The sequence below is a fragment of the Macrotis lagotis genome, chromosome 2, assembly GCF_037893015.1.
Source record: "Macrotis lagotis isolate mMagLag1 chromosome 2, bilby.v1.9.chrom.fasta, whole genome shotgun sequence".
In the NCBI taxonomy this organism is placed as follows: Eukaryota; Metazoa; Chordata; class Mammalia; order Peramelemorphia; family Peramelidae; genus Macrotis; species Macrotis lagotis.
Genome location: NC_133659.1, coordinates 288,941,604 through 289,002,551, shown reverse-complemented (window position 1 = coordinate 289,002,551; position 60,948 = coordinate 288,941,604). Strand labels below are relative to the sequence as shown.

The 60,948-nt window shown below is 36.9% G+C and overlaps 1 protein-coding gene across 1 annotated transcript; it reads right to left on the bottom strand.

Annotated features, from left to right (window-relative positions):
• Positions 1-673: 673 nt before the first annotated feature.
• Positions 674-32,718, bottom strand: PTGES3 (prostaglandin E synthase 3). Its single transcript, XM_074226353.1, has 8 exons — positions 32,290-32,718; positions 15,616-15,729; positions 15,445-15,514; positions 14,783-14,881; positions 14,493-14,582; positions 13,245-13,307; positions 12,418-12,442; positions 674-11,826 (listed from the first exon to the last, which is right to left on the bottom strand). Coding segments are annotated over exons 1-8 (483 nt in total). The 5' UTR covers positions 32,292-32,718; the 3' UTR covers positions 674-11,806.
• Between the last annotated feature and the right edge of the window lie 28,230 nt (positions 32,719-60,948).

Genomic DNA, 60,948 nt, shown 5'->3' with positions numbered 1-60,948 from the left:
GGTAGCCAAAAAAGGAAAAATTGAGGGGATGCCCATCAAATGGGGATGACTAATAAGTTGTGGTATATGAATATAATTATGCAATAAAAAGTAATGAGAGAGAAGGGGGGTGATAGAAAAATAAGGAATTCATAAACTTGTAAAGGGATGAATATTGAAAATTCCCTTTGCATGTAATTGAAAAGAATGAAATAAAATCAAGAGACTAAAAAAATAAAAATGATGAGCCTGCATATTTCAGAAAAACCTGGAAAGATTTGTATGAACTGATGCAAAATGAAATAAAAAGAAACAGGAAAACATTTTACATAGTAATAGCCACATGGTGTGATGATCAACTATGAATGACTTAGCTCTTCTCAACAATTACAAAGGATGCATGATGGAAAATTTTGTCCACATCCAAGGAACTGATGAATGCTCAATGCAGATTGAAACATACTATTTTCACTTAATTTTTTTTCATGTTTTTTTCCCTTTTGTTTCTTCTTTTACAACAGTGATTAATATGGAAATGTTTTATATGATTATGCATATATAACCTATACCAAACTGCTTATCAGTTATTAAATTAATTAATGAAGTTGTTAAATTAAATAATAGTTCCTATTATTAGGAGAGAGGAGGGGAGAGAAAAATTTGGAACACAAAATCTTATGAAAATGAATGCTAAAAATTGTCTTATTTAAAAATATTCCCCCCTCCCCCACATGACAATTTCTCTTACTCTGGTTGAATTTTTGCAAAAGTTCTCAATTTTATATAATTGATTTTTTAAAATGATTCATAATTCATTCTCTTCCCCCCTTCAATTGGGCTTCCTGTCCTATAGAATTTTTCCTTAAAAAATCATCAATGAGCTAATTGCTAATTGGTTTTTTCCTTCACCTTCATCTTCCTTGACTCTTATTTGGCATTTCATATCTCTCTCTTTTTTTTTTTTTTTAGATTTTTGCAAGGCAAATAAGGTTAAGTGGCTTGCCCAAGACCACACAGCTAGGCAATTATTAAGTGTCTCAGGTTGGATTTGAACTCAGGTATTCCTGACTCCAGGGAGGGTGCTCTATCTACTGTGCCACCTAGCTGCCCTGGCATTTCATATCTTTGATCCCCTTCTCCAATATATTCTTTCTTCCCTTCACTTCCATGACAGTATTCTCTTCAGATTCTCCAACCTTTGAGATTATCCTTTTAGGCTACCCTTTAGCTGATTCCTATTTCTCCTGAGGCATGAATGTTCACCAAAGCTTAGCAAGCTTCTCTCTATTGAAGCTTTCCTTTGGTGATCTTATCAACCTCTTTTGACTTCTGAGAACAACTGCCAAAGAACTGTAACTTAAATTTTTTTTATTTATTTAAGGCAATGGGGTTAAGTGACTTGCCCAAGGTCACACAGCTAGGGAATTATTAAGTGTCTGAGGCCACATTTGAACTGAGGTCCTACTGACTCCAGGGCCGGTTCTCTATCCACTGTGCTACCTAGCTGCCCCCTAACTCTTGGATTTAATAAAGACCAAATATAGTTGTATTTTCATTTACAAGAATAGAAGAAGAAATGAGAAACTTTAAGTCTATTCTTTAAAGTGTTTTATTTTTTAATATGAAACTTTCAAAGCTGTCCTGCTTCTGTTTTCTTTTTGCCATTATTTCCTTCCTTCCTTCCTCCCCCCAACACTATACCCATTGTCTGATGTCCCCAGGGCTTCAAATTCAACATTTGTGAAACTGAGCTCATATTCTTTTCCCCTGAACAGTTCCTAACTTCCTTCTCCTCCCCTTCCCACTAGGTATGCTAGAATAAGCCATCATCACATTTGGCCTAAGTAACTGCCTATAGTGTCTCACAATCTCTCAAAACTTCCAAAAACAATGTTACTAAACTACTAAATCTCAAACATTTGATTGTTTAAAATTATTTAGTTGGTTCTCTATTACATATAAAATAAAACTCTTTTGCATAGAATATAGAGTTTTCCACTTGTTTCTTAAATTTTCTCTCTTCTCACTTTCTCCATTATCTTTTGGAGTCTGGCTTCTGCTCAGATAACATTCTGCTGAAACTATCCAAAATTACTAATAATCTATCAATTGTCAAATTCACATTCTTTCTAAGAGCATAACTTCCTCCACCTCTCTGCAGCAATTTGATACCTTTTTTTTTGTTAATAGTTAGAAGGCACAATAATAGGTAGTGTGTTGGCCCTGAAGTCAGGATACCCTGGGTTCAAATCCAATTTCAGACACTAGCTGTATGACCTTGGGCAAGTCACTTAACTTTGATTGCCTCCAATCTAGGGCCATCTCCAGTCTGGCCACTAGACCCAGATGGTTCTAGAAGAGAAAGTGAAGTTGGTGAGTTAGCACAGCATCCCCTCACTCAAATCCAATTCCTGTGCAACATCTCTTTTCTTGAACAAAAGACAAATATCCTCATCATCATATATGCCAAGAACTAGGAATATAAAGAAAGGCAAAAGATAGCCCCTGCCCTTGAGGAGGCTACAATTTCTAATTGAATGAGGGAGACAATAAGCAATCACATATGTACAAACTATATACAGGATAAAAAGGACATGAGAGGGAAGACATCAGAATGAAAAGGAATGGTAGGGGGCGGCTAGGTGGCACAGTGGATAAAGCACTGGTCTTGGAGTCAGGAGTACCTGGGTTCAAATCCGGTCTCAGACACTTAATAATTACTTAGCTGTATGGCCTTGGACAAGCCACTTAACCCCGTTTACCTTGCAAAAACCTAAAAAAAAAAAAAACACAAAACCCCCAAAACAGAAAAGGAATGGTAAAGGCTTCTAGTAGAAGGTGAGATTTTAGCTGGAACTTAAAGGAATCCAGGAAAACCAGGAGGAGCTGAAGAGGGAGGGTACTCTAGCCATGGGAGACCACCAGAGAAGATGCTCAGAATTGAAAGACAACTGTCTAGTTTTTGGAACTGAGTGGTCAGAGACACTGGATCAGCATATGGTGACTGTGGATGATAAAAGATTGTAAAGGTGAGGGGGAGAGTAGGTTATAAAGGGTTTTGAAGCCAAACAGGATTTTGTATTTCATCTTGGATAGGATAGGAAGTCACAGTTTACTGAGTATAGGGGTGACTTATTGCTTTAGGTATATTGTACTTTTGGGGTGGCTAGATGCCACAGTGGATAGAGCACCAGCCCTGGAGTCAAACACTAAATAATTACCTGTGTGGCCTTGGGCAAGCCACTTAACCCCATCTGCCTTGCCAAAAAAAAAAAAGGTATATTGTACTTTTGCTTTAGGAAAATGAGTGTTGGCTGAATTGGGGATGGTTTGGAGTGGAGAGAAACTTGAAGCAGGCATAGTCCATGTGAGAGACTTCACCAGGTTGGTGGAAGTATCAGAGGAGAGATGGGGCATACTCCTCTAACACAATGGAGATGTTGCAGATGGGGAGACATTGGCAACTGGTTGGAAATGGAAGTGAAAGATTGTTAGGATGACATCTAGGTTTTGAGCTGGAGGTATGGGAGGATGGAGGTGCCCTTGATAGTTATAGGGAAGTTTGGAAGGGGGCAAGAGTTTATGGGGAAAGAATAAGTTCAGTTCTAGTTTGAGATGTTTGAAAGGCAATTCAAGATGTGAGAGCTTAGGGACAGATAAATAGATTTACTAACTGTGCAACCCTGTTTGCCTCAGTTCCTCATCTGTAAAATGAGCTGGAGAGGGAAATGGCAAACCATTCTAATATCTTTGCCAAGAGAACACCAAATGAATCATGGAGAGTCAGATGTAACTAATCAAGTAAAATCAGAGGCATAGAGATAATTGAATCCTGGGAGCTGAAGAGATAAGTGAGTGAAGAAGAATACAGGGAGAGGTACCCAAATTAAGTCTAGTGGCATACCCAAGATTAGTGGGTATGATCCAGATGAGGATCAACAAAGGAAAATTGAGAAGTGGTCACACAGGTAGTAGGCACCCAAAAAAACTGGATAGAAAAGAGTACAAAGGAAAAGAGGGAAATCAACAGTCAAAGGCTGTAGGAGAGGTCTAGAAAAATGAGATTTGAAAAAAAAAGTTCATTGTATTTGGCAATTAGATCACTGGTAATTTAGAATGAAGAGTTTCAGTTAAATGTTAAATTGGATATTCTCTTTTCTCCAGGGTTTTGTGAAATTGACTTCAGTTTCTATTGACTGACTAGTCCTTTGGAATCTTTTTAGACTATGAGCTCCTTAGGAGCAGAGACTGATTTTTACCTCTATTTGCATTCCCAGAACTTGGCATCTAGAACCTAACACAAAGCTAATAATTCATGTTTGTTGACTGATTTAGGGAGCATCAGTCATATTTTATCAACTATCCGGGTGTATATGCCCTAAAGTCCTGGCCCATTTCTCTTTATTCTTTTACTTGATTTCCTAAGCGTTCATGGGATCAGTTATCTCTGTGCAGATGACTCTCAGATGGACCCCCTTCTAAGCTCCAACTGCCCATTGGACATTACTTTGATAATCTACAGCCATCTTAAAATCTACATGTCTATAAAGATGCATTTTCCTCCAAACCATATCCATTCTGAATTTCTGCTTTTGTTTGTCCTTTGTTCTTGAAGAGGACCAATGATGTCATAGGGTGATGTCTTTAGTAAGGGTTAGTTGTACCAGTCATTGAAGGTCAGTGGCAAAACAATAGTCAGGAAGACTGGCAATAGGTCTTAGTATCTTTAAGGTCTGAGCAAGCTCTCAGTGCTCCCAATTATTATAAAGGGCACCACCATTCATCCAGTCACCCTGCCTTTCAATATTAAAATTCTCAACTCATTCTCTTCCTAACACATCTATTCGGTAGCCATTTCTATCTCATCTCTTACACACACCTTTCTCTCCACTCATATAGTACTAGCCCTGGCCCTTATCACCCTCTCCCTATTGCAAGTCTCCTTATTTCCCCACCCTGCCTCCAATGCCTACTTCTAAGCCTCTGCCAAAGTGATTTTCTTAAAATGCAGGTCTTATGTCACTGCCCCTTTCCCTATAGGGTCTATATAAACTCTCCTTGGCATTGAATGTTTGTTGCGACTTGGCCCAATCTGGGCTTATCATACATTACCTATTTTCCACACCATCTTTGACACTCTTACCATTCTACTTGTTAGAATGTTTCATCTGACCCTGGTTTTTGTGATTTTTGTCAGTTATGCCCTCCCTCTCCTGTCTCCATAAAACCATTGATTTTTTTCAGTTTAAGCACCTCCTCCAGCATGAAAACCTTTTAACTGCTAGAGCTTGTCACCTTCATCTGCTTGTGTTCCTATGTAGGTTTTGTCTCAATCTTCGTCTTATTTCACCTTTCCTCTCATGCTCTTCAATGCTCTTCCAGCCCAATGATTATTAATTTGTTCTACCCCAAATTCAACCTGCCTCTGTATACCCCATGGCTGAAATGGAGTACCCCCCCCACTTTTAATCTTCCCTGTAGCATTCTTTCCCTCCTCCAATTTTCCCAGTGTGTTCTCCAGATCTTTCCATGATCCCTATCAAGTACTATCTTGCATTATATTTCTTAGTATAAATTGTACTAGTAGACAATAAACTTCTTCGAGGCAGGAGCTGTCATTTTTTTCATGCTTTTAAGAGTCAGTTTCAAAAATACTTTGCTCAGGTCCACAGAGCCATTATGTCTGAAAGACTTGAACCCAGATTAAAGCTGATTTCTGCTGATTTCAAATTGCACAATAAGCAATTTGCCTTGAAAGTTTAACCACCCAGAGTTCTCCCATAACTTTTTCCCTCAAATTTCTAGGCACCCAAAAAAAACACCATTTCATTTTCAAAATACTCAAGATAAATCTTTAAGATTGTCTGATGTACTTACTTTGTAAGAGTAATTATTTGCCAAGTATGTACTGAGTGCCTACAATACATATGCAGAGTGCTAGACACTGCTTCAGTTGGTCCTAAATATGAATATAAATGAGTAACTTATCTTACACACCAACACAAATAACCAATCTGGGTTAGAGGTGGTGGTGGTGGGGATAGATTTACAGCACCATTATGAACATTCCACTGGAGAACAGGGCAATCCTAATGCCTGAGGGTTGGGCTCAGGTAAGAAAAAGGGAGCTGGTTAAACTTAAGTACTGATCAGTACTGGTTTGGGTTCACATTTATTAATAACTTCTTGGATTTTTCTGCAGTTCCAACGTCCCTATCTATCTATATGCAAAAACAATCAAAACTACATCAGAGGACCTTAGGATGCAGAGCAACTGCACTCGTTTTCCCAAATATTTTAACTATTTCAAGTTTCCTATGTAACTTAAGACATTTCATTTTATGCATTTAAAAACGATTCTGATAAGGGTCCAAAGGCTTCGATAGCCTACAACCCCAAGGAAACGATGACACTTAAAAAGGCACTATATTAAAGACTCTAAAATGTCAGAAAGAAGCTATTAATAATAGCTAACATTTATATAGAGCTTACTATGTGGTGGGTACTCCCAGGTATCATCTCAATTTACTCACAAGCCTGAGTTACAGATGAACAATCGGAGACAAATGGAGGTTAAATGACTTGCCTGGAGTCACCCAACTATTAAGTATCTAAAGTCAAATTTGAACTCCCATTAGTTCTTCTGGATTCTAGTCCAGAGGCTCCATCTTTTGAGCAACCCAGCCTTCAGTGATCTTGCCTTAAAATTAGTGTTCATTATGTACAACAAAACTTTCTAACAAAAACTTTTCTCTGTGGTGGCAAAAAACTGGAAATTTGAGAAACTTTTTAAGGAATGGCTAAACAAATTGTGGTGTTTGTGATAGAATATTATTCTGCTATAAGAAATGATGAGAAGATGGCACTGAAGGTGAAGAAGGAAGTGGTTGTGCCCTCAAGACAGAAGCCAAGTCCAAGGCCTTGAAGGCCAAGAAGGCAGTGTTGAAGGGTGTCCATAGCCACAAAGATAAGATCCGAACCTCCCCCACCTTCCAGAGACCCAAGACACTATTTTGAAGGTTTCCCAAATACCTTGGGAAAAGTGCCCCTTAGAGAAACAAGCTTAATCACTATGCCATCATTAAGTTCCCCTTGACCTCTGAGTCTGCTATGAAAAAGATTGAGGATAATAACACCCTAGTCTTCATTCGTAGATGTCAAGGCCAACAAGCACCAAATCAATCAGGCTGTAAAGTAGCTGTATGACATCAATGTGGTGAAGATGAACACAGTGATCTGGTTTGATAAAAAGTCTGTCAGACTTGCTCAAGACTATGGTGCTTTAGATGTTGCCAACAAGATTGGAATCATTTAAACTATCCAGCTGCCCTGCTTCTTCACCCACAATAGTTTTCCAGGAGAAAAAAAGATTAACTCTGACTTTAAAATGCCATGTAAAGACTTGCATGAAATAAAGAGCAAAATGAGCAGAACCAAGAACATAGTATATACAGTATTAAGAACTTTAAGCAACTAAGACATTCTATTATAAATGCCCGAAGTAACTACAAAGATCCTATACTTTACATCCAGAGAAGGAACACATATTGATATTATTAATTTGAAGGAAATAATTATATAACTTGTCTATTTAAAAGCAATAGCTAGTTGTAAATAGATCTCCAGTTTCTGGTAAAAAACTTTTTCCCCATTTTGTTGCAGAACAAAAGTTCTACTGCCTTTGTGAAGTGCAAGAAAGCTCAGGATTATGTGAGTAAACTAGTAAATTAAGGATGAAAATTTAACATGACAGATTGGAGAGGATCTTGAATACCATGAAGTTTGAACTTTATTAATAAAGGTGGGCAGTAGAGTGAAAGAATGGATTGGGCAGAGGAAAGAGAAGGCAGTCAATCAGCAATAAAGACAAGGCCAGCAGAGCAGCAGTTACAGCAGCACCCTCACTGGTTACACAACAGAAATTTAAGTGAATGAAATCAGCTCATTTCAAGGTTTTTCCTACAGGACTGAGCAGTCTGGATTCAAGGGCAGGCTAATCCAAAGGTCACCCAGTATTGCTTATATACTGGCAGAGATCAAAATTAAGGATTCCAGGTGCTTGTATGGAGAAGTCTTTTAAGGTTAATTAAATTTTTATATTGTTCTGTTTTGAGGCTCAGACTAAGGTAGTACCTTTGACCTGCACTACTTTGTCCAAAATGAATACTGCTACACTGCTTTTTAATTTCAAGTTTAGCATCTGAAGTGTGGCTATGAAGGCATATGGCACTAGCTGGAAAGAGATATAAGGAACTGAGGTGATGATTGTAAGAGTTTCCTCAACATAAATCATAATTCCTGTCTTCTTGTCTTCTAAATAGCTAAGACCATGAATTCTATAGCACCACACACAATCCATTAAGCATTCAACCATCCAGGTAACAGAGTTTGGTTGTCATACTCCACTTGAAGGAAAGCCAAAGTATTATACAATTTGCCTGCTTGTTTGGTCTTCACCAAATGGGGGAAAAAAGTAGTCCATAATATTTTGCCCAATGCTTTCTTTGCTTTGAGGTAGGATCCTTTGTATACCTTACCCATCAAACAAGTAATCAGTCTGGTCTAAGGCAGACTCACAGAAATAGATTTGGCACTTGCCTGGAGTCACCTAACTATTAAGTATCTAAGGTCAAATTTGAATTCCATTAGTTCTTCTGGATTCTAGTCAGACGCTCTATCTTTTGAGCAATCCAGCTTTCAGTGATCTTGCTGTAAAATTAAGTGTTAATTATGTACAACAAGCCATTACAGAAATGCTAAGGATTTGCTCTTGAAAAGACTGCAGTTCCCTTTTAGGGATAAAAAAAAATGGAGCATTTGCATATATAAAACAAGGTTTCTAGGTTCATATAAATTGACCCAGAAAAAAGGATCATTTAGTGAAACCCCATAATTTTATGGACAAGGAAACTAAAGGTTGAGCCTTTATGACTTGCCAAAGTTCACATAGGTAGGATTTGTACTTGGGTACTAATCTAAAATGCTTTTTTTCATTGTGCCTGCAGTGCCTCTAGGAAAACTAAGGGATTCCTACTGATATGACTGTGAAAATTCTTAATATCACACAATTTGAGCCTTTATCAATAAATACTTCTGAGGTCACCTATGCAACTCTATTTTAAAAAAATCCTACTCGAGTTGTATAGGTATCTCAAACTATTTTGGTTTTATAGGGATTTTTTTTTGCAAGGCAAGCTGCCCCTCTCATAATAAATATTTTTAATTTTTCAAGGTAATGGGGTTAAGTGGCTTGCCCAAGGCCACACAGCTAGGTGATTACTAAGTGTCTGAGGCGGGATTTGAACTCAGGTACTCCTGAATCCAGAGCCCGTGTTCTATCCACTGCACCACCTAGCCACCTCTCTCATACTATTCTTAAGAAGTCTCACAAAGGGCGTGGCTAGCTGGTGTAGTGGATAAAGCACTGGACCTGGAGCCAGGAGTACCTGGTTCAAATCTGACCTCAGACACTTAACACAGGCAAAACTTTCTTTTTCTAATTTCTGTTAAATTCAAGACTTAAAGACAGATTTGGTGAAGGTAATAGTCAAAAGTAATCCCCCAAAACCCAAAACAACCAAACTCTGGAGTGCAAGAAAAACCCATTTGGAATATCCTAAAATCACCTGACTCATGAAAACTGGCTTGGGAATTTACCTCTCAATCAACAGACATGTATTAAATCAACAAATGTTTATTAAGCGTTTATGTGCCAGGCACTTTCAGCTTCCTTCAATACTATACAATGAATGCTCTAAAACTTTCTCAAAGGGAGTTCATGACACAGGTATCAGACACCGAATAGACAGTATCACACTAGACTGAGCAATGAAGAGTTGTGGAATTTTGTAATGAATGCTCTATAGTGCATGGAATAAATGATAAAATATTTCATTCTATTGTTCTATAACACTGTAAAGCACTTCCCTTACAACTTGTGAAGTAGTATGAGGTAGTATCAAGAGTATTATTTTGCTCCATTTTTCACAAGAGGAAGCAGACTCAGAGAGGGCAAATCACTCAGTTTTTAAGTGTCAGAGGTAGGAATAAAACCGTGGTGTCTGCTGACTTCAAATCCTTTCCATTTTATCTTGCTTTTATGAGGAAACTGGGACATGGTGAATACACAGAGAAAAACGGACAAGTTTTACTCTTATCTCCAAATAGGAATGAATAATACTCTCCAGACTAGATGTCAAAAATTAAGATCTCAATGAATTCTTCAAGACAAAAATCCCAATTAAAAAGTCAAAGGGGGGTTAAACTTCAAAACTTTCTTTCAAAGAATGCTGAAGTTCATTTCATGTCAGAGAATAACTAAATCAAAGACCAGTCATTTAAATCATTTTTGACTCTGAAGGAACACATTTCCACCCAATATTCAAAAGAAAAAAAAAAAAAGAAAACCAACCAAACCAAAAAATCTGTCAAAATATTTCTGAACTAAAGATGGCAATAGAAGGCCAAGGCTTTCCTCAAAGTTTTCCCTTTCTAGATCCAGTGTTTTATAGAGAACCCTTTTGAAAACACTGAATACACACACCAAAGTGAAGGGTGAAATAGGATGCATTCCAATGGTATGACAAAGGTGCAGAAGCTGAGGGATACAAAAACTGCTCAAATGCAGAAGCTCAAAGATTTAGAGGAGGACAACACATTTAGTTTTATTTCAGTCAAATCACAACACTTTCTTTTTCAACTGTTGTAAAGTGTATCTACAAATTCTATTACAGATCCACTTTTTAAAAGGTTTTCTTGGGAACATTACAACAAGCCTCCTTCACTTAAGAGGAAATAGTTCTACTATATTCTTCCTCGAGTAAAAATAAAAATTCCATTCCAGTAAATAGTAAGAATACATGAAATTACAGTAAACCAGACACTTAAAAGGACAGCCAAGAAGTCTTCAACTGTTTATTAGAAAGAATGCAGACAATAAAAAAAAATCCCCACTGTTCTGAACACAAATTGAAGTTTCTTCAGCCTTGTTATAAGCCGAGTCCAAAAAAAAGCAAAAAAAAAAATCCAATAGTGTATTAAACATTTTGTCACTCGTTTTCCATACTGACAGTGCAAATACAAATTTGGTCTAAATGTACAGATTGACAAGCAACAATGTATAGCTGTTCTTCCTCCTCCATACTAAGAGATGTAAAAGCTTAAGGGTCAAACAATACCAAATGTACAGGCTTCATAACCACTTAAATTAGGGCTTCACTAGTTTTAGCTAAGATACATTTGGAACACTAACTAGTGATCATTTAAATACAACAATGTGAAGTGAATAAATTTTTTTTTAAATAAAACATTAGTGGAACAATCCTGAAGACACTCCGGGAGGTATAGCAATGTTGTCAGTTTAAGTTGTCAGCCCAATTAAATTTGCTTCAGCAGTTTGATTCTGTGTACTAAAATCTGAACATTTCAAGATTCTCTTTAGGTCCACCCTGTTGAATCAGGGGGAAGTGATTTTAAAATGCCTTAAAATAAGCTAAGTTTTCTTATCATGTCAGTGTTATAAAGCAGTAAAGAGACTTTTTTTTTTAACTGCAATGACTGTGTCCATTGCCTATACCTCAATTGATTTTTGGAAGTCTGGGAAAATGTTCATGCATAAAGTTATTGCCTCAGCTGACTTAAAACTGACCCATACATAGTACACATCAACCCTTAGTGAAGCCTTTTTAAAACAGATTGAAAATGGATTAAAGGAGGCAAACACAGTATCTGCCTTTAGAACTACCAACGCAGGAATTATCTCAATTATGAAAATTTTGCAATGAAGTTATCTTTCTTTCCCAAAACCCTGAAGACGACACATTCTTCTTTACTCCAGATCTGGCATCTCTGAAAGAAAAGTTAGTGGAAAGAATAATGTAAACTGTCTAACATTTACTGTCCATAAGCATAGAAAAGAGATCCACTCTGGTCCACCTTTTTAGCCAGCTTGTCTGTGTTGCTCCAAGAATCATTGAGACTTATGCTTTGGCTACTTAAGTTGGGCATTACACAAGTATTCAAATTATTGTCTCCTAAGAATTTAGGAGATTTTCTCCTCAACTATTAATAGTTTATTTAATCTGATCTAAAGCACTAAACCTAATATGGCTTAATGCCTCAAGACTTTATGACACAACAAAGGACTGGTAAAAACTTCTCCCAGCTCTGCTTAATATTAAATGAGATTTTCTCCTAGTTTATTTAATCTGATCTAAAGCAATAAACAAATTAATATAGTTTAATGCCTCAAGACTTTATGACACAAGAAAGAACTGGTCAAATCTTTTCCAGCTATGCTTAATGATATTAAATGGATTACTTCCTGAATAACCTCAGGAATGATAAGGAATCTGGGCAATTGGAAGAAGTAACAAAAAAGTTTGTGTAAGTGGAAAGAGTCTGAATTTAAAGATCAGGGCTTAAAATACTTAAGCTTACTTTCATCATCACTGTCTGGTGAATCCTAAAAAAAAAAGTGAAAGAAAACAAAGTTATATATTTGAACATTCAAATTGTTTAATTAAAAAAAAAAAACACCTGGATATCACAAGTATCAGCACCTGACAAGTTAAGACAAAAATACTTGAGGATAAAGTTGATAAAGATATTTTACATTGTTACAGGGAAGTGACCATCTTGCCCACATCCTGGAATGAGTATATGCAGCTAAGCCTCCTAGGCTTAATTTTGGAAACTGCTGGTGCTTCCCAACTTGATTCTCTTGTCCAAGAGAGGCTTGTAGAATGGCATTTGAGTTAGAAGCCAACAAGTCCTAGACTTTATTTTGTCACTTACAAACTGGACTACTGTGGGTAAGGTCACCCTTAGTTTCATTTTTTAAATTAAGGAATCATGTATAATTAAGGGCATTTTTCATACCCCATAATGATAACGGTTGATTGACCTTTTCTATTCCATTTCACCCTGACATTTCTTCAGTATATGAGTTAGTACAAAATTAGAAAATGTAATATAAAAAAAATCAACAGGACATTGTTGGAGTTATTTGCCAACAGTTTTGTGACTCTCTTTTCATGGGTGTCAAAGATCTAGTTATTAAACTCATATTTATATGATGACTTAATTTATAAAATGCTTTTCTCAATGTAGATAGTTACAACTATTTCCCAATTTATAGATAAAATGAGCCTGAAGGAGAATTAAGTGATTTTCTCATGGTCACAAAGTTAGAGTGGCAGAGCCAGAATTTACCCGGGATACAGAAGTTACCAGGTCAAATTAGAGTTCAATTTAAAACTACTTACATCATCTGCTCCATCTACTTCTGGTAAATCTACATCTTCATCACCTCCCATGTTGTTCATCATCTATTTGAAGAATATTAACATTTAACTCATTAAATAATAATTAAAAAGAATCCTTTAAATAAATTCATTATCTATTAATTTTTTAAGTTACATCAGTCACATTTTGTCTTTGTAGTAAATCACTGACAAGTTATCAAATACTGCATGTTTGTATAAATGCTTTGCCAACAGTGTGATCCTAAATATAGTTTCATTTCATTTTGCCCCCTTAAATCTTAAAGGATTTAGGATTGAAAGCAATCCTTGAGTGCTAGTCTAATTTCTTAGGTAAAATGGTGATTCCTTTTATCACACCTTTTCCAAATGGTCACACAAATCTTTAATGATAGATAATTCATTACTCAAAGGAGATTATTCTTTTGTAGATCTGATTCTGGAACAGCATAAAACAAGTTCTTTCCCCAATATTTGAAGATAACTACACTATAGTCTCACAATTTCCTCTGAGAAATTACAAACCTTAAATATGGTTAAGTTTTGCTAAAGGTTAATTTGAGAGGGGAGCATTTGGAGATATGTAGATGATTTTAAAAAATTAATTATTATTTATTTTTATAAGAAAAACAGTGAAACTAATGAATTTTATTAATAGCAGTATGGATCATCAATCACAGATACTGGTCAACATCAATCCAGCTCCTCTTGCAGAAAAAAATATCAAGAGAGAAAAATAAATGATCAGAGTGCAGTTAATCAACTTTCACAATTCGCTTATTCTTTTTTTTAGGTTTTTTTTTACAAGGGCAAATGGGGTTAAGTGGCTTGCCCAAGGCCGCACGGCTAGGTAGTTACTAAGTGTCTGAGGCTGGATTTGAACCCAGGTACTCCTGACTCCAGGGCTGGTGCTTTATCCACTGAGTCACCCCCACAATTCTCTTATTCTTTTGAGATGAATTGTAAAAGCGTTCCTGATCCCCAAACTCTAACACTATCATTATGATAAGAATAACCATCATGACATTTAACCTTCTCAAACTCAGGGAATGCTTATATCTACAAGATTAAATGGTAATCACTACGCTCTTGTTTTTTTTTTTACAAGGGGGATTTCAAGACTATTTACTATGGGTTGATTCTGAAAACATGCAGCTTCAATCCAAGGATTTCCATTAAGTCAGTTGAAACAAACTAGACACACACTCAAGATATAAGATTAAAACAAGTCTGGTAAAAAGAAATTTTTACCTCAGAGAAGCGATCAAAATTGGACATGTCTTCATCAGAATCATCTTCCCAATCTTTCCAATTATTGAAGTCCACACTAAGCCAATTAAGCTGTGGAATAAACACACAATTAACCTCTGATTAAAATCATTTGATTATTAGAATTCCTAAAGCATGCATATTTTTGGATGTGAAAAGTGAAATTATAGCCATGCTATATGCTCATAAAAATTTCACGAACACAAGATTATTAATACTGTTACCACGTAATGCAGATTGTTCATATATATAATATGGTAATCAAGACCTACCTTTGCCCTTTCTTTTGTTAACCTTGGCCATGACTGTCCAGATTCTCCTTTCCGTAAACAACATAAGATTGATCTGTCTGTTCTTTTATGCTTGGAGTCCTAAAAGATAAAGAACCACTTCTATTTTATGTTTGTAGGAATGGGTCTAAAAGGAATACAGAATTACATAATGCTATTTCAGACGTTGTGACACTCCCCCCCTTCTACAAGCTTTGTTGTTTTTCTTTTCCTAGGTTCTCTCCAGAGAGAAAGATGAACAATATCAGAGTTATAAGTTTCACTCAAATCAAATCACATAAAGTGCTTTTAGGTCACTAGTTCAATTTAGTTTCATTTTTTTCCTTCCACAGACAAGATATGTACAGAGTGAGGATGCCTGCAAGAAGTACCTGCCTTTCCTTTTAGGAGAAAAATCTCAAATTAAAAATGAACTATAATGTTCCTGTGATAAGATTGAGCTTTGAGAGTACTGCTTCAAGTAAAGTTCTAATGGAGCACACATAGAATATGCTCTACAGCCGGAAAGCTTCTACAATTGCAGAGTCCAGAAGAGAGACGGAGAAAAACTTAATGGATGGAAATGATTACAATAGTGGAGAATAACTAACAGCTATTTCGTGACATACATTTCATTTTGAAAATGAAGTAGACAACATACTTACATTTGGATCAATATACTGAAAAAGGTCAATTTCATTTAAATGTTTAAAATTATCACTTCCTCCAAGACAACTGTAGAGAAAGAATGAAAGTTTGTTTATATTGGTGAAATTTTTTTTCAAAAGACCTAAGATGGAATAATTTTTGCTACATTATAGAGTATAGCAATTTACCTGAAAGTAAGTTTGGACTTTTCAAAATTTACATTAACATCTTTACTGTCTTCAACACAAAATTCAATAAAGACATAGTCCTTTCGATCGTACCACTTTGCGGAAGCAGGCTGCCTAGAAAGGGAAAATTTAGAGTAATTAAGCTACAATAAACTTTATCTTTGCGACGAAGTTATGGAACCCCCAAAGTTTAAGAAAAATTATCTTCTATTGCATTAAATATGTAAAATTTTAGATCATTCTTATAACCAAGAAAGACCGCCAATACAATGTCACAAACTTCTAAGATGAAAACTGAATGAAATATTTAACCTTTCCAACCAAGCTGTGCCAAACAAAAAAGTTCTGCATTGGCCATGTCAAAAAATGAGGAAAAAAAAATGATCTGCACTAAGTCCATCATTTATAAAGATTTGTAGCATGAATTCCCTCAAATTGTGGTTAGTCAGTGTTAATCTTTAGTTTAAGTCTTTCAAAGTTGCTTTTAATACTGTTGTTATTGTAAAATAGTGCTCTCCTCATTTTACTTTTTAACACTTAATACCCCTCTTTCCAGGTTTCTCTGAAATCATCCCCTTCATCATCATCATTTTTAGATTTTTCAAGGCAATAGGGTTAAGTGGCTTGCCCAAGGCCACATGGCTAGGTAATTATCAAGTGCCTGAGGTCAGATTTGAACTCAGGTACTGACTCCAAGGCTGGTGCTCTATCCACTGCCCCACCCTTCATTATTTCTTATAGTACAACAGTATTCCATCACATTCAGCTACCATAATTTATCTATTACCCAATAGACAGGCACCTTTCCTTTTTCTGAGAGTCACTACAAAAAGAACTACTATAAATATTTTAGTGCATGTAGGTGGCTTTTCCTCTGATTTCTTTGGAAGTAAAGACCTAGGGGTGGTATCACAGAGTTAAGTTATACACAATTTAACAACTTTTGGGACACAAAAACATTATGAGAGAATATGGCTAGTACTAGGTGCGCTAAAAGAATTTAAAGAACTGAAAGATATGATCCCTGACCTCTACAAGAAGAAAAAAGTTTGATTATAACTAGAAAAGAGTTGCATATATTTCACCCCCATTCAGTCTTTAGTCTTCTAAATGGATGCTATTTCTATTCCTAAAATGATAAAACAACTTTAGATCAAAGTTGCTTAAACATTGCATATTTCAATTTTAGTAGTTTCCTATTTATAAAAAAATGTTCCCTTGTTAATCTTCCATTCTTAGAAATAGCACAAAACAGTTTAGTAAAAAAGATTGGATATGGGGGTCACATTTTATAAGGTTTTTGAATCATTTCATCAAGAGAATCTATGGATTAACTAGACATTATCACTGACCTCACTCAAAGTATAATCCAGTAGGGGAAATATTAATATTTAATATGACCTGAGAATCATTTGTAAATGTAAAGATCAAAGAAGTTGAGGTCATCACAAGCATTACTCAATTTCTTAAAGGCAATCCAGCTTACTTTTCTATTCAATTTTGGGTTCAACTCACTGGTACATCTATCAAAGTATATGATGGAGCTTTGGGGTTATATGGTCAGCTGTGTATCAGACACTGAACAATATGCATTTTTCTAAAACTTGATTTTCTTGGTTGTATCTTTAGTCTGAACTTTTTGAGTACAGATTCCATTTGGGATGTTCTGCAATATTTAGAATCTTAATGCAGTAGTGAAATGCCATCTCCAAAAAAATATCTGTAAGGTAAAGCGATTCTACTTTCCCTTTGGGCTCTGCCATTGACCATGGCTATGGACAACCCCCCCTTTAAAAAAACCTATCTTGACAGGACAAAGTTATCTCTTGCTATACCTTACAAAGATTCTTAGGATTTTTATATCTACATAATAAAAATTGTTGGAAGTCTTTTAAAATATATTTTGTTCTTCCAAATCAAATACTTATACCCTTTGATTGGTCTGAACCACTATGTCTATCTTCTAAAGAAGTAAAAACAAAAAAGGAAAAAATTGATAGCAGATCTTTTCTGATGACAAAGAATTGGAAACTAAGGGGATGCCTATCCATTGGGGAAAGGCTGAACAAACTGTGATTAGGATGGAATACTACTGTGCTACAAGAAATGATGAATAGGACATTCTCAGAAAAAAAAATCCAAAAAACTGGAAACTTATATAAGCAGATGCAAAGTGTCAAGTACTATGTACAAAGTAAAGGTAATATTTTAAGGTGAGAAGTTGAGAATGACTCAGCTCTTCTTGGCAATACAATGATCCAAGACAACTCTGAAGGACTTATGATGAAAATGTCACCCATCCTCAGACAAAGAACTTACAGCATCTGACTGAAGTGTATTTTTTCCAACCTTATTTTTCTTGCATTTTCTCTCTTTTTTGGGGATATGTATGAGGATATGTGTCATGTTTTTTTCCACAACATGACGATAATGTAAAATGTTTGTGTGACCTATATTGATCTGTTTGGGGTGGATAGAGAAAGAATTTGGAACTCAAAAACACTTCACAGATCTTTTCCCATTTTTTTCATATGTTAGTTTTCCAATTATGTTGCTCTAGTTTGGTCAGTTCTTGCTAAATTTGCTTCTCTTTCCTTTGTTTCCTATTGATTTATGTAGTAATAATACTGCTCATTATCTTTCAATCTTTCCAAAGATTTTATTAAAAAAATTTATATTTCAAACCAATGTTCACTTTGGTTAAGGATTTGCATGAATTGATACTGAGGCAAGATGAGCAGAACCAGAAGAACACTGTACACCCTAACAGCAACATGGGGGTGATGATCAACCTTGATGGACTTGCACATTCCATCAGTGCAACAATAAGGCACAATTTGGGGGTAACTGCAATGGAGAATACCATCTGTACCCAGAGAAAGAATCACGGAATTTGAACAAAAATTAGAAACCATTGATATGATTTCTCTCTCACCACATCCAACTTAGAGATCAATTTATACCATGGAAACAATGTAAAGACTGACAGAATGCCTTCTGTGGGGGATGGGGGGGAGGGAAGAGAGATGAGGGGGAAAATTGTAAAATTAAACTTTCTCTGCCTGGGAAAAAGATCAACTGTTTCCTGGCTGAAGTGGTTGAAAGACTTTTAGGCCATTCATTGTTGTGACTATGATCTAAAACATTTAAACTATGGCTACTGTGTTAATATTTTTTTTTATGTTTTTGTTCTTTCTTATTTTTTGGCATCAACCGCTAGTTTGGATAACTTAGATCTGCATTAATTGTATACTATATTTTCTTATTTTAACCTGTTTTATTTTGATTAAAATTAGTGACTTGACAGAGTAGAGTTGGAAACAGGATACAAAGAACTATCAATTTTATTTTTTAATGGATACTACAGCTGCATACCCTTTGTTCCAGCAATACCACTACGAGGTTTGAAACCCAGAGAGATAATTGAGGGAATGGCTGAACAAACTATAGTATAGGAATGTAATGGAATACTATTGTTCTATAAGATATGGAGAGGTCGAAAATTCAGAAAAGCCTGTAAAGACTTTCATGAACTGATGCTGAGTGAAGTTAAACAGAACAAGGAGATAACTATACATTAACAGCAACACAATGTGCTGCTCAATTATAATGGACTTAGTTCCTCTCAGCAGTTCAGTGATCAAGCAAGGGCAATTCTAAAAGACTTGTGATAGAAAATGCCATCCATATCCAAAGAAAACACTGTAGTCTGAATACAGACCAAAGCATACTATTTTCACGGGTATAAGGCTTTGTAATAATTGTCTTTGGACACCTCTCAATCCTAACTTCTGAACCACATTCAAACACTTTTCCCACTTTCCTCTTAGGCTCATCTTTGAAGTAACTAATGTATTAAAAATGGTGATTCAATTTGAAGTTCGAATTACAGAATTTGTCTAACTTTTTATTTTTTTCATAAATGCTGATATGTTAAGATTCTCATGATGTAATTTTTGCAAATATCCAAATTAATATATGTGCATTTATCTTTTGGATAAGGATTTTACATTTAACACACCTAGTCTAAAACTGTGATCCAATGTAAGCCCTGCTCGTTTATGCCAAAGTACATAAGCACAATTGATGCAACACAGGTGTTAATGGATATAGTAGTTTATACCAATTACTAGTGCTTCTTATGGCCCCATTACATAGGCACTCTGAAGGTAGGAAGACATTGGTATTATAAAGAAGCTATGTGACACATTTCCTAGTCATAATGGATGCTTAGACCACGTTTAGTTGTTGAGAAGTATCAACTTCTTTATTGTTTCTTCTCCTCAAGCAAGCTGTTTTATACTATCAAAGAAAAGAAAGAAAATAGGGGTTAGAAGATGAATTGAGGGGCAGCTAGGTGGTAAAACGGATAGAGCACTGGCCCTAGAGTCAGAAGGACCCAAGTTCAAATCTGAGCTCAGACACTTATTACCTAGCTATGTGACCAAGTGACTTAAGCCCATTGCCTTTCAAAAAAAAAGAGGGGGAAAAAGATGAATTGACAGTGAACTCTGCAAGTAATCATAGGGAAGGAAGAGACTGATGTAGGTGTCTCGGGGAAAAAAGAGGAAAACTAATAGAAATAAAAATAAATTAAAATTCAGTTACCATTGACACATAATAACCCTGAACAAAATGGAAAAAGCAAGACTTAAGAGTCAGACAACTTGGGTTTGAGTATGAGTTGAAGCTCCTCTTTCTTTGGTGCCTTAGTTTTTTTTTTTACCTTTTAAAATACCAGAACTGGAATAAGATTCTATAGTAATCAAACACATTGTCTAATCGTATGTGTGTGTGTGTGTGTGTGTATGAAGAAACAACTGTCTCAGTGTTCTTTAACACCAAGAGGCAATTACCCTTTTACTCTCCTGCCTGTAACTTAAACATATCCTAGTGATAACAAAAGTAAAATTCCAATTCAAATGACACACACAAAAAAATTGACAACCGTAGAAAGGGGGAGAGGGAAGAAAGTTAAGAGAGTATAAATTTCTTCCATTTGTCTCCCCTGGGTTTAGTGTAAATTCTTCACTTGTTAAGTCTCAGTTAAGGTGACTAGATTTATTATCTAGCTCCAGATTATACTAACAAAATTTAACTTCAACATTATTTGATATCTCATGGCGTTTATTATAAGGGGATTTATACATCTAGCTCAGAATGCTCCATCTCTTTTAACTACCTGGAAAACACCATGATACTGGGAAAGCTATCTGGCTTGGTGCCATAGCTAATCCTAAATCACTGTTTTCATGTAAAGTAAAATTCATCTCCAAAGTTTTGACTGGATACTGCTACTCCCCCCCAATTTTTCTATTAAAAAAAAAATGAGGTCATTAAGAATCCCATTCCAAGAGACAAAGATATATGAGGTACTCATCATTTTATGGAACATGGAAGTTCTAGCTAAGCTGGTTGAAAAGCAAATTAAAAACCTAACCTATTTCCCCATTGGAGGTGATGGTAAAAAAAAAAATCTAAGAACCATAGTTATCCTGTGGGAAAATAATTAAAATGGTTGATAGAAGTCAGGCAGGAAACCTGGAAGGGCTTTGAGCACTTGATTTCACAGGCATCACCTTACTTCCTCCTATTCTTAATTCTACCCTCATATTAAGAATTACTCCTAATTTCAGCTTGTTTTAGGAATCTGGGACATATTTAGACAAAAGGATGATAGAAATGATAGCTGACTCATCAATACTAACAACTTATGACCAATTTCAGATTAAAAAAATTTTTTTGGGGGGAGGTTTGTTTTTGTAAAGCAATGGAGTTAAAGTGGCTTGCCCAAGGCCACACAAGCTAGGTAATTATTAAGTGTCTGAGGCCGGATTTGAACCCAGGTACTCCTGACCCCAGGGCCGGGGCTCTCTCCACCTCTAGATTAAAAATTTTAAGCTCAAATTAAAAAATGTTAATTATTAGAAGCATGCTAGAATCAGCTCAAACTGCTGGACTGCCAAATGTTAAGTGTGAACATTTATACCAAGGAAATTAGAAAATGCTACAAATCATTTAATTGTTTAGAATTAAGTGATGAAGAAAGTGTCAATAATGAGGATTAAAAGTTTTTAAAAGGGGGGCTAGGTGGCATAGTGGATAAAGCACCAGTCCTGGAGTCAGGAGTACCTGGGTTCAAATCCGATCTCAGACACTTAATAATTACCTAGCTGTGTGGCCTTGGGCAAGCCACTTAACCCCCTTTGCCTTGCAAAACAACAACAACAACAACAACAACAACAACAACAACAACAAACCCTAAAAAAGTTTTTAAAAATATATCCTGAATTTGAGAGCAAAATCTATTAGCAAACTCCTGGTAATTAGTATATTACTCCACATTTATCTAAGACGATTTCTACTTGGTAAAATAAGTTTATCCTACAAAATAGTTTAATTTAACATGTTTCCATGTGAAGAATTTTAAGACTGAAACAGATCAGAATGTAAAATCTGTTTAACTATGAGGTCACTGACACAACAGTGACAAAACAGTTTCCTATAACTTTAGCCGGTCTCAAACTATAGAGATAGTGTAGGGAAGAAGATATATGATAGACAGGAAAATAATTTTTTAGGCATTTACTATATGGCAGGTACCAGATTAGATACCCCCCCCAATTCAAATTTGAAGTCTCTAAGGCTCTTTGGGGCAGTGGATAGAATAAATAGTGATGAGCCAGGAATCGGTTCAAATCTGGGCTTAGACATTTATAAGCTATGTGATATCCTGGTCAAGTCACTTAACTCGTTCTCAGTTTCCTCATCTATAAAAAAGAACTGGAAAAATAGCAAACCACCCCAGTATCTTCACCAAGAAAACCCCAAAGGAGATCATAAAGAGTCAAATATGATTGAAAATGACAACATAAGAGTTCCTTAAGGTTTGAATCTGATTTCATTGGATCATACTTGGTTCAGATCTAAAGGGCAAGACAAGGAAATATTACTGAAAAAGGTAGTCTGGGGACAATAAAAGATATTTAAATAGAATTTAAAAACACTTTACACAGGTAAATTTCATAAACATTATCCCTATTTTGAAGCCAAGTATTACTGAGGCTCAGAAAGTCACAGATTTGTCCAAGGGTTTATTTACCTCTCATCTGCAGTTGACTATGATGTTATCCTTTAAGGGGAAAATTTATATATAATAAAATTAATAATAAACATAAATAAAATCAATGGAGATTTCTACCCTAATCTCCTGCATCCAAAGTAGTTATTTCAGTCTTTTGTATTATTAATCATACTCATACTGAGTAACATTTTTTCCCCCTTTTTAAATAAAATGCTAATTCATGAAACTTTAAAAAGGAAAATACTTTGCATTAGCTATCAATCTTTGACTACCTTTAATTCTAAAAATGTAGGCACAGTGCATAGAGCACCGGCCCTCGAGTCAAGAGTACTCCTGGGTTCAAATCCAGTCTCAGACACTTAATAATTACCTAGCTGTGTGGCCTTGGGCAAGCCACTGAAATCCACTGCCTAGCAAAAAACCTCAAAAAAAAAATAATAATAACCTAGCTGTCAAGTGGCCTTGGGCAGGCCACTTAACCCTACTTGCTTTGCAAAAACCTAAAACAAAACAATTTCTCAATGCAAGTATACTACTAATAACATATTATACTAATAATTATACTTCATGGTAAAGTCAATTTAACCTAAATTTTCATTTTAACAATTCTAGAAAAATCAGGCAATAAAACCCACATTTTTTTTTCTTTATAGGATAGGAAGAAAATACTTATTTGAAAAGCAAAAACAAAATTTTTACTTATGTAACTCCCTCATCAGCATTTTAGAAATGGTACAATCTTCAGTCACCAAAAGAACTGGGTTATATAGCAGATTAGCTTGACCATTGTCTTCCTGATGAGCAGAACTCTAACCTCAATACCTCAAGGATTTCTCCAATAGAATTTATATTGCTACCACTTCTAGAACTTACTTTTATTCAAGGTACTGTGTTAAACAAAACAACAGCAATAACGTATGAACTCATGGCTAATTTTGTTTTTGTAGGGGTTTAAGCCTTGGCTAAAGTGGTTCTCAGACTTTTTTTGTTAGTCAAGGAAGTTAAGGACCTTTAGTGTATAGATCCATCATCCTGTTTTCAATAATATTAACTACATCTTTTTATAACTGACATCTTTCAGTGATTCATGGTCAACATTCTGACGACCATTCTAACACATATTTAAAAAGTCCAAGAGATAGAAGATTAAGCAATCATAGCAAGAAGAATCCTACATTCAAATTGGAAGAAAAGAGAAGCACAGAAATCAATTAAATTCTGTCACACATGCAGAGACAGACTCATACCCTCTCCTTTAAAGTCAATAAGGGCATAAAAGTAACACTAACCTGCTGTTCTAGTTTTATATCCATTTTTAGAAGTGTAAATTCCTGACCATTATGGCCAAAAGTTCAAAACTGACAGAAAAAGTATTTTCCTATTTACAAAGTTCCATGGTTAAAATTTCAATTAAAAAGAAAAAAAAATCTCTTTTATTAATGCCTACAAAGGGCTTTGAGGAATAATCTCTTGGATGAAATGGGAAGATATTTCATGATTGCTTAAATGAGCACTACCATGGTCTCTTTTAATGGACAAGTGATTTTGATTTCAAAATCCCATCCTTTGATTACAGGAGAAGGAAAATCCTTGCTACTTTGCTATGCCACATGCCTTAAAAAGACACACATAAGTTTTCATTTTTTTGGTCAACTTTTACTTGGTTGTCATATGGATGCCCATTAATGATGAAAACATAAGATTTTTGTATAAACAAGATTTATTATAAGCTTCACAAACAACCATTATTTCTAGTAATAATGAATGCTGGAAAATGCTTAATATTAAAATATTGAATTATGCATTTTGGCATAGTAGGCATTCAACTATGGAATGAATTTGAGATAATTATAATACAAAGCAATTGGCACTTACCCAAGCATTTTACAGGATGCAAGGACCACCTTCAGTAGCTGAACTGAAAGGCATGGATAACTGACATTCACACAGGATGAATATGGATGAGCTTCAGGGGGGAATAATTGACTAAGATCCACTACAGCACTTAAGCATAATAGTCCTTAATCTTTGTAAATCTTTAGTTAAAATTGACTTTAGGCCTTGTATAACCCAAAATATATTAAACTACATTTTCCATCTGTGGGAATCAATTGAAAAATGTGAACCAGAAGTCAGACTCAAATCTAGATTTGGTTGGAAAAGATTGAAACTTTAAAAAAAGGGAAAAAACCAGTTAATTTTCCTCTAAGAGGATTAATACATAAACTATTATTCCTAAACCTAGTTGAGACATTCCAAAAAATAAAAAAATTGCAAGAAAGTACTTAATCTTGAATCTAACAGAGTATAAAAACATGAACTGAGAATTAATAATACAGAGTTAACTAAGGACTCTTTAAAATTATTCCTTTTTATCATTGCCTCCTTTATAACCAGCAATCACTTTTAACATGCACTGCCAGGGTGGCTAGGTGGCATGGTGGATAAAGCACTGGCCCTGGAATCAGGAGTACCTGGGTTCAAATCCAGTCTCAGCCACTTAATAATTACCTAGCTGTGTGGCCTTGGGCAAGCCACTTAACCCAGTTTGCCTAGCAAAAACCTAAAAAAAAAAAAAAAACAACAACAACAAAAAAACATGCATTGCCTCATTTGATTCTCAAAATTCTGCAGGGCAGAATGTTTTTAATCCACGGAGGCAAATTTTTTAGGACAAGTCACTTATCCCTTTCTTAAAGACTAAACCATTCATTTGGTTCTAAGTACTAGAACATTTGGATTCCAGTTAAAGCATTAACTCCTTATTCTTAAGCTTCCACAAAGTCTTTTTTCATCTTCACCCCACAGTCACCCAGAGAAATCAAATAACTTAAGTGTGCAGTAAACACTACTACTACAGAATTGTAGAATGGTAAAAGGAGTAATTAATTCAAAGAGGAAAACTTCCATAATAGCTAAGCTTATGCACAATCCTTCCTTAACCTTTGGCAACATTCAAAGAAAAACAAATAAAAACTTTTACCCATCTAAAAGGAGTAGAATACAACACCCCCCCAAAATAATTTTTTCGTTAGGGAATTCTAATCAAGACAATATATTCAGATTCTCCCTAATTCAAAACATATTAACCAGCTGCTTTGTTCAAGAGTCTCATGACACAAAGTAAAAACATCCTTTGCTCGTAAAATTAATAAATAGAATAGTGTGAGTGGGACAAAGGAGAGATTAGGGAGCTCCAGGGAAATTTAAAGTAATCACTCAGAGGGGAAAGCCATGGCTTCATATAGGCCATCAGGCCTTGAAGAGGATTTCACATGGAAATGAAGAGACTCAGATTGAGAGCTGGAAGGAATCATTAATTCCAACTCCCTCATTTTAAAAATGAGGAAAATGTGGCCCAGAATAGTTAAGTGATTACCCAAGATGGCAGGTAGCAGGTGGAAGATAATTATTTTACAAAGAATCTAGAATAACTGGGGAACAGGTAGGAAATATAGTTACAATCAGAATCTATTGGGAATACAAATGCATGAAAGGGGGTAGGAAGAAAAGAGGCAGGGAGAGAATGAATGCAAAACAGCCTGTTAAGACTATTCTTGATGTCTATAAGTGGACCATTCTATAATGCAACTTTGCCCTGACTTACCTACTTCACTTAACCTATATAAGAAAGGCAAACAAAAGATATATTGAAACAAGGTATAAATGCACATATTAAATACTCTACCACGAAATTAAATATAAATGTGTTCAGTACATTGAAGTACTTGGCCCCATCTTTTCAATACAAGAAAAAAATTGACTCAAAAGATGAAATGTTTCTGCCAGCTTTTTCATTGTGAACCTTTCTGATTTGCCTTTGGGTTTCCTTTTCTTCTGTAATCTTAATAGCTAGCAATTGAATCAAATCCTTTTCTGGATTCTCATAAGGATTTCTTTATATGATTTTATATAAAGGAGCTATGGGGCTGCTAGGTGGTGTAGTGGATAAAGCACCTGCCTTGGGAGTCAGACAATAAATTAACTAGCTGTGTGGCCTTGGGCAAGCCACTAACCCCCATTTGCCTTGCAAAAACCTAAAAAGCTATCTTATAGATATGAGAAAGCTTGAGGGAAGATACTAGCAGCTGAGAGGATCAGAAATGGCTTTCTAGTAGAATGTTCCGCTTCAGCTACATCTTGAAGAGAGGAATTGTATGAGGCAGAGGTGGGAAGTTAAGAGTTATGCTGGAACCTGGAGTAAATGAAAGGGTTTTGTATGAAACAAGCCTAAAAGTTGAAGATCGGTTGTGAAGGGCCTTTAATAAGTTTTTATTTAATTTTACAGGCAGGTAAGGAGCCACTGAAGGTTCTGAGCAGGGAAATCACATAGTCAAATCTATATACAAAATTTCTTTCTGGTAGCTATATGAAAGCTACAGCAGAAAAGAGAGGGAAAGCACAGAAACCAGTACAACAATCTAGGTAAGATGGCCTGAACAAAAGGCATGGTAGCAGTATAAATGAAAAGATCTTGGAAGTGGAGAACTATATCCTAATACCTTGTTATTTACTTGCTGTATGAATTTAAGAATTCATGAATTTAAGCAAATCAATCTAAGTTTGGCTGAGTGTTAGTTCAATACTAGTAAGTTAATTTTAAAATTAAGTGACTGGATTAGATAATAACATCATCTCTCTCAATTTTAAAATTCTACAATACAAATCAACATATGTTAATGGCTTATGTTCTTTTCAGTAAGCAGTCTTTTATATTTGTATTAATCTCATTTCCAAAAAAGTTTGGCAGTAATAATATTTTTTCCTTTCTGCATGATATATAATGACCAGACCTGTAATTTTATTACTAGTTCCTATTTGGAACTTCCACTACCCATTTGATCACCATTTCCCCCACAATTTAGTCTTTTTTTTTTGCAAAGCAATGGGGTTAAGTGGCTTGCCCAAGGCCACACAGCTAGGTAATTATGAAGTGTCTGAGGCTGAATTTGAACCCAGATACTCCGGATTCCAGGGTCCATGCTTTATCCAGTGTGCCACCTAGCCACCCCTCCCCCAATATAGTTTTACAAAACACCAGATAAAGGACTTATTATGCTAGCTTTAATTATTTGTTCATATGGAGAATCATTTAGTTAATAGTTATTGATCACTGTCTCTAACTTTTGTCTTAATTATTTTACTTCAAATGCCTATCAACCTTTCTGTACTCACAAAGCTGTAATGCTGTTTCTAGATTAAGATAAAGGAACCAGGGCAGCTAGGTGGTGCAGTGGACAGCGCATTGGCTTTGGAGTCAGGAGGGCTGAGTTCAAATCCATCCCCAGACACTTCATAATTACCTAGCTGTGTGACCTTGGGCAAGTCACTTCACCCCATTGCCTTGCAAAAAACCATAAAATGTAATAGGGAGATATTTAGCAAAATAAAAATACAATATGACATAGATAAAGGAACCATTCTCCAGTCTTCCCTCTCTCCTAAAGGAGTGGAATTTGTGCATTATAAATTCACCTAAATAGAGAAATGGGGGTATAGTAATCATCTCCCAGACCTGTTCATTCACAAAGGAAAAAACAAACCATATATCACTATCTTACAAATGAGGCTGCCCCAAGCTATAGAATAAAGCTAGGAATGCTTAGGTAATTTATCTGCAAAGGTCAAGAAATAAGCTTTTTGCAAGGCAATGGGGTGAAGTGACTTGCCCAAGTCACACAGCTAGGTAATTATTAAGAGTCTTGAGGGGCAGCTAGGTGGCGCAGTAGATAAAGCAGTGGCCCTGGAATCAGGAGTACCTGGGTAGCTGTGTGGCCTTGGGCAAGCCACTTAAACCCATTTGCCTTGCAAAAAAAAAAAAAAAAAAAGAGTCTGAAATCACATTTGAACTCGGGCGATCCTGACTTCAGGGCTGGTGCTCTTATACATTGTACCACCCAGCTGCCCTAAGAAATAAGCTTTTAAAAGAAATTATAGAATAAGAAACTAAAACAGAATGTGAACCAAGAAAATATTTGTCAGCCAGCTTCTTTGAAATTAAAGGACATGGGGGCAGCTAGGTGGCGCAGTGGATAAAGCACCGGCCTTGGAGTCAGTAGTACCTGGGTTCAAATCCTGCTTCAGACACTTAATAATTACTTAGCTGTGTGACCTTGGGCCAGCCACTTAACCCCATTGTCTTGAAAAATCTATAAAAAAAAAAGAAATTAAAAGACTAATAGAGTTCTGCATGACTATTCTTAGGCACTCAGTTGTTAGTGCTCCCCCCAATTACTCTGTATATTTTGTATTTATGTGCACACACATTTCCTCCTTTTTTATCTTAGTATTCCCAGAAAGCACAACATAATACCTGACACAGAGGAGGCGCTTAATAAATGCTTAATGGAATGAATGAAAAAATGAGAGATTGGAAACTAGTTACTTCATTATTCTCGAAGGTCCCGTTTTCCAGCTCAAAGTCAGGGAGTCTACAAATATCTTGTTTCAACCACAGCCTTCCAGATTACCAATACAGTTTGATGGATTTCCTTTTCAATTCTAGGATTATATAATATGCATCAAGAAATAATTCATTCACTGTTCAAATACTATACAATAACTAGACACTATACCCACTTTCAAAATCTAACTTATACTTTCTAAATTTTATATAAATAAGTCCAAAAAATCTTAGAAACGGCATCAATTTATATCTTCAGATGGACTGTCTATATCAAAGAAATGAATGGTTGTGGATAATACAAAACAATACAGATACTACCGGTGGTTAGTAGCAATAGGTAGATAACCTGTTTCCAAATACATTTTTCTTGAGCCAGTATTAAACCCAACATATTTCCTTTTGCACTCAAACTGTAGGATCAAAAATGATAAAAAAAAGTTTTAAATTTAACATCTATTACAGATTTAGTGTGGTAAGAGATTAAAGAGAGCATTCTACATTCAAGAAGACTAAAGCTAAGGGGTTCAAATGCTTTGCTCAAGAAGCTAAGAATCAAACCTGGATATCCTTTCTCAAGGAATTCAAATACAGAGCTCTTTCCACAACACCAATCTACACAAAAAAGTGAAAAAGCTCCTCCAAATGATAATTACTAACTCGTCAGGAAACAGTAGATGGGATTTATTCAAATTGAGATCAGAATCTGAAAGAAAATGCTATCAATGAGAAAAAGAATGAAGAATATGTTGTTATTCACACTCACTCACCACACTTTCAGAGCATTCTGGTTAAGGTACAACTCAGTTTACAGTATGAAAATCAGTTGCCATGTTACAGTAGTTAAGAAATCAAACTTGAATAAAAGGAAACACTTAACTCCCTTAATTTTATCAAGTATTCCTTTCAAATAGAAATCTTTGCCCAGCCAATTACTCTATAGTTTTTTGAGGGTTTTTTTTGGATGACTGGGGATGTTTTATGAGTTTTGTTTTTGGATCCCAAGTTTACAAAACATAAGTCATTTTTTTGCTAAGATTCTGCTCAATGTTTGGCCGGTTCATTCCAATAATTTATAAAAGAAGTTAAATATAAGAAGCAGAAGTCACTGCCAGAACCTTAACCCCAAGGAAATGATAATTGGATTAAAGGGAACTATCAGTTCCAATTTTTAAAACTTACTTAAAAAAACAAGTAAGGCTAACTGATTTCCATAAGAGTAAAGATTGTAGATTTAGAGTTGGAAAATACCTTAAAGGCCATCATCTGTACTAGTACAACCCGTTCATTTTGCAAGGGAGAAAAATGGAGATACAGCGACATTAAGCAATTTGCCTAAGGTCACATAGGTATGACAGAGATGAATGAATACAGATAAGGGTACATATCTTCTGATTATAGTTTTAGGGTTCTTTTTTTCCCCTGGACTGCCTGAGCTGGAAAGAAGCTAATAGATATCTAATCTATGTCCAAGTCACAGATTTAAAAAAAAAAAAAAGGAAAAATGATGAGCATAAAGAGGAAGTAGTACAACTGGGACTTGGACCAAGATCTCCTGAATATAATGTTCTCTTTCCACTACACCAATCTACCTTTCCTGCTGGGCTGGGAATGGGGATAGTCCCCACGTGAAGAATTTAACAGTCTTGGGCAAGCATAACATTTTCTCTGAGTTCTTATTTTCTTGGGTGAAAAAATAATGCTAATAACTGCCTTCCCCAAATGATACTGTTTGTGACCGCTAAGCACCTTACAGAAATACACAAATAAAACTCACTTTGAATAAAAATCTTAAAAGATATTTTGGCTGGGCAATCACTAACTACCATTTATTTTTGGGTAAGGAAACAATCCACAAATTGATCTTTTCCTCTCTTTTTTTTTGTTTTTCATGTCAAGGTAGATAAAGCCTTATCAATGAAATTCCTTCTATGAATGGAGAACCCAAAATAACAAAGATTTCTTCAATTCAACTGCATCATGATATCCATTTTTTTTTATAAATTCACAGAATCAGGAACAAAAGTACAACCCTTTTCTTCAAAAAGTAGAAAATTTGGAAGCCCTTAACTAATCTTGTAAAACATACATTTCATGGTATGCCTTTTGGAATACCGATTACTATCTTGATTTTTTTTAATCCAAGTTTCATTTTTTGACATTAACCAAACACAAATAGTTTCAAAAACTTTTTGAACGTGCATCTAAGTTTAAATTGATAATTGACTGGATTTTTGTTTCTTCACTATCTAATTACTAAAAACATTGTAAATTTCTTCACCTCAGATTCAACCCTTGGCTCCCAAATGGATACAAACTCTTATGCTAGATAGAGATTTGAGACCACCCCCGGCTAGAATTTACTAAGTTAGCTCTAAAAACGTCATTTTTTAAATTGTGGCAATATTAATTTCCACTCGTCCAAATATATACATATACATATATACACACACATACATATATATATAAAACTATTTAGTTAAGATGGGCATTTAAAAATGTTAGAATTGTAAGAAGGGCAAAAGTTTCCCATAAGCAGGTGAATTTTCTAGGCAAAGACAAGCTCACATCCTGAATATACCTCTTTGTTATAATTTGTCCTTCTTTCACCAGGTTCTCAATTAGCTGGATGCTTATTAAAGCATCAAAATGTGTGCCTTTGAGGCACTATTTTTGCTCAGAATGTATTTTCAATAATCTGAAGTGGCGCGATGGCACTGCCGCCCCGAGTTGGTGCTGAACTTCATGGGGCACGGCGGGCGCAGCCTCCCGCGGAGCGCCCAGGCAGCGCCTTCGCCCCGCTGCCCCCGGGCCCCAGGCCTCGGAGGTGAGGCATTTTCCCTTTGTTTTCCTCCGACTTCGCCCTCCCTCCCCGCGCGGGCCCCGTGCCGGGCGGCCCCGGCCCTCGCCTCGCGGCGCGGCCGCACGTGGCCGGTCCTGCCCTCGGGGCCGCGGCCACATGGTGCCCCGCCGCGCGCTCCCCGGGCGCACATGGCGCCGTGCCACGGCGGGGGGGGGGGGGGCTCCGGGCCACTTCCTGGAGCCGCGGCCGGGGCCCGCGGCGGTGGGGGAAGGGCGCGGGAGGGCCCCGCGTGGGGGCCGGGCGCCATCCTCCCCGCTCGGGGCGGGTCGGTTTCCCGCCCCGTCCACGAGCCGCGGCCTCCCCTCGGCCGGGGCTCCCACTCACATTGTGAAGGGGTGGGGGGCGGGGCGGGTGTCTCGGGCGGCAGGGACGGCTCCGGCTCCCCTCGGGCGGGCGGCTCCGGCTCGGTGCCTCCTCCTCCTCCGGTCGCGGCCTCTCCTCTCCGCTCTCTCCCCTCAGGCTGCGGCGGCGGCGGCGGCGGCGGGCTTGGCCTGGCTCCCACAATGCACCGCGCGACCAGAGAGGCTCTTCTGGTCGGGGAGAGGAGGAGGAGAGAGTAGGGAGAGGGCGCGAGGAGGGAGAATGAACGTCTGCGTACGAGCGGCGGTGAGGCCGGGCGGCGGCGGCAGCGGCGGCAAGAGGCGGCAGAGGCGGCGGCGGCAGCGGCGGCGGCGGCGGCTAGTGACGCAGCAAAACGCCCGGGCCCCTCCGCGCGTGCGCGCCCCTGGGCCTTCGGGCGCGAGCCCGGCTTTCTAGAGATCTCTACGAGGAGGGCGGAGCCTGTCCCGTCCCTCTCCCTGCCCCCTCCCGCCCCCTCGCTCCCCTCCTCCCCCGCCCCCTCGCTCCCCTCCTCCCCCGCCCGCCTCTCCTCCCGCCCCCACCGCCGCCTCCGAGCCGTTGGCTCCTCAACCGCCCGGCTCGCGCGCTTGCGTGATCTCCCAGGAGCCCTCCGGGGGGCGGAGCCGCCGCGGCCCCCGCCCCGTCCCGAGGCCGGGAAGGCCAGGCCCGGGCCCCGCCGCCCGGCCCGGGCCCGGCCCCGCCCGTCGCCTACCCCCCCCCCCCCCCCCCGTGACTTCCCGAAGGACCCGCCAAAAGCCCCGCGGAGGGAGAGGCCCCAGGCAATTTGGGGAGAAACAGTGCCAAAGCACTAGGAAAAGAAAATGAATAAAACTAAGGAAAAAAGCCATGGGTGGAAAGGGTATGGCAGATCAGGGCCATTCGTGCGCTTTGAATAATAATAGCTCCAAATTGGCTTGGGGCGGCTAGGTGGCCCAGTGGATAGAGCACCGGCCCTGGAATCCGGAGGATCCGACTTCAAATGCGACCACCTAGCTGTGTGGCCTTGGGCAAATCACTTAGCCCCATTTGCCTTCCAAAATAATAATAACAACAACAATAATAATAATACTGTCCTTGTTTGGAAGAGGACCAACCAAATTAATGGTCTATTATAGGGAGGGGAGTGTTGAGCAAAGACATCCTTCTCACCAGCCTTTTCCAGAGCCGCTTGGCCGGATTTGATGGGAAATAGGACCTTTAGTGATGGGCTAGGATGCTGGGGGAGTCCTGGCCTTTGTAGGGTTTCCTCTCCCCTGTCAGCGAGGCATGTGCTACGTATGTGGTTTCCGGCCACACAAGGGCAGCACCAAGGTATATCCAAACCTGTTTCTCAAAGGGGCTAGTGCTCAGGACAGTTTTTCCTCACATATCATGGAAACACTTCAACATTTCAGCAAGGCCAGGCCAGACTAGGCTGTGGACAACATGGTAATCATCACTATGGCCTTTTCCTCTCTGATCTTCAACCATCCTCCGCCCTTTGATTATCCCTGCCTAGTGGGTCATGGGAATAGCACTGATCATGGCTTAGTCAATATTGTTTTTGATTGAGACCATGGAGATATCTACTCATCTTCACATCTCTGACTTTTGTTTTTGGTTAAAGAAAATATTCCTGATAAATGCTTTCACTCTGGTTTGCCCAAGAATTTCATATCAATGGGGTTGGCTAGGTGGTGTAGATAGAGCACCAGCCCTGGAGTCAGGAGTACTTGAGTTCAAATCCGGTCTCAGACACTTAATAATTACCTAGCTGTGTGGCCTTGGGCAAGCCACTAAACCCCATTTGCCTTGCAAAATCCAAAAAAAAAAATTTCATATCACGTGGCACAATATGAATGCCCCAGGCGTTCCTTTTAATCATGGTCCAAGTTCAGAAAACCTACAAAATAGAACCAGAGTCCTCTTTGTTATTCCTAGCTTGTGTATCCAGGTGACTCAAGCCTGCTTTGAACACTATTTTTTTCAAAGTAAACAATTCTGGCCGAGGGACGCTCAGCTAAGAGCATCAAGAGGGTGCTGTGGGAAGCTGTGGGAAGCAGGGGCTGGGAGGCGGTGGCTCAGGTCACAGTGGACCACCAGCTACATCCCAAGGTCCTATTATGAGCTTTGTTGTTTCTGGAAAACAATTTGGAATTATATTTCCAAAATTACTGACCCTGTATATGTCTTTGAACCAGAAATACTGTTAGAACCAAGGAAGTTAAACACGAAAGGAAAAAGGTACTCAAGAATGTCTAGCAGCACTTTTGTTGTAGCCAACAACTGGAAACAAAACAGATGACTAAATGACCAATTTGTGCTATATGAATGTCATTGAATGTAATTATTCCTTGAGAATTAAGGATATGAAAATTCAGGGAGTTGTCTGAAGATATTAATTGATAGAAATGAGGAGAAGCAGGAAAACAATTTAGGATTAATAATTTGAAGGAAAACATCTTTGAAAGACAGAATTCTGATAAAAGCAGTGACCAAGGATGATGTCAAAAAACCTGATGATGAAGCATATCTTCTAATCATACCTTGGAAGAGAGGTAAGGGACTAAAGGTGCAGAAGGCCCTAGTATCTCAGACATAGCCAAAGTAGGTTAGTGAATAATAATAGATATGCAAAAAAGTTTTTGTGTTGTTTAACTCTTCATGAGCCTATTTGGGTTGTTCTAGGGAAGGACACTGGAGTAGTTTGCCATTTCCTTCTCCAGTTTATTTTATAGATGAGAAAACTGGGGCAAATAGGATTAAGTGACTTTGACTGATAAGTGTCTGAGGCCGGATTTGGACTCAGGAAAAATGACTCTTCCTGATTCCAGACTTGGTATGCTATCCATCACCTAGCACAGGTAACTTATTTTGGTAAGGATTTTTTTTTGATAAGTTTTTATTTAGGTGCAGCTAGGCAGAAGGAGCACCAACCTTGGAGTCAGGAGTTCAAATCCAACCTCTGTCACTTAATTACTTAGCTGTGTGACCTTGGGCAAGTCACTTAATCCTCATTGCTTTAAATAAATAAAATTACTATAAAAAGATCTTAAGTTCTGCTCTGTGTATTTAAAAAAATGTACATTTAACCCCATTTTGACCCAAGTCTGGGGCAATTTACTGGAAGACAGCCTTTTTGGTGCTGAGTTAATTCTGAGGATCTTACCTTCCTAACAACTTTTTTCCTTCTTTTTTGGAAGTAGTCATTCTTGGCCTCTTTGTCTCATCTCTCTCTTACCTAATCTTAATGACTGAATGGGTGTTGCTCTGGTCAAACTGACCATGGGAAAGACCTAGTTTAAAAAAAAACAAGTTCTCTCTGCCCAAAGGGCAACAAAAATGTGCATACCCTTTGATCCAGCAATACCACTACTGGGTCTGTACCCTGAAGAGATGATGAAAAAGGGTAAAAACATCACTTGTACAAAAATATTCATAGCAGCCCTGTTTGTGGTGGCAAAGAATTGGAAATCAAGTAAATGTCCTTCAGTTGGGGAATGGCTTAGCAAAGTGTGGTGTATGTATGTCATGGAACACTATTGTTCTATTAGAAACCAGGAGGGATGGGATTTCAGGGAAGCCTGGAGGGATTTGCATGAACTGATGCTGAGTGAAATGAGCAGAACCAGAAAAACACTGTACACCCTAACAGCAACATGGGTGTGATGTTCAACCTTGATGGACTTGCTCATTCCATCAGTGCAACATCAGGGACAATTTGGGGCTGTCTGCAATGGAGAATACCATCTGTATCCAGAGAAAGAACTGTGTAGTTTGAACAAATTTCAAGGACTATTCCCTTTAATTTAGGGGAAAAAAAACTGATATCTTATTGTCTGATCTTGTTAACTCTTATACTTTTTGTCTCTTCCTTAAGGATATGATTTCTTTCTCATCACACTCAATTTGGATCAATATAACATGGAAACAATGTAAAGACTGACAAATTGCTTTCTGTGGGGGGAGGGAAAAAAGATTGGGGGAAATTGTAACACTTAAAATAAATAAAATCTTTAATTAAAAAAAAGACTAAACTTAAAAAAAAGTTCTCCCACTCCATGGCCATCTCAGTCATTCTGATCCATATTTAGTCATTGGACCTAGATGACTCTGGAGGAGAAAGTGAGACTGGTGACTGCACACAGCCCCTCATTAAATCCAATTCATTTGAATGTTATGGTACCATCTCCCTGATGTCATAGTCTTCTTTAAGAACAAAGGACAAACAATAACAAGCTGTAATCTTTAACTGGCTGGAGATGTTGAATATATATAAGGAAGACATAACTTCAGATTGTTGGAGAACTTCAAGACAGAGTAAAAGACTTGGCTGGCAGGCTTTTAACTGGCGATTTCTTCAGAGTCACAACCTGGCGAAGGTGATTCCCCCCATGTCCCTGATTTCCAATGCTTGAAATTCTGAAGATTGCTAAGAGGAGATTCTTCCCTTCTCCCTCATTAAATCATTCTATTTGTTGAGCTGAAGTCTGCTCCCAAATTTCTCCCATTTACTTTGGTATATTGTATCTCTACTGACTGATTTGTATAACTCTCTGGTTTCTACATACTGCTTTACTTTGATAAAGTACTTGCTAGTCTTGGTGGTCTTTTATATAATTAGTATTTGACAGGAGAGAGTTACATTGGTGTTAAGATGATATTATTTTCTCTAGAGCTATCAGGAAAAGTTCCTTTTATATTGAACAATTTCAACTCCTACCCTTAGAGTACTCATATTTGATGCATGGTATACAAATAATGTTAGACCTATATCTGGAAATATGAGAGTGGAGAAGAGATCATCTAGCCAGGAGTATTCTAGTCATAGCCCCTTTCTTGCTAGACTATTGATGAAGGTTAAACCTCCCTCCCATTCTTTAAAAGAAGACATTGTGCTTCCTTCAGAGACAGACTAGAGAGCCACACAAATTTTGTGTGTTTTATGTACAAATGAAACTGAAGTACAGAGGAGATATAAAAGTAATATAAGCCTTATCCTTATTATATAGAATAGGGATAGGAATTAGCCCTGTTATTTCATTATAATAGGGAACTCCTGATGAGAAAATTTTTTTGTTTTGTTTTGTTTTTTTGCAAGGTAGTGGGGTTGAGTGACTTGCCCAAGGTCACAAAAAACTTTTTTTTAACCAATGCAGGTAGACACCTCTGCAACTTAATAGTCTTAGAATGTTGCTTATAACACTGAGAAATTAAATGACTTGTCTAGGACCACCAACTATATAAAAGAAATTCACAGTCTAACGATCCTCTCTTCTTTATATATTAAATTATTGTTGATTAAGTTCATAGGGAAAAAAATGTGGCGTTTCCTCCCCTTCCCGAATGGATTATTGACCCCTGGATGCATTGAACCTTTATTGTAGCATTTTTCTTATCTCAAATTAAACAATGATTTGTCTTGAACAGCAGAATTTTCCTGGCATTAAAAATAGGCATATTGATTTTCTTTTTAATGTTAAAAAAATTATTCCTTGTTGCTTTTCTTTCTTTTTGAGCTCAAATCAAATGTCAGCTGTACTACCTGTAACATCTAGTTTAGATGAGATACAAAGATAATAAACAATTTCCCTCCCCATATATAAGTAGTTTACAGCATAGAAGGAGATAATATTACTAGTAACAAGTTGTATTTAATAGCTGTGTTATATTGGACAAGTCATTTTAGTCCCTCCGGGTCTAGTTTTCCTTATCTGTAAAATGAGGATGTATTTCTAGATTTCTTGATAATGAGCCTTGCTAGCTCTAAATCTATATTCCTATGATCTATATCTTTCACAGAGTTTAATGTAGCATATATATATAATATAAATATTAAGTGACTACTATATAGAAAGCATGGTACCAGCTACTGAATGAAATAAAAAATTTATCTTCCCTCATGGAGCTAATAGTCTAGTTGGATAGGTAGGACATATTCTCAAATATCTATGGTAGTTTCAACAAACATACATGATGAGAAAGGAATTACTAGTGTTAAAAATAACGTGAGCAGATGCATGGAGGGCAGGATATTTATGGAACAGTGAATTGTTCAGTTTGATTCAAGTAGTGAGATTCAAATAGTAGGATTGATTCAAGTAGTGAGATTCAAATAGTAGGATTCAAGTAATGGACTGAAAAGGAATTAGCCTGAGAAGATTTAAAATTAGGATTAGCTCTGGAGATCATTTACTCCAACCTCATTATTTTACAGATGTGGAAACTGATGTTAAGGCTAGGTCATATAAAACCTTGAAACTTATAGAGAGAAGGCTTTTTCATAACTTATAACTAGGGAGAGAATTTCAAACCAAACAAGGGATCAATTAGGAAATGGCTCAATAAATGATGATATATGAATGGAATGGAATATGATTGGGTTGTAAGAAATAATGAAAGGGATAGATTCAGAAGGAAAAAAAAAGCCTGTAAAAATGAATTGTGTTGGGGCAGCTAGGTGGTGCAGTGGATAAAGCACTGGCCCTAGAGTCAAGAGTTGCCTGGGTTCAAATCCGGCCTCACACACTTGATAATTACCTAGCTGTGTGGCCTTGGGCAAGCCACTTAACCCCATTTGCCTTGCAAAAACAAACAAACAAAAATTTTAGTAGATTCATAGTTTCACATATAATTCTCATTTTCTGGCCTTTATATGAGGAAAGGTATTAATTTTCTAATAAGCTTTTTTAATATGCAGAAAAATACTTAAATCAGGACAATGTTCATACTAAAATATTAAATTTAATAAATACTTTAAAAATCAAGCTTTTAATTTTAAAATGCAATTGAGATTTATATAGATTTCATAAAGAATTCTCTTTTTCTGTTTTTTTCTCTTTATATATGGTAATGTTTAGGTTGGGAAAACAGGAAATAGAAGTATCATAAAAGATAAATTCCATTATATGAAAATATAATGCTTTTGTAAGAATAAGATGAATGCAATTAGGAAAAGAAAGTATTGGGAAAATATATTGAACATCTGAAAAGCATTTGATAAGATGAATAAATGAATGGATAGATGGATGAAAAAGCATTTAAAAACTACTTAGTGTGCCAGCCACTATGCCGAGGATATAAATAGAAATAGACATTTCTCAAGGAGAGTTTACTCTAACTCAGAGAAACATAAAAAAAGACTAGTTGCAGAGTTTACAGGAAAAATCTAGTTATCTTTCAAGAGTCAGTTCAGCTCGAAAAAGGCCCAGAGGTCCTTAGGTTGCATTGGTAGGTCTGATGACAGTGCTTGGAGTATGGAGATTATAGAGAGGCAGGGCAGAAAAGCCTCAAAGATGTTGCAGAATAAAATGAGAAGAACCAGAAAAACAATTTATACAATTATACTTCACTATTTCAATGTAAAACAACTTTGAAAGACTTGAGAATTCTGATCAATGCAATGATTAGTCCAGAAGACTGATGATTGATAAGGTGTAAGAGCTGTTGATAAACTTGCATCCTCAAATGTGAAACACTCATATACCATAGTATATCATAATATGAATTCTTCAGTACTAGGAAAACCTGGGCTCAAGTTCTGCCATTATCATAAACAGGCTTTTGATCCTGGGAAAATCACTCTATTTCTCAGCTCCCTGAGCAACTCTCTAAACTATACATTGCAAAGAAGAAAATTGGTTAAGGGAGTTTCTCATCTAGGATTTTCCTATTCCAGATAAATCATAGATTATATATAATACCACAATCATTCTCAAATAGTTAAGTAGTCAAAGGATATGAAAAAAATTAGTGCTCAAAATAATTAGTAATATCCATTTAAAAACTGCTCCAGATCTCTAATAAAATTAGAATCTATTTTCTTTCCAACTTTGGATCCCTGTACTATCGGGCTTAATTGTTGTGTTGTCAAGTTTTGCTAAACTTAATTTTGAAATCAAAGAATTGGGATTTAGAACTTGAACAAGAGACAGAATATCTAGTTCAACACTTTAATTTTATAGATGAGGGAACTGAGGCCAGAAAAAAAGTGACTTGCTCAAGGTCATAGATGTAGTAACTAGCAGAAGCAGAACTCAGGTGTTGGTCCTCTAACTCCAAATTATTTTCCCTTTCCAGTGCACCACAATGGCTTCTAATTTAGTGTGGAATTGATTTGATAGGAGCTTTTACAGATGTTTTAGTTTCTGGTTTGGGCTTTTTTTTTTTTTTAATAGAGACTTATTGTTTGGAACCAGAGATTTATTTTCGGAAAGTTAATTTGACAATATTCTTTAGAATAAATTGGATTGGGGAGAGGCAAATCTGTTAAAAATCTATGATTTCTTTTATTAAAAAAGTGGCAGAGGAGGTTGTCTTCATACTACAAAAACTTTTAAAGAACATCATCTGCACTTGCCCAATATTTGATATATTTCCTTTTCTTCTGTTTTTTCACATTGTTATTTCCTTAACTTAAGGGCTTCCCCTTAGTGCAATTTTAGAAAAGGATTCTGACTCTTTTTATAAAAATTTCACAAATATATCACTACATGCCCTGGTCTAACCTTGCCATTAGACTTTTTTTTTTTTATCAACTATTAGTTATGTGGAAGTGGATTGTATTGTTCCAGACTTCTTTCTTGCACTTTCTACTGATTTCTGTTGCTTGTAGCGAACAAAGTTTAAGACCAAACATCATGTGCAGCTATGGTGACAGAGAATTGGCAAAGAAAGTTGCCCAACCTGGACTGGCAGGAGTTGGAAAATATTTGGCAAACATTAAATGCTTCTTCCTACATTTAACTCTGATAGAATCCCTCAAGAGAAAAGAAATTGCCAGGTTAAGTATGAGAAAGATTCATAAAGGAAACACAGAAACATTCTTTTTTTTAAGATTTTATTTATTTTGAGTTTTTTTAAAAGATTTTATTTATTTTGAGTTTTACAATTTCCCCCTAATCTTACTTCCCTCCCCTCACCCCCCACAGAAGGCAGTTTGTCAGTCTTTACATTGTTTCCATGGTATACATTGATCCAAATTGAATGTGATGAGAGAAAAATCATATCCTTAAGGAAGAAACATAAAGTATAAGAGATAGCAAGATCAGACAATAAGATATCAGGTTTTTTTTTTTTTCTAAATTAAAGTTAATGGTCCTTGGTCTTTGTTCAAACTCCACAGTTCTTTCTTTGGATACAGATGGTATTCTCCATTGCAGACAGCCCCAAATTGTCCCTGATTGTTGCACTGATGGAATGAGCAAGTCCATCAAGGTTGAACATCACCCTCGTGTTGCTGTTAGGGTGTACAGTGTTTTTCTGGTTCTGCTCATCTCACTCAGCATCAGTTCATGCAAATCCCTCCAGGCTTCCCTGAAATCCCATCCCTCCTGGTTTCTAATAGAACTATAGTGTTCCATGACAAACATATACCACAGTTTGCTAAGCCATTTCCCAATTGAAGGACATTTACCCGATTTCCAATTCTTTGCCACCACAAACAGGGCTGCTATGAATATTTTTGTACAAGTGATGTTTTTAACTTTTTTCATAATCTCTTCAGGGTATAGATCCAGTAGTGGTATTGCTGGATCAAAGGGTATGCACATTTTTGTTGCCCTTTGGGCATAGTTCCAAATTTCCAGAAAGGTTGGATGAGTTCACGGCTCCACCAACAGTGTAATAGTGTCCCAGATTTCCCACAACCCTTCCAACAATGATTATTATCCCTTCTGGTCATATTGGCCAATCTGAGAGGTGTGAGGTGGTACCTAAGAGAAGCTTTAATTTGCATTTCTCTAATAAGCAATGATTTAGAACAATTTTTCATATGACTATGGATTGCTTTGATTTCCTCATCTGTAAATTGCCTCTGCATATCCCTTGACCATTTGTCAATTGGGAAATGAATTTTTTTTTAAAAATTTGACTCAGTTCTCTGTATATTTTAGAATGAATCCTTTGTCAGAAACATTAGTTGTAAAGATTGAGAAACATTCTCTTAATTGTGCTAGAAGCCTACAAATTTTTACTCCTTTGCCTCTGAAGGCCAACCATAATTATTCACTCAGTTATCAGTAAGCAAAAGGAATTTACAGATTACTATGGGTCAAGTTTTTGGTATTCTAGACATAAAGACAATTATGGGAACAGCTCGATTTATTGATTTTTTTTGTTTTTGCAAGGCAATGAGGTTAAGTGACTTGCTCAAGATCACACAGCTAGGTAATTAAAGTGTCTGAGGCCAGATTTGAACTCCTGTCATCCTGACCCCAGGGCCGGTGCTCTATCCACTGCACCACCTTGAGCTTTTTTTTTGTAATCATTTTATAACACCAGCTTCAATAGACTCTCCATAGGCTACATATGTATATATATATATATATATATATATATATATATATATATATATATATATAAAATTACTATATATTTAAGAGACTTTGTAAGGTTGGAAGACTAAGAGTTGAACTTATTTTGGAGAGACTCATCAGTCATGGATAAAGGACAGTGAAATTCAGAGAGAAAATGTTTCTTTCTGGTATATGGGTAGAGTGGGAGTGGAGGTGAAAAGGGGATTATTTTAACTTTTATGTTACAAAGAAGCATTATAGAGAGAATTCTTAAAAGACTTTGACTGTTATTCATAGAAAGCTGAATGGTAGGACTCTTTTTCCAGAAGGAAGGAGAAATCAAAAGTAACAGCAACTAGAAGAAAATACTTGTGATCTCTTATTGTAAAATAATTTCAATATTTTTGTTTTATTATTTGTTGCACTGTCAAATTGCATAAGCAGTAACTTCCTAGGCTTAAATAAACATCAAAGGTATCAGTTATGCAATTTAATGGTGCAACAAATGAAGGATGTGGAATATGTTCTAGGAAATTAAGCCATTACTTATTACATCAGTTAGGTGGCACAGTGCATAAAGTATAACTTGAAGAAGTCGGGAAGACTCATCTTCCTGAGTACAATTTGGCCTTGGATACTATTTGTATCCTTGAGCACGTCTTTTAACCCTATTTGCCTCAGTTTCCTTTATTGTAAAATGAGAAGGAAATGGCAAAACCTCTCTGCCAAGAAACTCCAAGTGGGGTGATGAAGAATCTGAAATGATGAAACAAAAACAATTAAAGAAGACTAGCACTTTGATGCAGACTGAACCAGTCTTATAATTTGTGATCTAATGCTATACATATCTTCTAGACTTACATGAATCACATATAATTTTTATTCCAAATTAACATTTTATTTGACTCATAATATCCATACTTATAGTTTGGGAAAAATCTCTGAATATAGCATACCTAGGTCCCCATAGGTATGAAGAATCTCCCAAATTTAATATTTCATATTCAAGGTAGAGTTTTTGTTCTAGTCATGTAAAAAATTTAGAAAAAGAAAAGTATTTATAGGGAGCCTACAAAAAATGCAGAAAAAGGGGACAGTTAGGTAGTATAGTAGTTAGAAAAATGATCTGGGAGTTAAGAGGACCTGAGTTCAAATCCATCCTGAGACACTTAATACCCACTTACCTTGTATGACCTTGGGCAATTCACTTGACCCTATTACCTTGTAAAAACAAAAAAAATGCAGAAAACAGAAATCTGACAATAGCAATCAACGTTAGTGTTGCTTTCACAACCAGGAACAATTCTGGGCTGTCTGCAATGGAGAATACCATCTGTATCCAGATAAAAAGCCATGGAGTTTGAACAAAGTTCAAGGACTATTCCCTTTAATTTAGAAGGAAAAAAAAACAAATTTCTTATTGTCTGATTTTATCTCTTATACTTTTTGTTTCTTCCTTAAGGATATTATTTCTCTCTCATCACACTCAATTTGGATCAATGTACAACATGGAAACAAAGACTGACACATTGCTCTTCATGGGGGGGGGTGGGGGGAGGGAAGTAAGATTGGGAGAAAAATTGTAAAATTCAATTAAAATATTTAATAAAAAATTAAATTAAATTAAAAAAAAAACATTAGTGTTGCTTTCAACAAGGACACATGTAGTCCCTTAAGAGAAAAAATCATTACCCTGTAGATTGTGCCTGTGTAACAAACCCCAATTATTTTTTATAAAGAAGACTGTTATATAGACAATGCTTTCTTCTTTGGAACTGTACATTTAAAATAATGCACAGAAATAGTAGAGGGCAGACTAAGTCCTTTGCTTCTTCAAATGAAAAATCCACAAATCCACTTTTAGGAATCACTTTGATCCTCTTCTTTCACCAAGATTTATCTGAGAACTCTTTTCTCAAAAGGACAAATTCTGAGTCTTTTAAACTTTGGTTAAGTAAAGAGGCAATTCCCAAAGCAGTTACTTTCCATGAAATCACCTCAACTATTTTCTTGCTGCCTATTCAGCCTGTCTTTATGGCCTTCTAAGCCACTGGATTTTGCCATTCAGCTTACTGCTTCATCTAGGAGATTTACCCCCTTAGTTCTCAAACTCCTATCCTTGGTTCTGAGCTGCCCCGAAGGGGAAGCATGTCATGGAATCTAGCTGATCCCATCCATTCCACCCAATAAACCTTCTGGCCTTCTACCTTTCTCTTGTACAGGTACTCTCCCTACCTCAGCCTTTCTGACTCTGAAACTGTAATCAAATCAATCTAGTGTTACTACTGGGAATAGGATGTATATTATTTCCCATATGGCTTCACTTACCATGCTTATGACTTACCAAACCAAAGCACACCACTCTTGTTACCACCTTCTTGTGAATATTGTCTCCTCTTATTAAAATGAGCTTCTTAAGGGAAGAGACTGTTGTACTTTTGTTTTTGTATCTCCAACACAAAGCAGAGTTCTTGGTACTTAATACTTTTTCATTCATTTGCTAGGATCCTAGATTTTGAGATTGGGTTTTTCCCAGAAAGCCTTATAAACTCCCTGTTTTGGAATAGAAGGCTGGATTCTAGAAATATTGAACCTGAGGGGAGAGAAATTAAAGAATTCATAACTTGGAGCACATAATTCCCCCCTCTATACTTGCCATTTGGTTCAGATCATGTATATCTCTGCCCCTGTCTCTCCAGAGTTTGGTGCAGGTACCATGTATATTCCACCACCACTGACTCCACTGTCTACAATTTCTTAAGATGAGAGGTTGCAATCTTTGGAATATCTGACCAGGGTCACCACATGAACTTTTAAAAAATGATTTTCAGCATAATTAGTTTCCTTTAAAATCTTTGGGTTTTATTATATGAATTAAAAAAAAAGATATTATCTTGAGAAGGGATTCATTAACTTCATTAGATTGCCAAAAGGAGATAAAGAAACCCTAATAGAGAAAGGAAAGGAAGAGAAGAAGGGAAGGAAAAAAAGATAGGAAAAGGAAAAAGGAGAGAAAGGTTTTTTTTTTTTTTTTTTTATATATTGCTCTTGTGTCTCCAGGTACTCTGGAGAAAGATGAAGATAGAGAGCTAAGCCCGTGAGCTGCTTGAAACTGGTGAATTCTGAGGTGAATGAAAATGCTTATTTAGAAGTTGTCTGCATTTAGTTTGGAGAGGTATGGGGAGGGAATTTTTTAAACAGGCTATTTGGTCACTTTATGTTTTACTTATTCATGGATTCCCATGTTCCTTATGCATTTTCTCTGGAAGTTACTCCATACATGATACTCATATTATATGTACATTGAATACACAGGAGTTGGAGATCCCATTACCTATGATATCTCTGCTTAAATCAAGAGAGAGAAAGATGGATCACAACCCTACATTTGGAGAAATATAACCCAAACTATAGTTTGCTTTTTTTAAGTTTTGGAGATTTCTCTTGTAGCAAAACTCTTAAGTAAATGGGCAAAAAAAGAAAATGACCTTTTGAAATAAGATTATCATGTCCCAGTCTTTATAAACTCAGAATCTTTGGAGGTCTCTGGGCAGGAGTCACACCCATGCCTTAAGTTTCACAGCTAATAACACATGAAAGAAACTAAAATGAGTTAAAGAATAATATGCACCCTTATAGTTGTGAAAATCTGCAAAAGCTTCAGTGTTAAATTAGGTAATCAATTAAAAATTGAATCAAGGAAGCGTTCTATTACTTTTAATTTTGGGTGAATCTGAGGAGAGATTGAGATAATTAACAAATTTAATGATCATCAACAAAGTCAAATAAGCAAAAAATGAGGAATAAAATGTCACCCAACCTTACACTTGAACTTTAATAAGATAGGACCAAAAGAATCTCAACAGGCCACTATAATTTTCCAATGCATCTTTGATTTCATCAATACGAGTGGTTTTAGTCAATTTAAACCATTCATGCTTGCCCATCCTGTTCAACTTTTGTCCATGGCAGCCCTAACAAACAACAAATAAGATACTTTTGTTTGTTGTCCCTCTCCAACCCTGTCTGAAATTTAGTCATATTTGGCCCTGTGCCTTCTTTCTTTTTTGAGGAAAAAAAAATTTATCATTTAAAAAAATGCATCAGCTTCCAGACACATAAAAGAATTTACATTTCAACTCAAGACCTCAAGTTTCTTAGATTTTTTTCTGAAGTTTGTCAGCTGCTACAATACAGAAATAATTCTCTATATTGAATTCTTAGGGAAAGTGGGGAGTTTTTCCCCAAAATATGTTTGAAAATTTTTGAAATCCTATAAAAAGATATACAAGAAATAAAGTCACAATAATTTTTAATGAAAAATTATACTCTGGGTTATAAAACCTAAAATTCTTTTAGATTATAATCTTTTGGATTGTAATCTTCTAGATTATAAATCCAGAACTTTCGCTCTTGCATAATCAATTTATACATCCCAAATTAGTTTCATTTTTCTTTACAGGCTGAATATAACCTTTAAATATCAGAGTTTCAGAGCTGAACCATTAATCAATAATATGCACAGTCCTTTCTGCAGAACAAGAATATTAAGCATTAGGAAAACCTTATTTTACTTGATTATTCAGAGGCAGACTATGATGTCAACACTTCTGTTTTCTGTGGAAGGAAGAGAGTCAGCTTTGGGAGGAAGGTTACCTCAGGACATGGGGTTGTGGGAGTATAGCCTGAAATCTCACCACCAACTTATCCCTGAACCTGTGACATTGTATTTAGGGAACCTATCCTTCCGGAAATAGCCACATCATTGAAATATTTATATTTATACTCACAGCAGGTATTTCTTAGCAAATGAGTTAGTCTCCATGTCAAATTATTTTCAGTTTGCCATAGTTCTAGAAAATTATGGAGTGAGTGGAAAAGAAAGAAAAATTTCTTGGAATTAAAGTCAATTACCCCTTTTTAAAAACTGGCTTTCTTTTGGGAACAGGGAGATTGTCTTTATAGTTTTGAAAGGTTATCAAAGGTTTTAGAGCTTGAAGAGATCTCACAGATACCTAGCGCAACCCTTTCAGTTTAAAGAGAAGGAAATTAAAATTCAGAGAAATAAAATGACTTGTCCAAAGTTCTGTAGGTAGTAAAAAGTTGATTTGGGATTTGAACCCAGTTCATTTTGCATCAAACACTTCACCATATCATCATTCTCATATGAAATGATAATATTAGCTGACAATTACAGATTTATTTAGATATAGTATTTCATTTATTCTTTTTTTTTTTTTTTTGGCCAGGCAATAGGGTTAAGTGACTTGCCCAAGGTCATATAGCTAGGTTATTATTAAGTGTCTGAAGTCAAATTTGAACTCAGGTCCTCCTCACTCCAGGGCAGGTACTCTATCCACTATGCCATCTAGCTGCTCCTCATTTATTCTTTATAACACTCCTGTGAGAAAGTTTTTATTATTAACTTCTTATTTCAGAAGAAACCATAGAGATTAGACTTGTTTTGCTTAGTTCAAAGAATAGAACTAGAATCCAAAGGAAGAAATTATAAGAATGCAGATATCATCAGCCCAATATAAAGAAAAATGAAATGAGCTGCTTCTGTAGGTAGTGAGTTATCAGTCACAGGAGACCTGTAGAATCACAGGCTGAATGATGATTTCTTTTGTTCTTTAATTAAAGATTTTGTTTATTTTGAGTTTTACAATTTTCCCCCAATTTCCCTCCCCCACCCCCCCACAGAAAGCAATTTGTCAGTCTTTACATTGTTTCCATGTTGTACATTGATCCAAATTGAGTGTGATGAGAGAGAAATCATATCCTTAAGGAAGAAACATAAAGTATAAGAGATAATAAGATCAGACAATAAGATATCAGGGTTTTTTTTTTTCCTAAATTAAAGGGAATAGTCCTTGAACTTTGTTCAAATTCCATGGTTCTTTCTCTGGATATAGATGGTATTCTCCATTGCAGACAGCCCCGAATTGTCCCTGATTGTTGCTCTGATGGAATGAGTGGGTCCATCAAGGTTGATCATCACTCCCATGTTGCTGTTAGGGTGTACAGTGTTTTTCTGGTTCTGCTCATCTCACTCAGCATCAGTTCATGCAATTCCCTCCAGGCTTCCCTGAAATCCCGTCCCTCCTGGTTTCTAAAAGAACAATAGTGTTCTATGACATCCATATGCCACAGTTTGCTAAGCACTGAATGATCATTTCTTAGATGAAATTTGTGGTTTGGTAGGGATTAGACTAGATGACCTCAAAGGTTCTTTTTAAACTCAGAGATTATATAGTCTATCTATAAAAAAGGCTTTAAAAAACCTTGAAAAAATCTTATTGGAGTGATCTATATTTTCATCAGCCTTTATTTCCTAGGCTATAGTTTCTTCTTGCAGTTTTACTGGAGTTTTTCCATAAACTGTTTAAACAATATAAATGTTAATTTGGCTTGATCATGCTTACAGAGGTGTTGCCATGAGAATTATCCCCACCTAAATGAGCCTGACTCCTAGGATGTTTATTGGGCCATTTCACGTCATGTCTCCATGTTCCACTTGACACTCTTGTTCTGGTCCCTGGGCTCTAGAACCTGGATGGGTGAAATTCTCCAAATAAAGAGAATTCTTGAAAATAAGACCAGATCTCATATTATTGTTTTTCTTCAAAAGATGCATTGGGGCTTATATTCAAGAGATGTCTGGAGATATCCTTCTCGTAGGAAGTGTGCTGAGCAGTAGCTAAATCCCAGACTAGTAGACCTCTTTGGCCACTTCACAAAACAAGTGGCAGGATTCAACTGACCCATTTTCATATAATTGCTTTTGGGCACCAGGTTTTTTATGTTTCAAGAACATAAATGCCTGAAACACATTCATTCTTATCTTTCTATCTCTTGGTGAAAGTGCATTTTTTTTTGGTAAGGCAATGGAGTTAAGTGACTTGCCCAAGATCACAAAGCTAAGTACTTATTAAGTGTCTGAGACTGGATTTGAACTCAGGTCCTCCTGACTCCAAGACTGGTGTTCTATTCACTGCCCCACCTAATTGCCCCCCAAGTACATATAGTATATGTGAGTTGTGTCTGTATTCTGATAGGTTATTCAACAATAAACTTTAAATTCATCCGTCTACACAGGGGTTAACCTTGTGTTCAAAGGTACCGGCTTGGATATTTACAAATATTTAATTACAATTTCTATTATCATTTATTTTAAGTATTAATGTCAATAATATTATTTATTTACATTTATATAACAACATTATTATTTTATTACTTTATAATTCAATATGTGTCATGTGTGACAATGAACATACTAAATGTGCCCTTCTGACTGACAGTCTTAACCGGGGCTTATTTTGGGGATAGGGCTTATATTATGAGCATCTGAAAAAAAATGCTAGGTCATATCTTCCAGTCAGGTCTTATTTTGAGGAAGAAAGCGTTTGTCCTTCATTCCGAAGAAGACCATGACACCAGGGAAGTAATGCCATGACAAACATGTAAATTGGATTTGAGTGAGGTGGGGGGGGGGGGCTCTGTGTTAAGTCACCAGCCTCACTTTGTCCTCCAGAGCCAAATAGGTCCAGTGAACAGAAATGAGTCAGGACGAAACACAGTAGCTGAACCCAAATGATTACACTCTGTTCTCCCATCTGTGAGTATCCCTGCCTCTATATTTCCTTTTACACCTCTAGCTCTGGTAACAGTAATCAAATCAAGGTCTTGTCAATTAATAGTCCTTTGACTCCCCTCAGCATCCTCTCAGCAAATTCCCAAACCAGAACTCTGTCCCTGACCTCTCTCTTTGCAGAGTCCTCTCCTATTTAAATGTAAGTCCCATAATGGTCTTGCTTTTTATATTTGATTTCCTAGGGCTTTAACACAGTGCATATCACATAGCAGATACTTAATAAAAGCTTATTTACACATTGGCTGACTGACCTTGGAACATTCAAGTATTTGTTTACTAGACAAGCAATTTATTCAGCATTCTCCAAGTTCCATTGATGGATCTCTGATGAATATCTAAGAAGGAGGAGAAACTGTCTCAAGTAGAATCAGGAGAAGCCATAAAAACCTGATGGAAGGAATGAAGTGAAGACCAGGAACAGAATAAAATGGAGGTGTTCAACTCATCTGCTATGGATCAGATTGGATTCGTGTTGCTGAACATGACAGGGATAGTGAGGGACCTTATGTTGGTCAGCAATTCCTTTGTCAGTAAGGAAAAGTAGATTCTCCTATGCTAGTCAAATCCATGATCTCTCTTCCTTCTTTCCTCTTCTGGCTGCTGTGTTATCTAAAATACTTCTATGGATCTTGATGTTTGTCCTTCATTCTCGAAGAAGACCATGACATCAGAGAAGTTATGCCATGATAAGCAAGTAAATTGGATTTGAGTGAGGGGGGAGTTACAAGCTGAGTTACCAGCTTTACTTTCTCCTCTGGAGTCATCTGGGTACAGTGACCAGATATGAATCAGGATGAGGCAATCAAGGTTAAGTGACTTGCCCAAGGTCATATTGATAGTGAGTATAAAATATCTGAGGTCAGATTCAAATTTCTGTCATTCACTGCTCCACCTAGCTACCATAATACCAACATTAAAGAAAATGCAAAATTAGGAAAAAAAATTTCTAAACTATTTCTATGTTATCTTAATACCTAAAGCAGAGTGGAAAAAAGAGCAAACTATCTCTAATGAAATGGATGCAAAAATATTAAATAAATATTGGTACAAGCATCTTATATCTGCTCAGCTTAGAACATGTAGCTATCTGAATTCAATGTATGAGGGTATGTATCTCTGTTATCTTGGGAACCTCTGAGTTCATGTATATCCTGAAAGACCTATGGAAAAGCACAGCAACATGATAGCTCTCTTTGACTTTGATGGCTTTCATCTTTGCAAGGGAAAATTCCTTCCCTTTCTCTTTTAAAAATTGTACATACAGTAACCACACAAAATGAATATTAAAATGACCATTAAGCTCCAAAAAGGAGCAGCTAGGTGGTGTAGTGAATAGAGCCCTGGCTCCAAATCATAATTGAGAAAAGAAATGTAAATTAAAACAACTTTGATAACAAAAAAGGAAAATGATCGTTGTTGTAGAAGATGTGGAGAAATTGGGACACTAATGCACCCTTGGTGGCATTGTAGAACTGATCCAACCATTTTGGAGAACAATCTGGATCTATGTCCAAAGGACAATAAAACTGTGCATACCCTTTGATCCAGTAATAGCAATACCAGTTCTGGATCCCAAAGAGATCATAAAAAAGAGGGAAAGATCCACATGTACAAAAATGTTTATAGCAGCTCTTTTTGTAGTGGCAAGAAATTAGAAATTGAGGAGATGCCCATGAGTTAGAGAATGGCTGAACTAGTTATGGTATATACATATTATGGAAAACTATTGTTCTTTAAGAAATTATAAATAGCCAGACTTTAAAGAAGCATGGAAGGTCTTGTATGGATTGATGCTGAGTGAAGTAAACAGAACCAAGAGAACATTGTTCATTGTGAGATGAACAACTATGATGGCTGCAGCTCCTTTCAGCAGTTCAGTGATCAAGGACAATTCTGAGAGATCTGTTATGGAAAATACCATCTATACCCAGAGAAAAAACTATGGAGCCTGAATGAAGAGGAGAGCATTCACTTTTTAAAACTTCTTTTATGTTTTTGTTTTGTTTTTTTAGATTTTTCAAGGCAATGGGGTTAAGTGGCTTGGCCAAGGCTGCACGGCTAGGTAATTATTAAGTGTCTGAGGTCGGATTTGAACCCAGGTACTCCTGACTCCATGGCTGGTGCTCTATTCACTGCGCCACCTAGCTGCCCTGTTTTTTTTCTCTTACTCATGGTTTTTTTCCCCCTTAGTTCCAATTCCTCTTTTACAATATGACTAATATGGAAATATGTTAAACATGATTGTACATGTACTACTTTTATCAGATTGTTTGCATCTATGGGGTGGGGTAGAGAAGGGAGGGTGGTAGAAAAATGTGGAAATCATAAACTTGCAAGTGGATAATGTTGAAAACTACCTTTGCATGTAATTGGAAAAATAAAATTAAATAAAAGAGAAGAGAAAGAGTTGGGGGGGGGGAGGCTTTGGGTGGTTGGTTTGCATATGCACTGCAAAGCCCAGTCCAAGAGAGGAAGGAGAGCTTCCACATTTGTACCATTAGTCAGACCTGGAAGACTCCAACTATGCACAGTAACCATCATCAAAGAGGCAGTGGAAGTCAGATTGGCAGCCTGTTGGTTAAGGGATTTTAACCTTGAGCTCCTCCATGTGATTAGACAAATAAGGAAGTTGACCTTCAGAGAGAGATTTTAGTGAGAAGGAATAAAGCCCAAGTCCAAAGTCTTGGACTTTTTTTAAATTTATTATTTCCTGTCCTAAATATGGATATAACTGTGTTAACATTACAAAGACAAGAATCCTTTATATTTTTAAATAAGAAAGTGTAACATCAGACCTCTTGGCCCAGTAAGAATGGGGCAACATCTTTCACCAAGGGGATCTAGTTATCAATGAATCAAAAAGCATTAAGTGTTTCCTATTTGCCAAACACTATGCTAAGTACTAGAGTTACAAAAAGAGGCAAAAGACAGTTCTTTCCCTCAAACAGATCAAAATCTAATGGACAGAGAACATGCAAACAAATAAATATAAACAAGGAATAGACAGAATAAATAGGGGATAATTTGCAGAGGGAAAGCACTAGAATTATGAGGAGCTGGGACTAGCTTCTTGAAAAAGATAGAGTTTGAGTTGGGATTTAAAGGAAATCAGGGAAATCAGCAGGAACAGAGGAGGGAATATGCTCCAGCCATGGGAAACAGCCAAAAAAAAAATGCTCAGTGTCTAGTTCCTGGAACTGACTAAATAAATATGTTTTGGGGAGTAAAATGAAAGAAAACTGGAAAGGGGTAAAGGTTATGAAGGGCTTTGAAAAGCAAACAGAAGATTTTATATTTGATCATAGAGGCACCTAGGTGGCACAGAGAATAGAACACTGACCTTGGAATCAGGAGGCCTGGAGTCTGAATCCAACCTCAGACACTTGCCACATACTAGCTGTGTGACCTTGGGCAAGTCACTTAATCTGGCTTGCTTCACATCCAGGGTCATCTCTAGTCATATTGATTCATATCTGGCCACCAGACCCAGATGACTCTGGAGGAGAAAGTGAGACTGATGACTTAGCACAATAGCTCCCCCCCTTCTGCCCCCCCCAATCCCCTTCATGTGCTCGTCATGATATCACCTCCCTGATATCATGATCTTTATGAGTGAAAGATAAACATTGTAAGAGGTAAAAGAGAGCCACTGGAGTATTGAGAAGAGGTAAAATAGTTAAACCTAAAAATAGGAAAAATCACTTTGATGGTTGAATGGAGGATAGATTGGAATGGGGAGAGATTTGAGGTGGGCTGACTGGCCAACAGGCTATGGCAATAGTACAGGTACTAGAGGGGTGGTGGTCAGAAAAGAAAAGGGGTCATATCTGAGAGATGTAAAGGTGAAATCAAGAGGCTTTGGCATCAAATTGGATGGGGAGGAGAGGGAAATCTGTTGCCTATGGAACTGGTGAGACACAATTGAAAGGTTGGATGGTGTTTGGCTGAAACTTTTGTAAAGTAGGGTTGAGGGGATGGGAAGAATGTATTGGGTGGTGGAAAGTTTAGATGATGATCTGCAGGAGTTCAGAATCATTGGAATATATCATTGAATGAAAGGTGTCACTCCTCAAAGGAAGTTGAAGATCAGCTGATGGCAAGTACAGTAAGAGATGGGAGGTACATGGTCAGATGGGAGGCTTGCTTCTCTATTCCTTCCCCTGAAAGTAAAAAAAAAGGGGGGGAGGCTCAACTGGAGATGTGAACCTGCATAGCAGGAGAAAGAAATTCATTCCCCATCATCATTCTTTCCTCCAGGTACAGGTACAGGTACAGGTCCTGATTGAGGTCTGAGTTAAAAGGAAGTTTGTTCCTTGCACCAGAGGTTCTCCATGTCCTAGTTGCAAGATTGGACTGGCAGTAAGAGGTGGAAGTTGCTTTATGCTGGCACAGATAGAAGTTGTTGCTTTGGAACAGATAGATGACACCTGGTCAGCTCTTTACTGTCTTCCCTCAGGGGATATACTATATCTAACAAAAGATAAAAGATACATAGAGAAAAAAAGTCTGGCTTCTCTTTTTGTGAACTATTGAGTTTACATGGATTAGAAGCAGTCTTGGGAAAGCCTGGCCTCTAAAAAGAGAGAGAGAGATAGAGATTAGGCTTGATTTTCCACTGCTTCTGGCTCTTTATACCCTCACTGGACATAGGAACCAGAAAGCAAAATAAAGATAGAAACAATAGTGATCACTTCCTGAAAGAAATGCTAAAGGAAAAGTCCCAGGAATGTTATAGTCAAAATGCCGAGTCCCAATGTGAAAGAGAAAAAATATTATAAACATTGAGAAAGAAATAGTTCAAGTATCAAGCAACCACAATTAGAATCTGAAGCTGGAAGTTTTTACTATTAAAAATGTGAATGATTTACTCTGAAAACTGGAATATATATAGGGGCGGCTAGGTGGTGTAGTGGATAGAGCACCGGCCCTGGAGTCAGGAGTACCTGGGTTCAAATCTGATCTCAGACACTTAATAATTACCTAGTTGTGTGGCCTTGGGCAAGCCACTTAACCCCATTTGCCTTGCAAAAAAGCTAAAAAAAAAATCAACATATCTTAAAAAAAATCAACACATCGAAAACTGGAATATAATCCTACAAGGGGGGAATTGAGAATAAAGATCTTTCAAGCATTTCTGAAGAAAAAACTAGAAATGAGAAAGAACTTTGAGGTTTTTATTTTTAGATTTTTTACTTTTTGCAAGGCAATGGCTTGCCCAAGACCACACAGCTAGGTAATTATTAAGTGTCTGAGGTCACATTGGAACTCAGGTACTCCTGACTCCAGGGCCAGTGCTCTATCCACTGCACCACCTAGCCACCCCAAGAAGGAACTATGAAATGAAAATAGGAGTAAAGAGAATCTGAGAAAGATAAATTTATTTGTGCAATTAGAAGGGATAATATAGATATCATGGTTACATTCTAATGGTGGAGCAGAAACAAGTAGAAACAGAACCTTAAGGTCTTCAAAGGATATTGAAGAAATTAAAAAATAAGATAGTGATCCTGAAATGTGGATGAGTGCTGTTTTGAGAATTTTTAAGAGAGGAAAGGAGGAAGAAAGAAGTAGACCTTGGATTTCTCATAATTAGAGAAAAAATATACAAGCATGGATTATCTTCAATTTATCCTCTATCATAGTTGTCTGGATTCTGTCTGAGTTATCTTTTTATAACCCTTCTGGTATTGCTTTGTTCAGGCATTTTTCACTTATGTCTGATTTCATGATCCCATGTAGAGTTTTTCATGATAAAGATACTGGAGTGGTTTTAGTATTTCCTTCTCTGCTCATTTGAGGAAACTGAGGCAAACAGGGTTAAATGGCTTGCCCCCAGGGTCACATAGCTAATAAGAGTCTGAGACCACATTTGAACTCAGGAAGTTGAATCTTCCTGATTCAAGGCCTGGAACTCTATCCATTGCATCCCATACATGCCCAATATAAAATATAATATAAATTTTTGCACCATTAAAAATTACCCTGGAAATAATTTCAGAGAATTCTCTGAAGTATGAAACGAGTCAGAGTAAAGTGAACAGGATCAAGACAACAGATTATACAAGGAAAGCAACATTGTAATAACAAAACAAAATAAAACAAAAAGTTCCCTACAACTTTGAAAGATCAATGCAACGCCCAACTAAGTCTCCACAGGATCTATAATGAAGCATATTGCTTATCTTCTGACAAAGAGATTGTAGGTTAAGGCAAAGAAAGGGACATTTCTTCCCCTTGATATGACCGCTATTTAGATTTGTTTTTGTGTAACTATGTTTATTTATTACAAGGATTTTTTTTCTTTGTCTTGGTTTTTAATTGGGGCTGGGAGGAGGGGAAGAAAAAAATTTGATGGAGATTTAAGTGAATGATGCTTAAAAAATAAGGCTATTGAAACATTTTAAAAATTACATGAGAAGGAAGTTCAGAGGGAAACACAAATATGACATTTTTGAAAGTAATATGTGGAACTTATATAGATATTTTTTAAAGTAAATCATGTGAAATGGTATTCATTATTTTATATGTAAACCTTTGGGTTCTTCTGTGTAAATGGAAATGCTTTCTTTTTTTGATGATTAAGTTTAGAATAAAAATTAAAATTATATAAAATAAAATGAAATATATGTCATTTAAGCTCTAGTCTCATTTTTCAATTCCAACTTTCAAAAGCAGGTTGGGTTACCCGAGGGTAACTGTTCTAAGTTCCACTTAGGGTTCTAAAAGTGTCCTTTAGGAATTGGGGACATCCAGCACATACTAAGAGCTTCCAACCAGTGTCTCCTTCAATATGACTTAACCAGTTAACTTCTTCCCAATCTCAATTAACCAATTAATATCAACTATCTATTGCAAAGGAGAGAATAAATACAAAGGAGTAGTAGAAACAGAGATGGTATGCCACAAAGAAGCTGGATGAGGAGAAAAAAGGAGTTATGGAAGCCTGCCACTGCTACTCACTTCAACGCCTAGTACATTTCTTTTTCATTTGAAAGTTGACAGGGAAGAGAGATTTTGTCTGCTTAAATCTTTGGAAGGTATCCTCAATTCCAGCTTAGCAGTCAATAATTAAGAGGTTTTTAGACTCCAGGTAGTAATCAATAATAATAATAATAATAAGTATATACTATTTTATACAACATTTTAAGGTCTGAAAAATAATTGCAAATATTATTCCATTTTATTTTCTCAACAACCCTGGAAGGTAGTTGCTATTATTATCTCTATTTTACTGATAAGGAAACTGAAATAAAGTGAAGTGATATGCCTAGGGTCACATAGCTAGCTGCAAAGTGGATTTGAACTTAGTTCTTCTCAATTTTAGGTCTACCACTAATCACTATGCCATTTAGCTGTATCTAAAGTGAGCCACACTAGGTCAGAAATGAGCTGCAAGGTTCCACCTTTAGCCTCATTAAACCTTCATATTGGTTGGTATCAGAGGAGCATATGAACTGGGTTGGACAGCATGCCCATTACATACAAAAGATAAGTGTGTATTGACAAAGACTTAAAAGATAAAATAATAGCCTATTACCCTCTTTATGCTGTCTGTAGAGTTTAATGCTTATAACTGAAAACATGAAAGTTTATGGGAATGTTGACTAAATACTTCACTTTCATCTATATTCTGCATTGTTCTAAAAACTCATACACTCAAATTATTTTCTGGCAAACTAGTATATGTATTGGATTCATCTTCCTGCAGGATTTTTCTTCTCCAAAAAGGTTATATTTGCAGAAAATTCTTATTGGTGTCATTTAGTACCCACTGAGCAACCTGGGAATTCCTGACTTTCTAAACTCAATATGATTGTTACCAAGGCTACAAAACACCTATCTCAGGATTTCTGTTTAGTCACCTGTGTTCAAGGAAAGAAAAACAGAAGAGGTATTCAGAGATGTATAATTTTAGGCGCATCTAGTCTATCTAGCATCTAGTCTATGTAGCTGGAGCCCCTTCCACTCCTTACAAGAAGTCCAAGAGAAAGTCCCAACTTAAATATTCAGAAGACAACTAGAACAGAAATTATTTCTTCCTTTAAAGTTTACTGAGCTGGCAGCTCCAGTTGCTCAGAAGACAATGTTCATTGGCATAATTCTCCATTCCAAGGGTAGGAGAATGTTCTTGAGAATTAACCAGAAACTTTTAGTTATAGCTGTCCTTTAGCAGGGGGCAAAAATCCCTGTTCCATTCCCCATAAAGCAAAAAGCAAGTGCTCCAGTAGGATCACTTCTGTTCCAAAAGGAAATGTTCCAAGCTTCTAATCACCTTTCCAGGATTTAATAGTCAGGAAGTTAATTGTTTATACATATTTTCAAGTCCTTTTCTTCTGAGTTTGTGATTTGAGCTCCCCTATAACCATAGTAACTTTCTATGCTCAGGTTCTTTTTTTTTTTTTCCAGTCCATTTCTTCATTTTGGAGAGTTGGGCTAGGCTCACCTCTGTGGGTAAGATGGGGAAATGTCTGGACTCAGCTTCTCTTATGAGCGTTGCTACTTTTGCAACACAGTGGGTTGTCAATGCTTTCAAAGTGATCCAGGAGAGAGTTCTGGTCACTGCTCCCCTGGTCTGCATTCTCATCCTTACAAAGGTAGGACCTCCAAATGGTACCTTGCTGCTTTTTTTTTTTTTTTTTTTTTTTAGTTTTTGCAAGGCAATGGGGTTAAGTGGCTTGCCCAAGGCCACACAGCTAGGTAATTATTAAATGTCTGAGGTCACATCGGAACTCAGGTACTCCCGACTCCAGGGCCAGTGCTCTATCCACTGCACCACCTAACTGCCCCCAAATGGTACCTTATTCTGACCAGGCGTTCAGTCACCTACTATCCCTGGGTCCTTGGATGCTCCTGCCATTGTTGCCTCATAGCTTCTGAATTAACTTCATTTTATTGTCCAAAAACCTTTCTATCTCCTAAACTGCCCTGGACTAGAAAAAAATTACTGACTTTTTCTTGTTTTTTTCCTCTCAGCAAAAATGCTAACTTCACTGTACTCTCTTGGCTTTGTTCCCAGGAAGTTAATTATTTAGGAAATTCTTTAGATCTAGTTTAGGCTCACTTTGCCATGGTTTTTTCAACTCTCACCGAGATTAGGTGCATAGTTTTTCTGTAGGGAGTAGTCCTGCTATTGGGAGCCCCAAGAAAAATCTGTTCTCAGAAATCTGTAGAGTTCCAATCACTGGAAGCCAAAATACATGATGGAGGGAGGCTGGCTTTCCTGTATGCTCGGCTTTTGGGGCTATCATTCAAAAATTTGCTCCAAGCCTTTCTCAACTTTTCTATCCTTGAAAAGTTCTTCAACAATCTTCCTTACGAGGGGCGGCTAGGTTGGTGCAGTGGATAGAGCACCAGTCTTGGAGTCAGGAGTACCTGGGTTCATATCAAACCTCAGACACTTAATAATTACCTAGCTGTGTGGCCTTGGGCAAGCCACTTAACCCCATTGCCTTGCAAAAACCTAAAAAAACCCAAACAAAATCTTCCTTATGTAGACACACAGTATCATATAAAGTATCCATCTATTAAACCCCATACTCTGTTTCAGACACTGTGCTAGTCACTGAAGATTCAAACAAAAGAGAAATTTGTTCCTAACTTTACGGTGTTTATACTCTAAATTGGAAGAGAACATGTATATATGTTGAAAATAGAAACAAAATACATTCATAAGCAATTCATAAGCTGCTAGGGGGCAGGGATCAGTAAAAGCTTCATGCAGAAGACAGTGCTTGAACTATCTTGAAGGAAACCTGTAGTTGCTGAGATGGAGGTGAGATGGAGGTGAGAAGAGTTCATTCCCATTATAGGGGGAAAGCAGTTACTGTTCTTCATTCTCAAAGAAGACCATGACAACTGGAAGGTGATGTCATGGACCTGCAAGTGAGCTGGATTTAAATAGGCAGGGCTGGAAAAGGTCACCAACCTCATTTTCTCCTTCAGAGACATCTGGATCTAAGTGGCAAGCTCCAGATAGGGCAACTAGAGATGGTCCCTGGAAGCAATGGGAGGAGACCTTGGCCTTTTTAAGCTAAGGTCTTTCACAGGTTACAGTTTTTTTTTAATGCCCATTCAGTGATTAAAAAAAGAATCAGGTTAGGTAAGAAATGAGGCAAAAAAATGGCCTCTTTTACCTAGTCCAAAAAAAAAATCAATCTAGGAGGGGAATTCTGATCAGGTATGAGGGACAGTCTATACCAAGGAAAAGAAACAGAAGACTAGATATTAACTGTCCTTGTGTAAGGAAAAGAAAAACAGCCAGTTTGGCTGGACCATAGGGTTTGTGAATAGGAACGAAGTAAAATGAACCTAGGACCTGGAACCAGGTTATAAATTCATTCAGTTGCTTCTCTCATGCCCAACTCTTCATTGAATTCATTTAGGGTTTGTTTGTTTTTTTTAGGCAAAGATACTAGAGTGGTTTGCCATTTCCTTCTCTACCTTATTTTACAGATGAGGAAACTGAGGCAAATGGTTAGGATCACATAGCCAGTGTCTGAGTCCAGATTTGAAGATGAGTCTGCACCATCTTTAGCTGCTCCAATACAGACAATAAATACATTGTGTGAAATGTATTCCTCTTAACAAATTTCCAGTCACTTTTTCCTTCACTAATTGGACTTGATGGACTCTATAATCCCTTTCACTTCTAAATCTGAGATCTTGTCAAAACAGTGCTTCTTTTTTGTTGCTATGATTTTTTTAATGGTTTACTTC

Excerpts from the sequence above, each read along its gene's own strand:
- PTGES3 (XM_074226353.1), bottom strand. Across the intron at positions 15,515-15,615 it reads AAGTCCAAACTTACTTTCAG|TTGTCTTGGAGGAAGTGATA; the intron begins GTAAATTGCTAT and ends CTTTCTCTACAG. Across the intron at positions 14,583-14,782 it reads TAACAAAAGAAAGGGCAAAG|CTTAATTGGCTTAGTGTGGA; the intron begins GTAGGTCTTGAT and ends TTTATTCCACAG.